The sequence below is a fragment of the Pinus tabuliformis genome, chromosome J (assembly GCF_031772625.1).
Source record: "Pinus tabuliformis cultivar Carrire ecotype Pingquan chromosome J, CPIR1, whole genome shotgun sequence".
Lineage (NCBI taxonomy): Eukaryota > Viridiplantae > Streptophyta > Pinopsida > Pinales > Pinaceae > Pinus > Pinus tabuliformis.
In genome coordinates, this window is record NC_142295.1 from 820,221,348 (window position 1) to 820,293,436 (window position 72,089).

Below are 72,089 nucleotides of genomic sequence, written 5' to 3' on the forward strand. Positions count from 1 at the left end.
GGTTAACTGTAGGAAATGATAAAAACCTTGTTTGCAAACTCAAGAAGGCACTATATGAAATAAAACAAGATCCTCATGCATGGTATTATCGCCTTGACAAAGATCTTCAACAACACTAAGGGATCTACAGATAGAAATCTATATATAAAGATGGATGATGGTAAATTGTTAATAGTTGTTTTTTATGTAGATGACATTATATTTGGAAGAAATGAAGATTCTATGAGTCAAAGTTTTTCCTCAGTCATGCAGCAAGAATTTGAAATGTCATTACTTGGTGAACTAACATACTTTCTTGGTCTTCAAGTTCAACAAGCAAAGAATGGAATCTTTCTCTCGCAGACTAAGTACCTCAAGCATATTTTAAAGAAGTATGGAATGGAAGACTGTAAACATGTATGCACACCAATGGTAACAGGTTGTAACCTCAGTTCACATGATGATTCTCCCTCAGTAAATCAACTATAATATAGATCTATGATCGAGATCTTGCTCTACCTTACAGGCACAAGACCATACATCATGCATGCAGTTGGGATTGTTGGACGGTTTCAAACAAATCCTAAAGAAACTCATCTCCATGCAGTCAAGAGAATATTTAAGTACCTACAAGGAACTCAAGATTAGGGTCTACGGTATCCAAAAATGCATATTTTCCTCTTCATGCATACAGAAATGCAGATTGGGCAGGTAATGTTGACGATCGGAAAAGAACTAATGGAGGAGCATTCTATTTGGGACCCCACTTGGTATCATGGTTTAGCAAAAAACAAAGCTCCATTGCTTTATCTACTGCTGAGAAATAATATGTTGTTGTTGCATCTTGTTGTACTCAACTTCTATGGATGATGCAAACATTACAAGATATTCAAATCACTTGTCATCAACCTATACCTATTTTTTGTGATAATACTAGTGCCATAATTATTTCTAAAAATCTTGTCATGCACTCAAAAACCAAGCATATTCCAATCAAATATCACTTTCTGAGAGAACATGTACATGAAAAAAAGGTAAAACTAGAGTATGTTCCCTCAAAGGAACAAGTTGTAGATATATTTACAAAGCCTCTTCCACGTGATTCCTTTGAATATCTCAAACATAAACTAGGAGTGGTCTTTGCTTCATCACTTCATTAATTATTCTGACAGATCTTTCATATTCAGAGGGAGCAATACATATGTTGTTTTGATTATATCTTCCATGGTTGTTTTGATATATTATTGACATTACATCTGATGTAGCAACAATGAATAGGTACAGATAGTATAGGCTCAAGGGGAGTTGTGGTTATGAAAAAATTCAACATTTTCCTTTCTGTGCACAAATATTATGAAGAATAGTCGCATATATACGTGAGTTTTGATCTAGACAGTCGCGTATGTTTCTCTATGATGAAGAAATAGTGGGACAGACTCATGGAAAGGCTCCAGTATGCTTCAAATAGTTATTATTTTCCATTATGTTCCTGATGTTGATTGGTGGTACATTGAAGTGATGTTGGCTTATGATAGTTTATGAGTTTCTGCAATATGAGATTTATGCTTTGATGAACTTTATGATTGATGAAGATACTTTGATGGCCTAAGTTAATGTGATCAGATCTTATAGTGAATAGTTGGCAAAGGTTTAGGGGAATTTATGCTTCTAACAGTGCATTGTTGGCATTATGATTTCTTTAACATTCTGGGTAGGTATATATCATGCACGATGCTACTAAAGACACATATGTTGTTGAAATGTTTGTTGTCACACTTAATGCATATGGTGTAGATCCTATATGGTGTATAATATTTGTTGATGACAATCATGGTCTTATTGAGGTCCTTTATTTTGGTTATAAATTCCATATATGTCTCTTGATGTAAAGGTCATGTAACAACCTATGTCATAAATCATTGTAAAATTTAGTCATGTATCAGTTATTGTGGTCCAATCATGTAATCCCGTCATTTTGGGTAGGTGATGTCATGTTGAGTCAAATATGTAGCCCCACTCTATTGGGTAATCAATGTAAACATGATTCATTGGTGATAGGAAAGGTCATGTTTAGTTCAGTCATAGAGTCATGTACTTCTTTTTATATCTTCATAAAATTCTGCATGTGCTTAGGGGGAGCATGGTCAGTATTATGTGTTCATACTCAGCAGATTAGATCTATAGAGTTCATGTGAACAAAGGGAGAGAAGCCTTCATTTAGAATGGGCCAACCCTTTTCCCTTGATGTCAAACGGGTAGAGAAGCTTGGGTTTTGGAGAATCCTTGTTGACTCGGGAGAGAAATGTAACAAACCCTCATTAAAATTCCATGTAATAAAAGTTAATAAAGGAAAAATAAGACCACGGTTAAGGGACACTTATTCCAAGCTGAATGTTGGGCAAAGATATCTTAGTGGGCATCATTGGATGTGTTTATGGCTAAGGGAAATTGGAAAAGGCAATGGTTAAGGCATTAAAAAGGCAAAAAGGTATTTTTGGCACATTTATTTATGAAAATAAAGGAAAATAGGAGAAAAGGAAGGTGAAAGGTCACAGGTTGCATGTCAGGAGGAAATTAAAGGAAAATAATGGAAAATGAAGAAAATATAGGCCTCATTGATAAAAAGGCTTTTGAGGATTAGTTTGTAACATTTTGTCAGTTCATTTTTGGAGCTCTCTCATTATTCTCTCTCTCACTCTTGGACACTTAGAGTTTTCTTGGAGCATTCTAGCTTTGGAGAAAGGAAGGGGTAAGCAAGAAAAGGAAGGACAAGGAAAGGAAAGAAAAGCAAAGATCAAGCAAGGAATAGCAAGATTAAGCAACTTCAATAGGAATACTTGCAAGTAACAATTGCATGTGTGATTTCCTATCTACTTTTGACATGCATATCTTTGCATGTTGGTATATTATTATCTTGTTATCGGTTGCATGGTTTTGTCAAGTTATGACAGTGGTTTTCAAGATAGCCTTGCCTTTTTTTGGATAGCCATGGTGTGATGGGATTTTTTTCTTAGTTTTGAGCTTTGGAATTGCTAAATGGTTTCGGAATCTAGGGCAGAGGTGGTCTTAGGAAAATTCTCAAATGCCTAGGAATCCCTTGACTGATTTTGGCGAGATACACAGCAAATCCTGAGAGTGGAGTCTTGGTTTAAGGCCTACTGATCCAATGTTGATTGTGGTAAAGCCTCAGATATTGGTGTCTCGGTTTAGGGCCTAATGATCTGATGTGGATTGAGGTAAAGCCCGAGAGACAAGGAGATGGAAAATTCCTTAAGGATAGTGATGGAGTCCAGAGGAATTCCTAGCTCAATTTGGCTTTTGTCATCTCAGTGCTAGTTTTGGTGAGATCATAGTTTGGTGAGGGTGGAGGCGGTTTAACCTCTCGGTTCCCTTAGTTATTTTTGGACTGGTTTATCCGTGAGATGCTACATTCATGCTTGGAATATGGCATGGGGGTGTCTCGCTGAAAGAAAGATTTTGTTCAGCCATGTCTACGACACCTCTGGATTCCCTTAGTTATTTTTGGACTGGTTTATCCGTGAGATCCTACATTCATGCTTGGAATATGGCATGGGGGTGTCTCGCTGAAAGAAAGATTTTGTTCAGCCATGTCTACGGTAGGCTGGTACATGGAGGTCCCGAACATGGCTGGATTTGCCTATGTTTAATAAAATCTAAGTTCTATTGCTTTTGTAGTTGTTCATACGTGGCTTTAATAGTTGTTATCTCATTGTTGTTTACATGGTTTAATGCAATTTATAAGCATGGTTATATGATTGGTTGTTGTCATGGTTATTTCATCTATTTACTTGTAACTGAAAGGATAATGAATGCAAGACCTAACTGATGTGAAACAGTTAAAGGAAGAGAGTGGTGATCCTTCTTATCAAATCTCATATGCACTATCAGTCATTATATTATGTCTTGTATTCATTTCCTATAGATTGCATTGATGCCAAGTGTTTGACAGAATGTCAGTCTCCATTCGGGATGGTCAAGCCTAGCCCTGGAGTCAGTTTTTTATTTTTAAGTCTTATCATTATGTAGTTTATGGATTCTGAAATCTACAGCGATTTCTGGGTAGTGACTTGGATTCTAGGCTTGAAAAGTGGCACAAATCCTAGAGTCGTAGGCACAAGTATGAGGAGAAAATTCCCAAAACGCATGCATACCCATACTATGTGTGCATCTAGAGGTTTTAAGATGCACCCTTGTCCATATCAAGGTGTTGGTCAAGGGAATGATTAGGATGCATTATGGGAGTCCTGTAGCAGGTGCAGAAGGTATGGTATGGTGTGTTTCTGTCAGTTCCAGTTCCTGAAGGTCACTTAGGAGGTCAATTCATATCATAGTAACTTATCATCACATGTTTACCCTAGTTGGCTGGTTACTTGGGTAGATGTGGGAGGAGGGGCATTACAAAGTGGTAACAAAGCCAAGTTCACTCCTCGAACTATATGGGTTGTGTGTTGGTCATGCACTCATGTTGGTTACATATGTGTTTCTTGTGTTTAAGACCATGTGCTTGTTGCATACGCATGGTGTTGGTCATGGTTGTAGTGATGTCGTCATGTGAAAGAGGATGTTGTTGTTGTGAAGTGTGTCGTCATGAGTGTATGGTTGATTATGCATTGTTAGTATTCACATGTGGTCAAGTGTACAGTGATGTGGTGGTTATTTCAATGTATGAGGTCATGGTATATGTGTAGCTGATATGTCCATGCATTAATGACTGGACTCTAACTAGAATCATGGTTATATGCTTATGTGTTATATTTCTACATGTTGTCATGATTATGTTAGACATGTATTACATTGATTTTTTGATCCTGCAAACGAGGTATCCTCCCTGAGTTACGGTAAGGTACGTTGGTTTATTGTGATTTGGTTTAACTGACATGATACACCTTGCAGTAATAATATCAAATATGACTAGCAATATGGTAGACTACAATTCCAAAGACTCTCCCTATGGATTAGATGAGTAGCGTGGTGTTGGGAAATCTTCTAATTTGGTAGACACATTGAGAAGTTTAAAGGCAAAAATAAGGAGTTGTAAGGTAGACAATGATAGAATCATACAAGTGCAGGAGAAACAAGCAGAGCTGAATGCATTGATACTTCAGAGTTTTTCATAATTGAAGTGACAGTGACCATTTTAGATCAACCATGAGTAGGAGGACATAAAAAATGGGGCATATGGCGGTAGGTATCACGGTGAGTATAGGTTGGATAGAGAGGGAACAATCAAAGATGGAATGTCCTTGGATACTCCAGATAGGAGGGGTGATAGAAACAGGTACTATTATAGTTCTGGTTCAAACAGGCATTATGATTGGCATCATTATCATCCTTACAGGAGGAGTGATAGGGGATATTTTTCAGACGATTTTAAGAAAGAAAATCCACCTACATTTGATGGAGCGATAAAGAAATCACAGGATGTAGTGGCATGGTTTCTTGGTATGAGGAAGTTCTTTATATTGTATGATTATTCAGAGAACATGAAAGAAAATACACCCACTTTTACTCCTAAAGGGAAAGCAGATATCTAGTAGGAGGATTTGAATAATATTAAAGGTATTCGGGAGGATGACTTGACTTGGAATGAGTTTGAGAGGCTCTTCAAGAAGAATTATTTGTCAGAAAGGTACTATGATGATAGAGTTATGGATTTTTATGAGTTGCAAATGGGTTTCTTGGTATGAAGAAATCATAGGATGCAGAGGCATGGTTGCTTATTATGAGGAAGTTATTCAGATTGCATGATTATTTAGAGAACATGAAAGCAAAGATAGCCACTTTTAGTCTTAAAGGGAAAGCAGATATCTAGTGGGAGGATTTGAAGAATGTTAAAGGTATTTGAAAGGATGACTTGACTTAGAATGAGTTTGAGCGGCTCTTCAAGAAGAAGTATTTGTTAGAAAGGTACTATGATGACATAGCTAAGGAGTTTTATGAGTTGCATATGGGTTCCATGACAGATCATGAGTATACTAGAAGGCTCTTGGAGTTATTGAGATATGTACCTTACCTCAAGGAGGAGAAGGCTAAGGTTTAGAGATTCATCAATGGAGTTCTAGTAGCATACAGAGACTGGATTGAGTTTGATGAGCCTAGATTGTTGGAGGAGGCCATCTGAAAGCTAAAACATTGTTATCAGCAGTCGAAGTGCAAGGTTGAGCCTAAGTGTGACTTGAAATAAAATGAAAAAGTTAAAGTAAAATGGCCACCAGAGTGAGGAATACCTCAAGATGCAGGTGAGAAAGAAAATGTAGTCCCTTACAAGAAGTTTAATATATTTGAGAAGGGACATGGAGAGCAGTAGGCTAGAGGCAATTGTAATGCATTTTTGGAGTGTTGGATATGTATCAAGGATCATCGTAAGAGGGATTGTTCACAGTCAAGGTAGTAGACTTAATATCTATAGTGCTTAGGAGGCACATACAGTTGAGGATATTGGTCATAGCATTTTTTGGATTTATGCGGTTGTGGAAAATAGGCAGGTGGATCATCAGGGATCTATCATCGAAATGGACAGTTATTTTTGTGATCAAGTTGTTTCTATTTTAATTGATCCTAGATCTAATTATAGCTATATTAATCCTGACCTGGTGTATAAGTTTGTTTTGAAAATAAGTGCATGTAGAATCTTGGTTGGTACAATTAGCTACAGGTACAAAGAAGAGAGTTCACCATTGGGTGATAACTTGTGCATTTGAGTTAAATGGTATGCCTATAGTGACACATTTAAATATAATGCCATTGGGATCTTATATCTTGATTTTGGGTATGGATTGGATGTACCTTCATAGGACCAAAGTGGATTGTTTAGACAAGGCCATTAAGTCCTTGGATGATAATGGGTAAAAGAGAATTTTGCAGGGAAAGAAAAAGCCTAGATCAGTAAGGATGGTTACCGCTATGCAAGCTAAGTGTAGTTGTATAAAAGTTTGTGTGATGTTTGCAGTGCATATATCTAGTGATAAGGATAAAGATGTTAAGGATGCAGAAATCTTCAAGAGGTACCCTATATTGCAGCAGTATCAGGATGTGTTTCGAGCAGAGATTCTAGAGTTACCTTATCACGGGGAAGTAGATTTCTCTATTGAGTTGGTTCCAATGGCAACACCAGCATCGAAGGCACCTTACAGGATGAGTACCCCAGAGCTAGTAGATTTGAAATTACAGTTAAAGGAGATGCTTGACAAGGGATACATTAGGCCAAGTGTATCACCTTGGGGTGCACCAATGTTGTTTGTAAAGAAGAAATATGGTTCTCTCAGATTGTGCATTGATTACAGACACTTGAACAAGGTAATGATTAAGAACAAGTACCCATTACCGAGGATTGATGATTTGTTTGATCAGTTGGAGGGAGCAGCAGTGTTCTCTAATATCAAATTGAGATCAAGATACCATCAGGTACGCATCAAGGAAGAGGATATCTACAAGACTACCTTCAAGACTAGGTATGGGCATTATGAGTTTGTTGTAGTTCCATTCAGTTTAACTAATGCTCCAGCTACATTTATGTGTTTGATGAATAGTTTGTTTTTTCCTTATCTAGACAAGTTTGTTATTGTATTCATTGATGACATATTGATATACTCTAAGAATGAAGAAGAGCATGTCAAGAATTTGGCAGCAATGTTGATATTTCTAAGAGAGCATCAGTTGTATGCCAAGCTTAACAAATGTAGCTTCTTTTAGACATAGGTGCATTACTTGGGACATGTTGTTTCCAAGGAAGGCATGGTAGTAGATCTAGAAAAGATAAGGTCCATCATGGAGTGGGAAGCTCCTAATAATAAGGATCATGTGAGATCATTCATGGGATTGGCAGGTTACTACAGGAGGTTCATCGGGAACTTCTCATGCATTACATATCCTATAACATCCTTGTAGAGGAAATGTAAGAAGTTTGAATGGACATAAAAATGTTCAGCTAGTTTTGAGCAGCTGAAGCAGTTGTTGACCAATGCTTGAGTCCTTAAGATTGTGGATCTGGATAAAGAGTTTGTAGTGTGTACAGATGCATGTAAAAGAGGATTGGGTGGAGTCCTTACGCAGGAGGGACATGTGGTGTTCTATGAGTCTAGGAAGTTGAATGAGCATGAGCAGAGCTACGTGACTCATGATCTTGAGTTGGAAGCTATTATTTACACCTTGAAGATGTGGAGGAATTATCTTCTTGGAAGGATATTTGTATTGATGAGTGATCACAGTGGGTTGAGATATTTTTTTGACTAGTTGAATATAAATGCCAAGCAAGCTAGATGGTTGGCTACCCTTAGTGAGTTTCACTTTGAGATAAAATACATTAATGGGAAGGAGAATTGAGTTGTAGATGCTCTTAGCAGGAAGGAACAGGTGAATCATATAGCAGTTATGAGCTCTTATGGGACAGAGTTATAGGATAGGATCTTGCAGGCAGGACAATGGGATGATAGGTATATGGATATTATTCACAGGTTAGAGTAGAGTACAAGTACATGTATAGGTAAAGGTACAGGTACAGGTATAGGTGATAAGGATATAGACTATTGCCTCATAATAGATGGTTTGGTGAGATTTAGGGATAGGATCTATGTGTTGAATTGCAATGAGCTCAAGAATCTTAGCTTGAGGGAGTTTCATGTCAAGCCAGACTCGAGTCACCCAAGATATCAGAAGACATTAACGGTGGTGAAGAATTTCTACTTTTGGCTGAATTTGAAGAAGGAAGTGGCAGAGTTTGTGGCTAGATGTCTAGATTTTCAACAAGTAGGGATAGAATGTAAGCATGTAGGTGGTCTACTATAGCCTATTCCGATTCCAGAATGGAAATGGGAGGTAATTTCCATGGATTTCATTATAGGTCTTTTGAGGACAGTGAGACGACATGATTCTATTATGGTCGTGGTCGACAAGTTGAGTAAGGTAGCTCACTTTATTCCAGAGAGGACTACATATTCAACTAGTGAGGTGGCATAGGTTTTCGTCAGGGATATTATGAGATTACATGGTGTTCCCAAGAAGATTGTTTCGGACAGGGACGCAAAGTTCACTTATATGTTTTGGAAGGCATTGTTTGTAGGTTTGGGTATAGATTTGACCTTGAGTACATCCTATCATCCGCAGACAGATGGATAGACAAAGAGGGACAATGAGATCTTGGAGGATATGTTGAGGATGTACGTGATGCGTCAGCAAAGAATATGGGATCAGTTTCTTCCATTAGTTGATTTTTCATACAAAAATGGTTATCAAGAGTCATAGAGGATGAGTCCTTTCAAGGCACTGTATGGGTGGAGTTGTAATACTCCCATCAGTTGGAGTGATACAGTGAACAAGGTACTTATTGGATAGGATATTTTGGCAAACATGGAATAAGATATGCAACTTATAAAGAAGAATATAAAGGCAGCACAGGATAGACAAAAGAGTTATATGGACTAGCATAGGGAATTCAAGGAGTTTCAAGTTGGGGAGCATGTGTATTTGTGTATCATGCCCAAGAAGAGTTCTTTGAGGATTGGATCATGTGCCAAGTTGGAACCACGATATTACGAGCCGTTTGAGGTCCTTGAGAGGATTGGACCCATGGCCTATTGACTTGCACTGCCTCCAATAGTGAAATTCCATGATGTTTTCCATGTTTCATTGCTTAAAATGTATATAAAGGATGTTGATCATGTTATTGATTGGTCTATATTACACGTGGAGAAAGAAGGAGAATTCTAGGCGGAGACTAACTGCATATTACAGCCAAAGCATCTCATGCTTGGGAAAAGAGCCATAGAGCAAGTTAAAGTCTAGTGGAAGCACTTTGGTCCCAAAGACGGTACATGGGAGATGGTGGATAAGATGTGGGTCATGTATCCTTCTTTGTTTGCCAGTGGAGGAAGATCAGTTTTGGTATGATGTTTGGTATATGTTTGGTATATGTTTTGTTGATGTTTTTGTATATGTACATATGTATATGGATGTAAATAACACCATGATTTATCTTATAAATCTCTAATAAGCGGTATGGTTGTTATCTTTTCATGTTGTCATGATGTTTTTCTTTTGAGTAGGTCTTTCATTGTAAATACTGCAACGAGCTAAGTTATAAAGCTCCATGGATAGTATGTTTGCTTTTCAGCAATTTTGTTGAGGTGTTTGTGTAGTATAACACCGAGGATGGTGTTCCCATAGGGTGAGGGGTCTGTAACAACCCTTGGTTAAAAGTTCAGGTAATAAAATTTAATAAAGGAAAAATAAGACCACAGTTAAGGGACACTTATTCCAAGTTGAATGTTGGGAAAAGATATCTTAGTGGGCATCACTGGATGTGTTTATGGCAAAGGCAATGGCTAAGGCATTAAAAAGGAAAAAGGTATTTTGGCACATTTATTTATGAAAATAAAGGAAAATAGGAGAAAAAGAAGGTGAAAGGTCACAGGTTGCTTGTGAGGAGGAAATTGAAGGAAAATAATGGAAAATGAATAAAATAGAGGCCTCATTGATAAAAAGACTTTTGAGGATCGTTTGTAACCTTTTGTCAGTTCAGTTTTGGAGCTCTCTTATTAGATCTTTCTCTCTCTCTCTCTTAGATACTTAGAGTTTTCTTGAAGGAAGCTTTGGAAAAGCAAAGCAGGAGAAGGAGGAGGAAGGACAAGGAAAGAAAAGCAAAGCAAATATCAAGAAAGGAATATCAGGATTAAGAAGCTTTAGTAGGAATACTTGTAGGTAACATATTGCGTGTGTGATTTCCTAGCTAGTTTTGACATGCATAGCTTTGCATGTTGGTATATGGTTCTCTTGTTGTCAATAGAATGGTTTTGTCGATTATGATAGTGGTTTTCAGCTAAGACTTTCCTTTTTCTAGATAGCCATGGTGTGATGCATTGTTTTCTCAGTTTTGAGCTTTGGAATTGCCAAATGGTTTTGGAATCTAGGGTGGACGTGGTCTTAGGAAAATTCCCAAAGGCCTAGCAATCCCTTGACCGATTTTGGTAGGATAAATGGTAAAGCCTAAGGATGGAGTCTCAGTTTAGGGCCTAGTGATCCTGTGTGGATTTTGGTAAAGCTTGACAGACTGGTGTATCAGTTTAGGGCCTAGTGATCTAGTGTGGATTGCAGTAAAGCCTAAGAGACAAGGAGACAGAAAATTCCTCAAGGATAGTGATGGCGTCTGAAGGCATTCCTAGCTCGGATTGGTTTTTGTGATCTCAGTGCCAGTTTTGGTGAGATTACGGTTTGGTGAGGGTGGAGGTGGTCTAACCTTTGGATTCCTTTAGTTTTTTTGGATTGGTTTATCCATGAGACCCCACATTCATGCTTGGAATATGGCATGGGGGTGACTGGCTAAAAGAAATATTTGGTTCAACGATAACTACAGTTGGGTGGTACATGGAAGTCCCGAACCTGGTCAGATTTTCCTATGTTTAATAAAAGCTAAGTTCTTTTGCTTTTGTACTTGTTAATATGGGCTTTAATAGTTGTTATCTCATTATTATTTAAATGGTTTAATGTTGGTTACAAGCATGGTTATATGACTGGTTACTATCATGGTTATTTCATGTTTTTACTTGTAACTGAAAGGATAATGGATGCAGGACCTAATTGATGTCAAAATAGTTAAAGGAAAAGGGTGATGATCCTTCTTGTCAAGTCTCATATGAGTTATCATTGAACATTTATGTTGTGTCTTGTATTCATTTCCTATAGATTTCATTGATTCCAAGTGTTTGACAGAATGTTAGTCCTGGTTCGGGATGGTCAGGCCTAGTCCGGGAGTCAGTTTTTGATTTGTAAGTCTTGTCATTATGTAATTTATATATTTTGAAAGCTACAACGGTTTTTAGGCAGTGACTTGGATTATGGGCTTGAAAATTGGCACAAATCCCACATTCGTAAGCACAGGTCTGAGGAGAAAAGTCCCCAAACACATGCATACCCATACTGTGTGTGTGTCCAGAGGTTTCTAAATGCATCCTTGTCCATTTCAAGGGAGCGTCTATAGGTTTACTAATATAAAAGCTTAGTGGGATCTAGGGGTTGGTCAGGGGAATGGCTGGGATGCATTATGAGAGTCCTGTAGTAGGTGTGGAAGGTATGGTATGGTTTTTTTCCATCGGTTCCACTTCCTTAAGGTCACTTAGGAGGTCGAATCATATCATAGTAACTTCTCATCGCATGTTTACCCTGATTAGCTAGTTACTTGGGTAGATGTTGGGAACGGGTCCCCTGGGGTCAATTTTGGGGTTAAAAGCCCATGTTATGGGTAGAAAGCCCAGATTTTGTATAAAGGAATGTAAATTCTCCACATTTTTTGCTTGCGGAGCATGAAGATATCAAGAGTCAAAAAGGGTTTCCACCCTTAGTTTAGATAGGTTGTGTCAGCTTGATGAGATCCACCCTTGGTCTACGGACCATGGGATTGTATAAAAAGAAGTGTTAGAAGAATTTTTAGTAATCAGTCATAGCGGATAGCGGGAGTGATTGATGAGTCTGTGAGAGTCTGAGCATAGGAAAGAGGCTCTGCAGCTAAGTGTGCAGAGGCCTGGGGTAGAAGTCTGCAGTTGAGTGTACGGACCCCTGCAGCTATGTGCACAGGGCAGTTAAAGTCTATACTGGAAATCTGATTCATCAATAAAGAGAAGTATTCTGAAATCACTGTGTATTTTACGTATGTCAATTGCATAAGATTATGTTATGTTAAGCACTGGGTTTATGTTTTATTGCTAATTTAATGCGTGAATCTATATGTTTTCCTCTATTATATGAATGCAAGTAGAGATATATGTTTACGCAAAGATAATCCTAATTGCATGGTACAGCTGGCGAACACTTAAGATAATTCGGGAAACTATACAACAAAGTAGTTACAGAGGCACATAATTGCCTGAATCACTTGTTATGGTTATGCGAAGGATGATCACAGACCTTCACGAAGGTTATGAAAGACTAATAAAGAAGTACTTCGATAAGCCCTAAAGGCTTATTGATCTGCGCAAAGGTAGAGTTAAAGTGTAGAACTGACATCACAACCATCTCAAGGTGTGGAAACGTGGTTCCTGCATCCCTCCATACTGCCTCGGGTGATACTTCAATCCGCACTCCGCGGGCTGATGCTGAAAGGGCCAGTAGTGTAGGGATTTTCTTGGCTGACTAACGTTAAATTTGGGTTAGGGCCCATCAAGCCAAAAAATGGTTCTGTTGTCGAGACCTGAATATGCATAATGAGATGTGTGATGTCACATCATTGGAATCCAACTAAGAAGGAGATTAAAGACTAGTTGTATAGAAAGATCCACAAATTTGTGGCGCAAGAAAATAGGAATCTGTGATTGATGAAAGAATAGTGGTTGGACAAATATCTGTACACAAAGATACACAAAATATTCTTATGTTCCTTCGCGGTTGAATTATACGAGTGGATCACGAAGTTGGAAGACGGCCAAGAGAGGTGGAGGCTTGACGGTTCGATTTTCTGGACCCCGGAGTTAGTGCAGAAACTAGAAGCCTCGGAAGATAATATCATGCACGTTGTCTATCGTTGGCTCGACCGTATCGTAGGAGGGTTTGTGACAGAGTTCGCGGTTGATACTTCAGTCAGTTACAGCGAATCAGAGCATTGCTTCTTCAAGGGTCCGTGGGGTAAGTATTTGAAATCATTAAATACTTGGATAAGATGCTCTTATGTGAAAAGTGAGTGATGCAGTTACCTTGATGTTTGGCGCTACACGAAGTGGAAGGAATTTCAGGGACAGAGGAAGAAAAGGTCCTAAATAGAGCCCGTTGATTGAGCCTCCTCTAAGTGATGACGAAGGAGCAACACAAGCTTCTCCACTGAGCACTATTCAGTTGATAAGACAAGGGATACCACGAATACCTACATTGCCTCCATCCTCATCTCATCCATCCACACTGCCTCCATCCTCACCTCCACCGCTTACCCCCTCACCCACACTGCCACCACCTCCAACACCATTCAACATGGCAAACCCTATAAAGCTACCTATGTTCAAGGGCATCAAAAATGAAGATCCAGACTAGTTTTGGTTCGTCGTGAAAGCTGTCTGGGAAGCTCAGGGTATCATGGATGTTCAAATGAAGAAAGCAACATTGGTTAGTGCTTTGTAGGACTGCGCACTAACGTGGTACATTAAGTACAGTATTGATAACCTAACATCTGCGTTGGTAGATATCCAGATTGTGCTAAATAAGGAATTCAGTAGACCTAAGTCTCAAGTGCAATCCATTGTGGGATTCAAGGAGATCATGATGAAGCCTGGAGAGACGCCCTGGGATATGGATCAAATATTGAAGTGTATGATCTGTGAAACCAACATGAATCTGATTGATGGGCAGCACCATGAATGGTTTGTGGCCTCGGTCCTTCCTCACCTAAGGGTTGCACTATCACAACAAAAGATCAGGACCCGGGCGAAAGATATAGAAATCACGATGAGATTGCACGAGACACCAATGTAGGATGTTAATCTAGGGGTTCAGCAGATTCACCCGCAGTTGCAGAACCTTTTCCTAGAAATGCAAAGTGTGAAGAAAGACAGAACAGCTTGGCCAAAGGTGCGCGAAGAAGTCTGGTGCCTGAAATATAAAGGTCAGGGGCATGACAAGGATCACTGTCTAGTATTTGTGAATTATGTTGTAGCAGGGGTTCCAATGCCTCTGAGGCTGGAGGCTGCAGCAGGGCCAAGTATAGGGCCTGTGCTATGGTGTGCTATCTACTAGGTAGTTGGGAAACATGGGACTGATAATTTCTATTTGCTGCAGAAATTTGTATAGACACCACAACAGCTTTTGCAATTTATGTCAATTAGTAGGTCATGACAAGAACAATTACCGTAGTTACGAATTAATGATGGACATGAAACCTACATACGAGGTGCAGGAAGAAACGCAGCCTCTAGATTAAGGCGCTGGAGGAGTGCGAGGTGAGTATTAGGGGCGTGGATGAGGCTAAGGTGGAGGAGGACCTGGTAGAGGTTGAGGGAAGCATATTTTTTACAATTGTTGAGGACCACGACACTACGCAAGAGACTGCCCAAATCCGACATGTTTTTCATGCCGCTATTGTACTTAGTTTGACCATGCGACAGAGGGCTGCCCTATATTGTTGGCTAAGATTCGCGAAAGGGGGTCATAGCCTCAAAAACCGACTTAGAACCTACAAATGATGAGGGCTGAGCCTCACGAGGAAGACCCTAAGGTAAAAATTATGTTGCTAAGTGGAACGACGACTGGTGAGGATAAGGGGAAGCAGCCTGCAAAATGTGAGTGGATCCGCAAAGCACCAGAAAAGGAGACTTGGTTTGATCTAGAATGCATAAAAGAAACATTTATGGAAGCAAAGAAGAGCTTTGCTGAGGCCTCTACCTTAGGATGTCAAGAGAAATTGGTTGAAGAAATGGACACATCCATGATTACCACGTTCTTGGAGACCTGCACGAAACTGCTTCGTGATAGTAAGGCTATGAAGGGACTGCAGGAACTGATCAATTAGGTTGCTGGCAAAGAAAACACTACTGATGAACCAAGCATAGTCAAAAAGATTGGTAAGCATAAGGAAAGGACTGGACGTGAGATGAGACTTACTACGCAGATAGGAGAATACGAAATGGACCAAGTTATCTTGGACCTAGGGTCTGACGCGAATGTTTTTCCAAAACAAACATGGGAAAGAATGGGGAGACCTGCACTACAGTGGTCTCCGATTCAATTAAGGATGGAAAATCAACAAAAATCATCCCAATGGGGAGGTTGTAGGGGGTAACAGTTGACATCGAAGGTGTGAGCGCACTAGTGTATTTTGAAGTAATAGAGATTGTGGATGATAGCAATCCCTACCCCACGCTCCTTGGGATCGATTGGGCCACTGACATGAATGGGGTAATCAACCTGAAGAAGTGAAAGATGATATTTGAGAAGAAATCACTCCGCGTAGTGGTGCCACTGGATCCTGCAGAAGGACCGCGCTATATAGAACCAGTCCGCGATTATGAAAGTGATGACAATTTGGACCAGATTTACAAGATAACGGTGCGAGATCAGGATTGGGTGAATCTGACAACAGACAGATGTATTTCATGGGACCACGAGAGCTCCTGCACATCATATTCAGACAAAGAACTGGAGCACTAGCAGAATTGACTGCATGAAGTATATACGTTGCACTGTAATATGATGACCAAGTCGTTACGCTTCGTATCATCATAGGTAAGAAATCTGCCTCACTATGATGGGTTAACTGACGTTGATCACTTTTTGGATGCATTCAAAAGGGAAGTGACCGAGAAGCATCACTTCCAGGCATTGGATTAGGCGTTGCACCCTACAACCGCAAGATGGTGGGGTACGCACAAGGACATTTTTTATGAATGGCATGAATATAGAATGATGATGAGGATATTCTTTTGCCACCCGAAGGGATAACTAACAGAAATGGTATCACCTGCCATACCTGGCCACAGATGACATGATAACAACGGTCCTCAACCGCTGGCCGGAAGATTGGCACATTGCCTCGGACTTGATAATTAGGTCTAGCAAGTCTACAGCGCAGTGGAAAAAGGAAGAGGCCAAGTTGAAGATGGAACAATTGGCCATGAAGAGAAAAAAGGAGGCTAAGGACAAGGGCAAGGAAGAGCATGCCACCATGAAGCAGACAGGAGGATAGGCGGAAGAAGAGGAGCGCGGCTCTGATAAGAGTCAAAATTTTCCTTCCCCAGAGACAGAGGAGGAGGACCAACAGTTGGAACAAGGAGGCACGGATTGAGAGACTACTCCATTCTGCATTAAGCACAATAGAGATCCAGAGAAGGTAGGGCTATGAAAGAATTCTAAGGCTAGCAATACTTCTCTTGATCCAATCACCTTAACAAAAGGTGATTTGAATGATATCAGTGATATGGTAAGGGATGCCACCGGGAAACTACAGCAGCAGCAGCAGGCCTTGGGTTCCATTCAGACGAATCTATGTGAGCTACAGATCCAAGCATCGCAGGTACAGACCATCGTGGGACGAAGGAGCGCAGTGCCAACTAGTTTGGCACCTGGCACATCAGAAGTAGCAGGGATGGTGCACACATTGGATCCCTGGGCAATAGTGATTTCGGCGGAAGTGCTAACCACAAAGACCGAATCTGACAGGCCCACTGTTAGCACTCTCAAAGGAGTCGGGCTCAATTTGTCTGTGCTTCCTAGTGAGGGACTTCACATTTTGCAGGATGGTGTGATTGTGGAACTTCAGGCTCGTGAACAACTTATATTACATGTAATCAATAAGAAAAAAGTCAGAAATGCTCAGATGGTTGTACAAAGAGATTCTTCTATTGACCTCGTCAAAGCCATCACAGACAAAAATGAGCGCACGGCCAAGGTAGTGGCTGAGGCATGCAGGTCTGTCCTAGAGCTGGACATTCCCGATGATGAGCCAGTAGATGTGAAAATTCGAAAGCTCGCTACTGGAGTGTGCGACGCAAGAACAGAGTTGGCAAAGGTTCAGTTTTACCTAAACCTCAATATTTCAGAACTACAGTTGAAGGCCCAGCCTTCAACTCCACCAGAAGTGAGAGAGCAACACGAGACAGCTATGAAAGACGCCATGGCAGTAGTGGAGAGCGCAGTAAAGGATTGCATTTCACTCTTCAAGCAATTAACACATATTTCATTAAATTTGGAATTAAATAGTGGATTTAGAATTTCAAAAGAACCAAAAAGCACAATTCTAGTGATGTCCTTGTAATAAAATATTTCAAAGTTTAATGAAATATGTGTTAGTTGCTCGAAGTAGTCACTAGCCTGCAAGAGGACCCCAATATACAAAGGCTGGAAACGGAGGAACGGGAGTTGTGGCATCGATATGACAAAGTTAAAGCAATGACACCTAATATCACCATCACACAAAGATTATCAAAGCTGCAAGAGGCAAAGGCGCTAAAAGAGCAGGTGGACGTAGCTCAGCACAAGGAATCAATGCTGAAGGCTCGCTTGAAGCCTTGGCTGGACAAGGCATATTTGATCACGGCCCCTATTGAAGGAAAGTTGGCTAGTCTGCAGGAAACTCAACAGAAGATACAATGGGATAGTGTACGGCCAGCGACGGAGCAGTTCGTCGAGGAGATGAAGCAGGCGGCAACACAGTGCACTGCCGAAGTTGCAGTAGTTCAAGTGGAGCTAGAAGGTCCTTGCAAAAAGACCTTTGTATAAAGGAAGACCAAATTTTGGGGTTAAAAGCCCAAGTTTTGGGGCAGAAAGACCGACTTTTGTATAAAGGAATGTAAAGTCTCCGCATTTTGTGGTCGCGGAGTGCGAATATATCAAGAGTCAAAACGAGTTTCCACCCTTAGTTTAGATAAGTTGTGTTGGCTTGATGAGATCCACCCTTGGTCCGCAAACCATGGGATTGTATAAAAAGAAGTGTTAGAAGAGTTTTTAGTAGTCATTCATAGCGGATAGCGGGAGTGATTAATGAGTCTGTGAGAGTCTTAGCGTAGGAAAGAGGCTCTGCAGCTGAGTGCGCAGAAGCCTAGGGTAGAAGTCTACAGCTGAGTGCGTGAACCCCTACAGCTGTGTGCATAGGGCAATTAGAGTCTATATTGGAAATATGAGTCATCAATAAAGAGAAGTATTCTAAAATAATTGTGTATTTTACTTTTGTCAATTCCATGCGATTATGTTATGTTAAGCACTGGGTTTATGTTTTATTGCTAATTTAATGCGCGAATATATATGTTTTCCTCCATTATATGAATGCAAGTAGAGATATATGTTTACGCAAAGATGATCTTAATTGCATGGCAGATTGGTGAACACTTAAGATAATTCTGGAAACTATACAATAAAGTAGTTACAAAAGTGCATAAGTTCCTGAATCGCTTGTTAGGGTTACACGAAGGATGATTGCAGACCTTTGCGGAGGTTCTGAAAGACTAATAAAGAAGTACTTCGATAAGCCCTAGAGGCTTATTGATCTGTGTGAATGCAGATTTAAAGTGTAAAACCAACATCACAACCATCTCAGGGTGTGGAAACTTGGTTCCTACATCCCCCCATACTGCTTCGGGTGAGACTTCAATCTGCACTCCACGGGCTGATGCCGAAAGGGCCAGTAGGGATTTTCTAGGCTGACTAACATTGAACCTGGGTCAGGGCCCATCAAGCCAATAGTATATGTGGGAGGAGGGATGTTACAAGAAAATTGGTATATTTACATATGTGTTTACAAGTATCTACAGGGGGTGGTGACCAAACACCAAAGTGGTTTCCATCAAGTCCAAAGGGGGGGATTGTTGGCATTATGAAAAATGTGTTTTCCTTGATTGAAACCTACTTAATAAAGATGTCAACATGATAATAGCATGATAAGTATTCAGGCCAGTATAGATGTGACAAAAAGCTTGGACAAAGTAATATCAGTTCAGAGACAGAGGAATGATAAAGATGATTTTTTAAGAAGTATATGTGGGTCCTGTGAACAAAGGCCACATACATATGCAGATATATTGAAGAAAGATCACGTACAGTTTTCGCACCATGGTAGTCTAAAAACCAGGGGTCTTTACCATGGTGTTCGACCATAGTAATGAGTACGACAATGGATATTTGATTCTGTCAAAGAATACCACCGACATAACTACGAAATTGCCTATGGTATTGGCTACGGTCTTAGCTATATAACGGGGTGGAGATCAAATTGCTAAGTGTGCATGTATTGGGTTTTTTATCATTGGTTTAATCTAAAACAAGTATTCACCAAGGAGTATGATTGTGGATCAGATCTATTAGATCTGAAATTACTATATATTGAATAATCTACTTATGGTTTGATAGATCTATGATGATTATTTTATGATGTGTATTTGTTATGGTGTGTGCCGAGATTTGGGTTTGAAAGGTGTTCTGATGTGTAGTGAAGGTTTGACTTATGAATTACATATCAATACACAGGTTTGCTTTAGAAAAATCACGTACATACACGGATCTGATTCTGGATAGTCTTGTATACATTCTGCAGAATAGATAGATCTGTATGCGGTTGTCAAGTATAAAATGCACGTACATACGCGAAAGTGATTTATAAGAGTCACGTATACTTGTTAAGGTTTTACAGTATGATCTGATGATAATGGTTGATCTATTATGTTATGTTTGTTATTGTCTGTCAATGAAGTCTCTTATAATTATCTCTGTTTGACAGTATTGTTTTGCCTGAATTGATTACGAGGTAAAGTATTGACTTGCGATGATGCTACTAGGGGATAATCTATATTTGGTTCAATGATTTATGTTGGCTTCATTATCTATTTGGGTGATTGATTCAGTCGTACAGTGATGTAGATTCAACCATCAAAATTTTGATATTTGTACACGAGTATGCTTCAGGGGAAATCTGTACATACGCAAGTATGAGTAAGAACAATAGTGTATATATTCTAACATGTGTTTAGACATGGTTTGCAGTGACAAAATCTGGTTTCAATGATGAATAGTATGTGGTCTAGTATTTTGATGAATAGGTATACAATGATATAAGTTGGTTTAGTTGTTTGAACAAGTTATTTCTATGTTTGACTTGATGATATAGTTGGTTCAATGATTAAGTGACTTGGTACAGTGTTGGTTTCAATATTGTTGTCTGATATTTGGAATGGATCTAGTTTGAAACATTCTGAAAAGTGATCCACAAAGAACAAAGGATAAGGGGGTTGTATCTCCCTTCCAGTAGAAGTTGGAAAATGAGAGAAGGTTGTAGCCTTCTGCAGGTGGGTTCCTGTGTATTGGTATTAGTGTATATCAGTACAAGTCTATAAGAAATTTATCCTTGTAATAAAAGAAGAAGACAGAGACGAAAGAAACTGTGGTTTTTTCCCACATTGGGTTTCCACCTAAAAATCTTGTTGTTCATGTGTTGCTTGTGTGTGATGGCTTATTATGTTCTTACTGCACATGGTTACTGTTTAATTAATTTTAATGAAGTACTGATATACTAGTTCAAGTTAGACATATGATGAATTAACTAAAAAATTTATTGAACTTGAAATACGCTACCTGTCTTCACCACAGTCACGTACATATGTAGGTTTACCTCATAACAGTCGCATACAAAAATCTGAATAAGAAAAGAAAATTTTAAGTAGTTTAAAATATTGATTCACCCACCCCCCCACCACCTCTCATTATTTCTCCTAACATTCAATTTCTATTTATTAAGAATATAGCATGTCGTATTTTCCACACAAAGAATAGAAACAGTTTGTAATTGGGATTGGAGTGGCAAATTGCAAATTTACATGACATTGGAAGAAAATATAGGTACCAAATAAACAAAACAAGTTATTTTCACTTATACATTCAACCAAGAGGCATTTGAATCTACCAATGAAAGAGAAGAGAGATAGATACATTTGCAGTAGCGAATACTTTACTGGGTTGATTCAGTATTATTCAACAACTCATTTTTTCAATTGCTAAGGTTCTTTTGCAATTTTGTCTACAACATGTTTCTTTTTTCTGCACAATTGTTTAGGGATTTTTATTTTCTCTTTTTGCACTTTATGAACATAGGAACTCTAGCAAATGTTTCAACACATGCAATATTCATTACATCTTATCAAATCTATCACATGCAATACACATTCCATTTTATCAATTTATTATTTTTGTCTCTTTTCCGTTTGGTGTAGTATGATCCGGATTATCCACAGTATTATATTCATCATGTCGATGTTTCGAACCCAAAAGGGGGTCCATCATCAGGACCAAAAAATGGTAGATTATGAATGATCGTTTTTTGAGAGAAGAATCCTCCGACCAGCATATATATAAACCTCATTAATCTTAAATAGTGATAAATTTTCATAGAAGCCGACTTAAACTACATATATGAATTTTTAATTCAATTTTTATTATTATTTTATTTATTTCAGTTTTAATTATTTTTGTTTTAATTATTTTATTTTAATTTTAATTTTGTTAAATAAATTAATTCTTAATTCTTAATAGTTTCCTTTTTTTCCTCTTTTATGTTAATTTTATTTTTATTTAATTAAACCCTAATTATCTAATTGATAAATAAGTAACTAATTTAATTTAATTAATTAATTAATTAATTAATTAATTAATTTAATTGATTTATAATTTTTATAATTTTCCAAATGTTAATTTATAAAACTAATGTTACTATAATCCATAGTCATTAGAATAAATTTTATTTTGTTATATTGGTTATTATTAATTAATTAATTAATTTTATTTTGGGGAGAAACGAGTGATACTAAGCTACAAAAGATTTGGAGGGATTTATTTGTCTAATGAGGGGAAGCCAATTTCCACTAATCTCACTCCCATTGTCCCTGTTGAGGTTCTGAGGAAATTTCATAATTTTGATGGCCTCTCTAATTTTCCTCTTTTGATAATGATCCTCTCTTGCAATGATTTTGGTGTCTTCTAAACACACATGATGTTTGGTTTTGGATGAGTGTTCCACAAGGGTTGATGTATTTTATTTTATTTCAGTGGATTGGACTTTTCCTATATTAATAAAATATTAATCATCTTAATTAAAACAAATAATAATTAAGAATGAGAGGCAAAACGGGTAGCAGTTAATAACGAATGAGTTACAAAACGACAAGTTGCACAAAGGAAGTTGTGTGGAGGTAGAGGAAGATGTGTGGAAGTGGCTTTCGTTGTGTGTGTACGGAGACGAGAATAACTGTAGAATATGTGATGTAGGTTAACTCCATAATGCAATATAAGTCAAAGTAGAATAATATAACCTACTTCTACTATCAATTTGCAGAAGCTTAATGATCGAGTTGAACAATATAACCAAAAGAAGAAGAATCAATGGCACAATACACATGAAAATACTTTTGGGAAAGCCTCAGCTAAAAACCCCACTATCTGTATTATCATACAAGGTGGAAATACATAGGAATTATACAAAGCCTTAGCTCTCACAGGTAACTAGCTCTCAGTACAATCCTCACAGATGCTCATAGGCAATCTTGGCTGCTCTCCAGCCCTCCTCTCTACCCTCCAAGCTCTTATTTCCTTGTGTTGTTCCTCTAGGATGATTCACTTTCAACCAAGTGGAACACTCTGATCTCACACACTGTCAAAACTGCGCAATCCTCAAGGAATGATTGCCTTGACTCCATGCATGAGTTTTCTTATAAATAAAACACATGCAACTGACAGTACATTGTCCTTGACTTTAATCTCAGCTAGGTCTTTCTCAGAATAGACATGCATGATAATATGATGAGGGAATCTTCAGTTAACTGGAGTACACTAGTTGAGTGCATGCATGCATCAACTAACTGTTAACTCTCTATTAGTTCCTCAAACAGTTTGGAACTAATTTAGCTGGACTTAACTCAGTAAACTAATTTAACTAATTACAGCTCAAATATAACTCGATCTTATCTCCTTAATTTAAGGGATAACTCTTGCAAGACTTCAGAAAGACTTCTAACTTGAATTCCTCTGACTAATTAATTCAAAATGAATTAATCAATTCTTTCCAGGTAGTTGTTAAGACTAAATTCAATTTTAATTCACAATTTAATGCAAGGAAAAATTAAATTGGAATATTCTTGTTGCCACATTTCAACAATAACGACATAGAGCAAGTGTAGAAAGAATAATAAGCCTATGAAATTTGGATCCCACGCTAACATTAAAATGTTGACCCCATGCTACCTTAATCAATTAATTAGCGATAAAGGAAGGGATTATGTTGCATCATAGCTACTACTACTACTGCTATTATTATTATTATTATTATTATTATTATTATTATTATTATTATTAAATATCACATATCACTTCTATACTAACCAGTGACCAAATTTGAAGGGTTGGTCTTAATTTCATTTGAAAGGGCATGTATTCATCTAACTCTTCAAATAGAAAAAGTTATAAAAAAAATTACTTCTATTGAAAAGTGTATATTAAATAAACCCTTCATAAAAAAATAATGCCAAAATGAAATAGTGCCCTTCTAAATCTTACAAATCTTAAAAAATTAAAGAGTGGCTACATTAAAACACCATAAGTTCTCAATAGAACTTGGTAAATAAACAAATATATTTCTCAAATTCCATTAAAAAAAGGTAAACATATGTTTCTTCTATTCATTCAATTATCTTCAAAAGTATTTGGACTTACATCATTGAAAATATAGATCTATTTGCCCGATGAAAAAGACATTCTAGTTTTCATTTATTTCCATGCCTCATAAATAACATTATAATCTACCTCATTTAGGGTGTGAGGTGCACTAAGAGACATAAACATTAACATATCTATTGTCTCTAATGAAATTCTTGAGCTATCATCATTTTTTATCCTATTTAATTTTGAGAAGCCTCTTTCACACATTGTTGTGCTTGCTGGGATAACAAGAATAACTTTCCATAATTGCATCAAATATGGAAATCCTTCAAACCATTTAGTTTCACCTCCACATAGATCCCATGCTCCATACATATTCTTTTTTGGGTATGATTTAGAAATAGTACAAATAAATTCATCCATTTCACCTAAACATCTAGTAGTATCCACAATAGGTGATTCCCCAACACTAAATTTTTCACATAAACATTTCGACCATATTTGTATTTGAAAATATTTGGCATTCACTTCTTCATAATAATGTTGAGGACTGAAAAATTAGGATCATCATTAAATACATGTAAATTTGTGAATCTCATATCTAAAGATTCAATCACCTTTATAATAAAACATTTTCCCAAAACAATACAATCATCTAGTGTCCCCAATCTTTGCATATTTGGAAAACTTTCAAACATAGAAAATTCTAGGGGGAATCTTAGCCCAAAGGCAAAATTTAAGGGGTTTTATATTTTGGAGGGGAAATTTTTTTATATTACACCCAATTTATATAGTTAGCCCAAAATTTATTTAAAAAATAAATATTTATTACATTTTAGCCCAAAAAACTAAAAGGCAATAAACCATGCAAAGGCCGATTCGCCTCATTTGGCAGATTGGATTTGCTTGTAATCGCCCGATTTTGTGGGTTGAAGGTTAGATTTGGTTGTAATTTCCCCTGATTTCCTAGTTTGCAAATCGAAAATTGAGGGCAGAGTTGAATTTGGGGGACTCTCCTGTATAAGTTATACAATTTCCATTCGTGCAGGTCGAAAAATGGCATACAATCTCAACAATTCCTTCGGACTTACGATGGATGATGTTTTCACTATGGGCTTGCTTACATAGTGGTATTAATAATCCTTCTGATATTATCATGGAATGACTAGGCATAAATGGCAACAACGTTGTAGGTGGGGCAGGCTTCCTTACGTTCCCATTCACTGATTCATGCAGAATCCAAACCTTAAAGAGTATCCTAAGAGTTTTGACCAGCTAAAGCCCTAAGTTTTTTCTATTCAAGAGCAATTTCTATGAGCCTCCTCTAATAGAGATTCTTTTTGTCGGGTAGCATTGCACAAGTACCATGAGGGGCTAGAATTAGAAACTACAAACTTAGATCAAAACAATCAGGGGTTCTCCTCAAACTGGTGGAGAAAGGCACTCGGACCGGATCCACCACTCTATGTTTATTCCCAGGAACATATTTCTGATCAACAGTGCCCGGGAACAGGTGCTTCTAGTTTTCAGAGTGGAGAGCCTGATCATGACTAGGTAGTTGTTGACTCTCTTTCTATAAGAACTTTCTCAGCTATTGTTAATGACTCGTTTTTCGACCTATAGACTCATTCTCCATTCGTGAAGGTCGTGACTCGTTTTTTAGCAAGAAACTTTGGTTTATATACAATATATCAGACCAAAGAAGCGAATTCGTGAGTTTTACATAGGTCATGACTCATTTTCAAGCAAGAGAATTTGTTTTATAGACAATATATTAGAGCAGAGCAGTGCCGAGGAGACGAAGACCATACAAGAAATCCATATAAACCTCACCCCTATATTCAATCAAATTCATATGCATTGTTGTGTTATGCTCTACAGGTCCTCTTAGTGATAAAATTCCTTCAGTAGGAAGGGGTTTTATTTTCTCTGCAATTCGCACCTAATACTTCATTGAAGGGGTGTTTGTAATTGCATGATAATTTCATTGTTATATCTCACATAAACATATAAATTTACACACACAGAGAACACTGAGAACTGTGAAAATGACTGACTCCTGGTATTTCTATCGTGGATGGAAATTGATGGTGTTGGGGAAATGTGTTTTGTCCAATGTTCATGGGAATATCACCTTGACCCCTCCATCAGGGGTGGGAATGGTTAACGACGCATTTTTGGGAGTCCAGCGGATTAGAGAATTAGTCATCATATTTTTCCTATTGGGAAGCTCTAGTGAGCTCTGTAAATCTTACCTTTGTGATTTGGCATTTTTTATTTTAATATGCATGTGTATCTATTTTTTGGGTTTGATATACATTTCTTTGCAATGGTATGAAATTTTTATTTTATTTTGGGTTGTGATTCCCTCTATTTTTTTGAATTTGATATTGTATGTTTTGTTTGTGTTTCTGATCAACTTGTGGGTTGGTCAACCTTTTGCTGTTGGTTTTGTTTTCAATGCCAATGAGCATAATGATTTCTTTCTTTGCCTTTTGTGATTTGGGAGGTAATATTGAGGGAGGGGTTGTGGACTAGTTTTTTATTTTGAGTAGGCAGATAGATCATGGTTCAAATCCTATCCAATGTTTATTAAGATCCACATTATCACCTTGGAAAATGGCTCATATTGATCACTTATGGATTTTCAATGATTATAGCATGAATGTTATATACCTAGGGGGGATAATATGGGGTACCAAGGGAGGTACCCAAGGTAATAATGTAATAATGGGATGGGCCATAGTAATAAATAAGGTGGTTAACCCATGTCATGTAAGGGACCACAAGTAGTTAATAATAATGTAATGGGCCCATGGTATTAGTTGATGGTATGAGGGAACCATGGTAATGATACATGGTATTGTATGTATGAGGCCTATATAAAGGCTAGAGACTCCACATGGAGGATATGAAGAGAAGTATTATTGTATGAACAAGCATATGGCTTGTGGAGTGTTCTCCTTCCTTAAGGAGTGAATGTATGGTGTTGCCCTACCATAAGGGTTTTGATAATAAAGAAGCATTTTCTATCTATTTCTATCTTATCGTTTCTGGGTTTATTTCCATTATCATATATTTCTGGGTTAGATCTACAACAATTGGTATCAGAGCTACAACAATGAATGATGGAGGTGAGGCATTCTTTGAATCTTCTTGATGAAAAGGATTTTGGAAGTTGTTCAGGCAGGTCTGGTGATGTCTTTTCCTATCATGAAGAGAGTGTAGATTAGCTTTTGTGTCTTTTATCTGATTCATTTTAGTTTTTGAGTTTTCATTTTGATACAACCTTATTCATAAGGGTTTCAATATAATTTGGGCCGATTTTTATTGTCATTCTTGTGGTTTATTATTCTTTAGAACTTTCATAAAGTTGAGTATTGGTAATTCCTAATAGTTGTGAGAAATGGGTAAGTGAAAAATGAAATTCTAAGAGGTATATGTGAATTAAGCACTCATATTTTCACTATGTGTCTGTTGGTTTGCTCTCACCTCCTAATAAGGAATCTACAATGATCCAACATCGTTGGTAATGTTTTCCTCTGCATGCAACAATTTTTTGTTGTGACTAATGAGAATGGGAAATCCCCAACAATAAAAGAGATATTGTCTATCTGATGTCCATTCTAAATTCTAATGATTTTCTTGGTTCTATTTTCTTGTTCCATTTTCCTTTTTGCTTTGTTTTTCTTGTGCGAGGTGGGTGAAGGTTTGATTATCTGTTGATTGTGATAGTCATCAAGTTGTTTTACTTTTTAGTTTTAGGTTTTATGTTTATTGATTTTATGAGGGTTATTGATGTTTATGGATATTCTCCTTGCAATCCTTTATAATTTTTATTAAAAATTTTTGATTGGTTGTTTGTGTGCATAAATGTTGAAGGCTTGATTATCTGTTGAGTGAGATAGTCATCAAGTTGTTTTACTTTTTGGTTTGAGGTTTATTGATTTTATCAAGGGTACTGGTTTTGATTGAGTTTCTCCTTACAATTTTTTTATAATTGTTATTACAAGTTTTTGATTGGTTGTTTATGCCCATAAATGTCTTAGTGATGTAGGCCACTTTTCATTTGGTTTTCAAGGAAGCTTGATCTTCTTTTGAGTAGCCTATTTTCCAGGATGTTTTTGATGCCTTTTTCCCGTTGAGGCTACTGAAATATATTGTTTTGCAGTTTTTATGGTTTTTTGTGGGGGTGGGAGTTTTATCTTCTTTTCAGTAGTGTAATTTACAGTTTTGTAGGCTATATTTGGTGTTTTATTGGGACTAGAAAATTCAAGATTCTCCAATTCGTAGAATGATTATTCCTTGCAATGAAATGTTCATGGAAAATTATTGTTTCTGAATATTAGGGGTTCGAAATCAAGCTTAATTTGAAGGTTGTTTGTGTTGTTAACTTTTTTGATGTGGCTTTCTCTAGGGTAATCATCTGATACATTTTACTAGTTTTTTCTATTACAACAAAATGTATTTGGGTTCTATACAATCTTAAGCAACAAAATGCTACATTCTCTTTTGTGTTTTACACCTTGTGGGGGGAACATGATCTTGTATTCAGAAACATAACTACATTTCATTTTTTGTTTTACAACTTTTTTGGGGAACATGATCTTATATTCAGAAACACAGTTGCATTTTATTTTGTGTTTTACACCTTTCTTTTCGGACAAATTTGATCTTGTATTCAAAAGCCTAACTCCATTTGCTTTTTCATTTTACACTTTTTTTGGGGGAAATTGATCTTGTATTCAGAAGCCTAATTTGAAGGTCATTTTGACTGTTATTTTTTTCAGTAGTCTGATATTTCACGTGATCTACTTATGTAAAACCCAAAGTAGTAGAATGCTAGGAATCTATCATTTTATGTTTTTTTAGTTGAAATATGATTTGGTCAAGAATGAGTTTCATTAATATCTAAAGAAACTACATGTTCATATATGATAATAAACACCAGACTGATATTTGGATCTCTTTCTTTTTGGTTTTGAACTTTTGATATATATTTTTTTGAAGGACATACTAAAGATTACATGCTTAATAATGCAATAAAATATCATGTAGAAGACTATTGTATTAGGATATATTTTGTCTTCAATTTGGATGTTTTCTTTATTGTCAAGACTGGGTTTCATTAATTTATTGAAATTTCATGCTTAAGTGTATGAAATCCTTATTATCAGCATCTTGTATTTAGAAAATGTCAACTTCAATGTGCAGGACTTTTACAATGCATTTTGATAATGCAAGAAGTGCACTATTTGGAGACTTTTTTGGTTATCCTAATCATAATTCTTTTCTATGGGTTATGATGGATGATTTTATATGTATTTTTGTAGAGGCCTTCATTTTATGTCTTTGTTCCACTTCAAGCTCTGGTGTATGACACAGAGGATGGGATCCTATGGGAGAGATGTCCGATTTGAGACTCAATTTTTTCTAGTTGAGGGTAGTGAAGGTTCACCTTTGAGCACTGATGTGGGCGATGGCATTAGAGAGCCAAAAATATATATTGTTTTCTTGCCACTGTTGGAAGGATCTTTCATAGGAGTTTTGCAAGTAAATGAAAACAATGAGCTTGAAATATGTCTGGAAAGTGGTAAGAATTGTAGGTATTATGAATGGTATAAAATAAAATTCTTAATATGACTCAATTTTCAATTCCCTAGAGTAAAATAGGCATTCTGATTTTCTCTTGAATTTACTTCATATTTGGCATTCCAGGAGATCCTATTGTTGAGACAACTCAAGGAGTTTATTCAATTTTTGTTGATGCTGGAACAGATCCAGATGAAGTGATTACCAGTGCAGTAAAGTGAGAACCTTTCTATGTTTCAACTTTCTTATTTAATTTCATCTCTTTTGGAACTTTTCATATTTCAGTATCAATGTTATATGATTAACATCAATTATTGATAGCGCAGGGTTGTTGAGAGGAATTTTAAAACTTTCTTATTTAATTTCATCTCTTTTGGAACTTAACATATTTCAGAATCAATGTTATATTATTAACATCAATTATTGATAGCGCAGGGTTGTTGAGAGGCACTCTTAAACCTTTTCCCATATTGAGAGAAGATGGTAATTTCTCATGAAATTGAGGCTTGGTTCCTTCCAATGGTGTTTGAATTTGTTCCATGTGCTAAAACGTTTAGCTCACCTTCAATTTTAATTGAGAGTGACACATATCCATGTATTGTTTTTACTAAGTCATTATAAGTGTAGAATTCCTGCAGAAACTCCAATAGATATAGAATTCTAGTTAAATTAAACACAAGTAATTTGTTGATATTCAAGAGAGGAGAGAAAGAATTTGCTCCATAAAATCAATGTATTAAATTAATGAATAATTGTAATACATGAGCAACGAAACCTCTAATCCCAAAGGGAGGTGGTTATATAGAAATTGTCGAATCTAGAAAACTAGGAAAAACTAGAAAATGCTAAGAAAAGCTAAAGGGAGGCCAAAAATAGCAACAATGACTCAAGGCAACCTATGCCAACTATCAGCCATGAGGAAATCATGAGGAGGGGTGCATTTCCCAATGAACGCAATTTTAAAACATGGTAAAATGGTCCGGGGGACCAAATCCCTTGATTTAAGGGGGAATCTTCATGTGGGGCATCAATCCTCAAATAACTCAAGTGGATGAGGTGTGGTTAGGTGTGAACATGCACTTAGATATATAAATGGTTTAGGAAAGTGTTTGTACCAATATTTCCATAATATTAAGCCTTTAAAGGCAAAAAACAAGGGAAAGTTGGTCCACCAAGCTAGTTTACCAAAAACCAAGTGTGAACATGATTTTTAGTGCATGTGGCTAAGTCAAGGATACTTAGGCTAAAAAATAAATGTAGATGTTAGGATTATATTCCAACACCCCCCCCCCCCCCCCCCCCCCCCTTCATCCTAACTCACTTATCTAAACTGAGTCTCGGCCAAGATGCCATGTTAGGTACTCAGGTACAATAAATAAAATATCCTCATAAAATGAAGAAAGAGGGAAAACCTCATGGGAACGCTGACCCCCCCCCCCCCCCCCCCCCCAAAAAAAAAAAAAAAAGAGTGGAAAAAAGGGCTAAGTGGCTAGAAAGGCCTACTCAGCTATCTCCACCACTCCAAACATAGCTCTTAGTTCTGAAAATTTATTTTTAGTGAAAGACTTGGTGAAGATGTCTGCAACCTGCTGCTTAGTGGGGCAGTACTGCAGTGATATGACTCGGTCATGGATCAGCTCGCAGATGTAATGCATGTGAATCTCGATGTGCTTGGTCCTCTACCTCTAAACTAGATCAATCAATATCTAAATGGACCCCTGATTGTCACAAAATATGACATTCGGAAGTGGATACTGAATACCAAACTTAGAGAGAAGCCCCTACAACCAAACAGCCTGTGTAGCTGCATTCACTGCACCTCTATACTCTGCCTCGGTTGTAGATAAAGAAATCATGGATTGCTTCTTGCTAGACCAGAAAAAAGGCCCTAAACCAAAGCTGAAAACATAACCATATGTGGACTTGCGATCTGTACCATCTCCAGCACACTCAGAATATGTGTACCCAATCAGTGAAAGTGGGAAATCTGCAGCATAAAAGATACCAAAACTAGAAGTACCTTTCACATATCTAACGATTCTCTTTGCAGCTTTCCAGTGAAGCTCATGGGGCTCCTGCATATATCTAGAACAAAATCCTACTACAAAAGATATATCAGGTCGGATGTGAGTAAGATACAACAAACTCCCAACCAATTGTCAATATAGTGTACTATCCACCAAAGGTGTAGTACCCGCATCCTCAAATCTGATCCTCGAAAGAAAGGGAGATGTTGTTGGCTTGCATTCTGTCATCCGAAAGTGGACAAGTAGATCTGATGCATACTTAGACTGTGCCATCTTGATCACTAAAGTAAACTGAGAAACTTCAAGACCAAGAAAGTAGTGCAACAATCCCAAATCTGTCATGGAAAATCGATCACGCAATGTTGATTTTGCCGAATCAATAGCTGAAGTAAGGTTCCCTGTCATCAGTAAATCATCTACATAAAGTACTATCAGAAAAATGGAATCATCATGTTTCAGCAAATAAACATTCAGATCAGATTTGCATCGAATGAATCCAATGGAAAGTAGGAAAGAATCCATCTTTGCATACCAGGCTCTGGAAGCGTGTTTTAGGCCATACAAATATTTCTTTAATCTGCAAATGAGGGAAGAGTTCTAAATGTATCCTTGTGGATGCTCCATATATATCTCCTCCTTGAGATCTCCATGAAGAAATGCACTCTTCACATCCATGTGATGAACTTCCCATATGCGAGAAGCAGTAATGGCTAAAACTAGTCGAGTGGAGTCCATTTTTGCAACAGGTGAAAATGTCTCTGTGTAGTCTATGCTATGTACCTATGAGTGTCCTTTTGCAACAAGTTGAGTTGTGTACTTGCTAATCTCACCATCTGCAACAATCTTTGTTCGATAGATCCATCGACAACGAACAAGCTTTCCTCCTTTCGGAAGTGGAACCAAGTCCCATGTGTTGTTTTCCATGAGAGCAGAGTACTCTTTATCCATGGCAGCCTCCCAAAGCGGGTTTCTACCAGCCTCAAAGTGTGACTATAGATATGAACAAATTGTCATATAGCAATGTATGGGGAGCAATGGTTTGGTGGCAACCAGGGCTTGAGCAGCCCCAAAAAACTGTGATCTAGTCCTTCTCGCATCCGCAGGATCACCGACTAGTTCACTCGCATCTTGCAGGGTTTTCTCTGCCCAAGTTGGCAGCTGAGTTGGAGAAGCCATGAACTAATCCTCATCCTCTAAATCAGACCCAAGAGGGTTCTTTGATGGTTGATCTGAAGTTCTTGAAGAATTTTCGGACTCCTCCTCATCAGTGGCAACAAGCGGTTCCTCGGCAAGGTCTGCTGAAAAATCATGTAGTGATTCTTCTTCAAACTTCACAATTCGAGCTACAAGGAACTTTTAAATGTGAGAGTCCAACAATCTATATCTTTTGACACTATCAGGATATCCAACAAAGATACATTCAACACTTTGAGGCTCCAAAGCCTTCCTCTTATCTGTCGGAATGTGAGCCCATGCTCGTGAACCAAAAATGTGAAAGTGCGACACTTTCGGTTTCTTACCGGTCCAAGATTCAAATGGAGTGGTGCCTTTGAGTGCTTTGTGAGGAATGTGATTCTGAATGTATGTTGCACAATTAATAGCTTCAGCCCATAGCTTAGGAGCTAATGATTTGGACTGTAGCGTACAATTGGCCATCTCTTTTAATGACCATTTTTCCTCTCCGTGACACCATTCTGCTGTGGTGTATATGGCACTGTGTGTTGTAGCTACACATCTTTCTTGACATACTCCCCCCCATTATCAGTACAGAGTATCTTATTCTTACACCCAGATTCATTCTCAGCAAGTGCTTTAAATTCTATAAGGCATTCAAATACTTCCGATTTTAATTTCAAAAAAAATACCCAAGTAAAGCGATAGAAATCATCTGTGAAGGTGAGTACATATCGAGCCTTACTGATTGAAGATTGCGGGAATGGACCTGTGATGTCACTATGAATCAGCCTAAGAGGTGAAGAATCTCTCTGTTCCTTCCCTTTGTCAAAATTTTGCTCTGGATGCTTGCCAAGAATGCATCCTTGACATACACCACTTGTGAATTTAATAGCGGGCAATCCTTCTACCATGTTTTCCTCGCTGAGTTGATGCAAGTACTTATAGTTTAGATGGCCAAATATTTCATGCCATAACCTGCTGACATCATTATATTGTGATAGAAATATAGTGCTAATAGATTTAGGAACAAAGTGGGAAAATAAATACAAACAAGAACCGTGATCTGCAATTCCATGCGCAAGTTGTGAGCCCGTGGAAATGTTGGTAATCACTGCGGAGTCCGGAGTGAACTCCACCTTCCTTCCAGAGCTGAAGTAAGTGATCTGATATATCAAGAGAATATTTGTGAACAGTGAGGGAACATGAAGCACATTTTTGAATCAGCCCCCTTGAAGGTCTACAATTCCTTCTCCGCACATCTTTGTGGGTGTGGCATCTCCCAAGTAAATTGGGGATCTAGTGCTTTCTTTGATGGAGTAAAATTCATCTTTTGATGTAGCCATATGGTTCGATGCACCTGAATAAAGGGTCCAAGCTGATGGAGTGGATGTGACAGCCATTAAAGCATGACCATCTCGTGCTCTCCCTCTCCCATCTCCCGTTCTGTTATTATCCTTCTTCTTTGCAATCTCAGGCACGGTCGGATATTGTGCTGCTGCAATTGCTTAGCCATCCCATCGATCATTTTCCTCATGCATCTTCTGGGAAAACAAAAAGGATTATTTCTCGTGAGTTTATTTAGGCAAAGAAATCCTCTTTAAGCATTAATTTCTCTCCTTCTTCGATATCTCTTACTCTTCTTCGTCATTGTTTCCCTTCATCTTTGGTTAGATAGCCCAATGCTGGTTTTAGCTTGCAGTCATTTGGTAAAAGCTTGGCTAAATTCTATAACTTTGTTTCATTTAATAATCTTATTTGATGGATTTTTTGAATTTATCATTTTCTTGAGTCAAAAAGTTTATCACAATAGACAAAAGGAATGGGGGAATTCAATTTTAAATGAGAATTAATGTAGAAGAGTTGACATTTTCTTTCTTGACTCCAGAATAAATGAATGAGGAGGGATTAAAATGGTTGAAGTAGATTCCTTTTGTATTTAATGGTTGTACTGAGGGATATGTTTCATTCTCCAGTTGATGCATTCTCATTTCATCCTTGAATGATTGTTGTCCTTCCAATGTGGTCCAGACTGCATTGATAGTAGTGGCTCTGCTTGACTGCTGATGAGTGAAAGATTTTTATATCTGAAAGAGATAGGCATATATCTTCACTCATTATCATCTTATTATGAAATCTTGAATCTTCTCCACTGCAGAACTCGGTTCAGTCTCCATTTAATTGTTACCCTGTAAAGCCTTTTGCTTCGGAGGAGCATAGTGATCTTGTCTCTTTTCGAATTAATTGAAAGGATTTAAATGAAGTTTTGGAGAGTTGAGAGAGAATGGATTGCTTTTTTAAGTATGATTATCCATGATATATACCTGCATCTATAACCAAATAAAACTATGTACAATCCACTAGATTCGAACTAGCTCTGATACCATGTAGAATTCCTGCAGAAACTCTGATAGATCTAGAATTCTAGTTAAATTAAACACAAGTAATTTGTTGATATTCAAGAGAGGAGAGAAAGAATTTGCTCCATAAAATCAATGTATTAATTTAATTAACAATAGTAATACATGAGAAACCAAACCTCTAATCCCAAAGGGAGGTGGTTATATAGAAATTGTCGAATCTAGAAAACTAGTAGAAAACTATAAAAGGCTAAGAAAAGCTAAAGGGAGGCCAAAAATAACAACAATGACTCAAGACAACCTATGCCAACTATCATCCACGAGGAAAGCATGAGGAGGGGCACATTTCCCAAGGAAGGCAATTTTAAAACATGCTAAAATGGTCCGGGGACCAAATCCCTTGATTTAAGGGGGAATCTTCATGTGGGGTGCCAATCCTCAAATAACTCAAGTGGATGAGGTGTGGTTAGGTGTGAACATGCACTTAGATGTATAAATGGTTTAGGAAAGTGGTTGGACCAATATTTCCATAATATTAAGCCTTTAAAGGCAAAAAACAAAGGAAAGTTGGTCCACTAAGCTAGTTTACCAAAAACCACTTGTGAACATGATTTTTAGTGCATGTGGCTAAGTCAAGGATACTTAGGCTAAAAAATAAATGTAGATGTTAGGATTATATTCCAACAATAAGTTCTAGTTGGTTCTCTATAGTCTTATGATTTGAATATTTCTCTTGCAGTTACCTAATATACTCAATTGGTTTGGGTGGTGTACATGGGACAAATTTTACACAGCTATCATAGCTAAGGGTGTAAAACAAGGTTTAGAAAGTTATATTATTTTTTCCACCCCCCTTTCATGTTCTCTAATCATATATCAACTCTTGTCAAGATTTAGTTACACTGTGACCTTATCCTAAGTGTCCAGCTCCAAATGTTTGTGACTTCTTTGTATTTCTTTAACAGTATAGAGAAAGGCGGCACCCCCCAAAGTTTCTACTTCTTGATGATGGCTGGAAATCTATTGAAATGAACTCTAATGCAAAGGCTCCTCCAATTGGAAATACAACAAAGTAAGTTTGGCTTTATATTTTCTTCAAATATGACATTTGAAGACAATAATTCATCTCTCTTTGAAATCTGAAGATAATTTCATTTTGATTCTGAATCTTCTTGCAATATGAAGATAATTTCCATTTTATTCTCAAAGTCCTTATAATCTAAAGATAATTTCATTTTGATGATCAATTTTCTAGTGGAACTTAAACTTTCTATGGGCTCATAATTCAATTTTGCAAATCATCTGACCAATATACAAGAGAATTATATGTTTCTAAAAGATGGAAAGACTAGTCAAAGACAAGAGGATCCTGCTTTGGGCCTCAGACACATTGTTACAAAAGCAAAGAAGACCCACAATTTAAAGTAAGCTAACTTAGTTTTCCATTAGGAATTACTCAATTGTACTCCTTATTTATCTATACGCTCCAAACCCTTCATTTTAGCACTTGCCTCATGAATTCATAGGCTACATTCTTTTTTTAGTGACTAGTCGATATATTTAAACTATCATTTGTATATGCAGACTAATTTCCTCCATAATTTATTTGGCATGCTACTTTGTTCTTAATTTATATTAAATTTATATTATTCCAGGTACATTTATTTTTGGCATGCTATCACTGGTTACTGGGGAGGAGTGAAGCCTGATGTTTCTGGAATGGAGCATTATAATTCAAATTTTCCATTCCCTATTTATCCTCATGAGATTCTTCTTCACCAACCAGATGAGGTATTAGAATGCATAAAATTAAATGGATTGGGTTTAGTCCATCCCAAAATTGTGTTTCAATTTTATGACAATGTCCACTCGTATCTAGCAAGTGCTAGAATTAATGGTGTCAAAGTGGACGTCCAGAATATTATCGAGACATTAGGTGCAGGCCATGGTGGTCGTATTAAATTGGACAGGCAGTATCATCAAGCAATGGAGGCTTCTATTGCTCGAAATTTCCTCGATAAAGGGATAATTGCTTGTATGAGTCATAATATTGATGGTCTTTACAGTCCAGTGCCATAGAATTGTGTATGCTTGCTTGCAGTAAACAAACAATCTGACCAATCTTTTCTCTCCCTTTACCATAACAGTAACAAATTTGTATTGAATTGTTTATACAGTTCCAAAAAGTCTGTTGTTATAAGAGCCTCTGATGATTTCTAGCCAAGGGATCCTGTAACACCCTCCGGGGTAAATGTACATATAAACAACATAATAGGAACAAAAATACAATGGACATATCAGCCGTCAAAATACATATACATACATATACATACATACATACATATATATATATATAATATATATATAATATATATATATATATATATATATATATAATATATATACATATATATATACATACATATCTATATATATAGATATATAGATATATATATATATATATATATATATATATATATATCAGTACATTTTCACATGAAAATCAAGGGAATGAATTTCTCATTAATAATGCAATGAACCAACTGGTGATGGGACTACCATGTTCCACCAGAGCATAGATTGGTTGAGCCAAGTTTCTCTTCATCCAATCACCCCCGTTCCATATTCCAAGCATGAATGTGGGACTCATAGAACACATCAAAAACACCCATCAATGTGGATGCCACCGGAGTTCTCCTCCTACACCATGAGGAATTTGAGTGCCTCCTAGTCTTTTAGGCTTTACCGTGCATCCACAGTCTGATCCAGGGATCACGAGGCACTACACCAAGACATACTCTCCAAGATTTACCGTGCATTCCATCCTGGAATCACTATGCCCAACAGAGAGAAAATCCACCTCTTGGCTTTACCGTATATCCTGCCATTCACTAGCAAGGATTCCTAGGTCCACCCTTTAGCGCAACCCATAGTCTGTTCAGGGGTTACTATGCCAATGGCTTCATGCATCCTTAGTCTAGTTCAGGGACCACTACCACCATGTATTTGTCAATTCGGAGATCCACCCCACTCAGCTTCGAATCCAATCCGTCCATCCCCCACAAAACACATGAGAGAACCCATCTCATCAAAGCTATCAGGAAATGGCAAGGCTAGGCTGAAAATACTGTCACACCTGGAAAAACCCATGCCATGGTAGAAAAGAAACACATGCAATCCCATGCATGCCAAATTTGGCAAGGAAAATACACATGCAATCCCATGCATGCCAAATCTAGCAAGGAAAATGCACATGTAAGTTGATATCTGCAATGAAGCCAGTTGTAGCTGCTTGATCTTGCATTTCCCTGCTTAATCCATGCTTCCTCTTGCCTTATTTTCTTTTCTTTCTCCAATTCGAAAGTGCTCCAAGAAATCTCTAAGTGTCCAAGAGTATGAGAGAGAGAGAGAATAATGAGAGAGCTCAAAAACTGAACCGACCAAGTCTTCCCTCTAAAAGGAAGAATCTTTCCCACTGATTCTCAGAAGCCTTTTTATGAATGAGGCCTCTCTTTTCTTCATTTTCCCTTATTTTCCTTCAATTTCCTACTCACATGCAACTTGTGACCTTTCACCTTCCTTTTCTCCTAATTTCCATTGTTTTCATAAATATTTGTGCCAAAATACCTTTTTTCCTATTTAATGCCTTAGTCATTGCCTTTGCTAATTTCCTTAGCCATAGACAACCAAATGAACACCCCCCTAGGATTTCTTACCCACCATCCAGCTTAGAATGCGTATCCCATCATCTGTGGTATTTATATATTTTTACATGGAATTTTTACCAGGGTTGTTACAGAACCCTCCCCCTTGTGGGAACACCTTCCTCGATGTTCAACGACACCTATAACCACATGACTGCTGAAAACACAACATACTACCCATGTATCTTTATAACACAACTCGTTGCAGTATTTACAATGAAAGATCTGCTCAAAATCAAAACATCATGACAACATGAAAACATACCACATAATGGATCTTTATAACACAACTCATTACGGTATTTACAATAACCACATATACACATATTCACATATGCACATTTTCTCAACCAGCAAATAAAATAATACGATGCCTGCATCCACAACAAGGGAATCCAGAGGCTCACACCTCCACCCTCAAAGTAATACTAGGATCCACCTCCTTCCCAGGAAGTCCATAATCCACTACAAAGTCAAATCTGCATCCAATGTCCAACACTATAATCCTGTTCCACTTGTCCTCTCAGCGAACAGTTACCAGCTCATTGTCCCAGGGCACACTCCCAATGTGCATTTGATTCCATCTGGAAATGCTAATGACCAAACCAAATCCATCCACGAACTTCCCTTCTCTATTACACAATCCCTCGGGAATCTAGTCACTTCTCCCATGTAGTCACTCAGCTTCCAAGTTCCACTGGAACCCCCATCCTGGGCAGTCCATCCCTTGGCAAGGCTTCCTCGCATCAGAAGATACAAAAACCAAGGAATATACCTGCCTCAACACATCATATCAGTCATAGCATGCTCATGGAAATCAATGGACACTATTGGGTACCACTGTCCAATAATGGCCCTGCTCCTGAAGTGTTTTACAATCATACTGCTAAAAGTTTCAATTCCTTTGTTATTGCTGCTAATTCTTGCAGTCGATTTCAACCACCAAACTGGGCATGTTCATGCTTCATGTACGAAGTACATAACTTCCATTAGATTCAAAATAAATTGAAATAAATTCACATCATACCTCATTGGTAGCTCGTCAATAAGGTACATTTGTAATCCTATTCGCTTCCTGTCGCAACAAGTCAAACTAGCATATTTGACCAAATCAACATATATAAACATATCACATCAGGTTATCTCAAATCACAACAATCATAGATCAAAATCATAAATCACATGTAACCATCATAAACTAGAATCATAGATCATAAACCAAAATCATAATTCACATATAATCATCATATACCAAAATCATAAGTCACATGCATAATAAAACTGAAATACAATACTGATACCTATCCTTCATCAATCCTTACTTCTGCCTTTTTTCTTTTGTATAGACACCGGATCGGTTGCCACACCCAGCAAACACCCAATGCCTTCTCCTCTACTAGGTGCACATATGCATAATGTGCATCACACACATACAACCACACCTGACACAAAACACCATGCAATACATGCACCTACAGCTGACGTACAACACATACACCTACAGCCAGTGTATAACACAATGCATCCATCTATACTCGATGTACAATGCCACCCAATAGATGTACCTATAGAGTACAACACAACGAATACACACGCCGCAATACCATGAATAATTTCAAATGATGCACATACATAATACCACATGCCCTTAACACAACATGTATGACATGCACACAATACCACATGTGCACTAGTACCATATGTACAACATGTACACAACACCATCGATACACCGCACCACCTGCACAACATCACATGTACATGGCATCATCTACACAACGTGTACACAATGCCACATGTACACAACGCCACATGTACACTACACCACTTGTATAATGTGTACACAATACCACATGTACATAGTACCACATGCACAACATGTACGCGACACCACATGTACATAGTGCCACATGCATGACATGACATAGTACCACATGCACGTAGTGCCACTTGTACAATATGTGCACAACACCACATGCACATGGCACCACTTGTACAATCGTGCACACCACACCATATGTACATAGTACCAATGTACCACATGCACGCAACACCACTTGTACATAGCACTGCATATCCAACACGTACATAGCATCATCTGTACACAGCACTACATATCCAACATGCGCATAGCACCATATGCACACAACACCGCATATCCATCATGCACACAGTACAATATGTACACAATACCGCATATCCAACATGTACATAGCACCATCTATACCCAGTATTGAATATGTAACATTCATACAACACTATTTGTACCACCCTGTACATAACATTGCATAAATAACATGTACACATGCTATGTATACACAACATCACAAGTGCACACATCATGATGCAACATATACAACATATTCATAACAGTAGTACCACACATCCAAAACCACATTGTCCTTACCAAGAAACCTTGCTTTGGGTATCTCATCCATGCTTATCCTAACATGTCGCAGACAACACTTCTTTCACTTTGCTAATGTATCCCTCAGTATAACCTATCCATAACATAAGCATAGACATAATACAAGAATACAATATAAATTTGTATTCACATGATACTGACCTCATATATTTGTTGTGAATACTCTTCCTAATTGATTCCTCTTAAGACCAAGAACCTCTTCATGTCATTCTCCTGCATAAGCAACCATTCCTCCACAAGAATGATCGCTAACAATCCTCTCAGATTGTAACATAGATACATGGATACATACATACATATATAAACGTTAGCATAAAACAATCATGATCCTGTCAGACAACTACATACATACATACATGTATACATATATAAACTTCAACATAATCATGATCATAAAATAATTACCAGATAACATAAGGTCTACGTTAAGAGAACTTCCTTATTTATGCACAGGCATTGAGAGCAACATTTCCCAACATAGCCAAAGCATATGACACCTCAAATTCATTTACTTTACCTTTTCATGATACCTTTCTCATTACTATACTGCTACCATCCATTTACCACAATGGACCCAGCCAGTCCAACTGACCGTCATAGCCTTACCTTCCACTATGCTTACTCATGCACAAAGCTTCATCTGAGTCTTACATCACTTGATAGGTACCACATAGCTCTCCTCGAGCTACATTAACTTTCCTCTTTCTCAACCAATTCCCAAGACTCAAAACATAAAAGGCAAGACAAGAAACAAACAAGAAGAAGACCATAAAAACCAATAACAACATGACTCTGCAAACAAAATGGTATGGCCATACACTAGACATAAACAAATATGGAAATCAAGCTCAACAATTCATAAAATACCAAGACCACAAAACTAACAACAAACACCATGATTCAATCCCCATGGTTCCCAGGGAAAGCTCAACCCAAGCCTTCTTCAAGATTTCATGGAAACCTCTCATGCAATGTAACTCCTTGCATCATGCTTTCATTAACACATCATTTTTAGTGCATAAATAAACATAACAATACTCCAGTTACCTCATCTTGTTGTGCCAAGCATGTTTCCTTCAACTGAACACATCCACGCCATCTCTTAAGGGACTCTAATCCTTTAATGGATCCACCTGTAGCTAAAGACTAGCTAATATACCTGTCAAGTACATGTTCATGAATATAGCACATATCCACATAATGTCAGACAAAATCAAGGTTAAGAAGACTTCTTGTGTGAAAATCACTCATTTGTTTGAAATTAGGGTTTCCAAACATAACCAAAATAATTCTTGCCCAATTCCTTTCTTTTACCTTTTTACCTTGTTGGAATCAAGGCTTACTATATGCTATCACACCACCCCAGCTGTTAGTTATATAGACACATCAACTATTACGTTGTCATGCTAATACCAAGCATGTTACCCTGCAACTTCTCACACATGTCAACCACATGTTCCAAATATAAATACAATCATATCTGTTAATTTGAAATCAACCATTACCAAGACCAACAATCATGTCATAATCCATAGTCAAATCATAGTCATCAGTCATAATACTACAACTATCACCTACTATACTCAAGTACATATCAACTGTCTCACAACATATATTTTAGTACAATCATCTTAAAACAAGATCATTTGAACACATACTCATATTATGCAATTCATCAAACATTCATACCATGTTAAATAAATTAATTAGACGACATAATAAGCACCAAACACTCAAATACAAAATAGACATCATAATCAAACAACCAAGCACCAAATATATGGCATAAGAAAACTCATACCTTAATGTATGTCAAGGGAGGTGATCTTGTCTGCACAATCAATCTAGTTAGTAGGATATAACTTTACAACACATCATCTCAACCACTCATAATATCATGATATCCATAACAATATCTAACTACCATGTTCACATCGTGAACTCATACACATATGCAAAGTCAACATAAATTAGTATGACACCATCTCACAAATATGTCGGTTCATACCTGAATATCGCAGCCATAACCATCTGCATAGGTCAAACCAGGTTAACACAATACATATAATGTCAAGATCGTAAAGGAAATGAACATAACCATCACACATATGCCCAATCCAAATTATAACATCAATATCTCAATGAAATGACCCTAATCATCGAGTTAATAACATATAACAACAATAAGCTATATATCATACTCATCAACAACATACAACATAATCATCAGGATATATAATTTAAAACAATAATAGAAATGCATACAACTACAGGTTACTATCATCTTTTACTATCTGACACATGTGCATATAACTACACTAATCAACCAACATCTATCATGAATGTAACCATAACATCAAAAGACATGTACACAAGCCTAATGTATATAAACACAATGCATATATAAAAATCCTTTACTTACATAGCTGCATGCCAAACATACAATACATGTATGATGATCTGCTCTTACCCCAAAGTCCAATGTTGAAACCTCATTATGATGATCTGCATCTCCTGCTCTATCTCAGCCAACACATTAGCATCATAACAACCAATAGCATCATGATGACCTAAATTTCATACAATGACTTCACAAGGCATGTTTGACCTACTATACATGCATAATCATAGCCACGACCATACATGCATAACAACAACCATTACTCCATTGTACACATTTCCACATGCAACCAACAGTATGCATAAGCAATGCCAAATCAACTACACCAACGCATAAACACATGTAATCGAACATAAGCGATCAAACCTTGTAATCAAGCTACAAGACTGATACATGTAATCAAAATATTCAAAAATGTAACCTAACATACAAGGATGTAAGTAGGTATCATGAAATCAACATGTAAGCGACATATAATTCATACATAGTCAGTCACATGTTCCAAAAATCAAGACATCGTGTCTATTAATTTGAAATCAGCATTCACCAATACTAACAACCTATAAGCATACCCCCTTACTATCCATGGTCCACACTAAGGTAGAAGGAGGAAGCTACTATAATGGCCCGATCTCCAATGTCCAATTATGGAAATGGGATCTCCAAAGCTCTACTAAATTTAACCACACTTGAAAAGAAATTGATTTTTATTTCTCATAAATTTGTATGAGACTAAGTCAAAAACATTGCACTTATTCCACTTGTAACATAATAACTAAAAACATGCCACTTTTCCATTTCCTTACATGCAACTTTTCAAATTCCTTGCATGCAACCTTTCAAATTCCCTACATGCAACTCTTCAAATTCTTTGCATGAAAATAGGCATATATCAGCTACATCCATATTATCATACTACAATACTATGCCATCCAAAAAATTACCATAGTTTTACATTTTCTTCAAACAACTACTACTATTACATTTGCATGTAAGCATTTCTTCAAACACTTTACATGCAAACTAATATAGAAAACCTTTTGCATACAAGTAAGCACATATCAACTACAGAAATACTATTACACATCAATATTATCCCCAACCACAAACAATATACTCATTGGGGCATTTTATCAAACAATTTGTATGCAATTAATCATTGAACCATTTAAGTATTTGATCAAACACTTTGCATGAAAAATAATATAGTGAATGATTCAATGCATATATCCTAAACTGTAGTAGTAAAAGTTATGGAAACTAAACCATATGATCAGTGGTATTTTCCCTCACTATGGTTCAAGTTTCAACTTCTAAGATTTCATAGATGAAAAGTTATAACAAAAATACCAACACAATCATATTTGGTGCACAATTCTAGGAGTATCCAAAAAACTAGACTTCCATTGGTCATATCTCCTAAAATATAGCGAATAAATGTCTAAAATTTTTATCACAATATCAGTGGAATTTCCCCTCATTGTGGAAAACAATTCAGCTCCTGAGAGTGCCCAAAATAAAAGTTATAACAAAGATGTCAATGTAACCTATTTTAGGCCTAATTTTAGGAGCATTCAGAAGGCTTGACTCCCTCTACTCATATATCCTAAAATATTGTGACCCAATATTTGAAATTTCTACCACATAATCAATTATATGTCCCCTTAATGTGGAAAATTTTTCAACTTCTAAATGCCTATAGAAGATGAGTTATTTCAGAAATTCCAACATGACCTATGCAAAGGTGTATGCAGGAAGGTCATCTTCCTTAGATCATAATTCCTAAAGTATTGTGAAACAATATTTGAAATTTTGACCACATTATCAGTGGGATTTACCTTCAATATGGAAAAATTTCAACTTCTAATATGCCATAGAGAAAAAGTTATAACAGATATGACAAAAAGGTCTAAAATTTAACCTTTGTTCATCATTTCACCTATGATAGAGCCCATCCAGTCCAAGTGCTTGAACCATGCTCCGATACCACTCTATAACACCCTCCAGGGTAAATGTACATATAAACAACATAATAGGAATAGAAATACAATGGACATATCAGCCATCAAAATCCATATATATATATATATATATATATCAGTACATTTGCACATGAAAATCAAGGGAATGAATTTCTCATTAATAATGCAATGAACCAACTGGTGATGGGACTACCATGTTCCACCTGACCATAGATTGGCTGAGCCAAGTCTCTCTTCAGCCAATCACCCCGGTGCCATATTCCAAGCATGAATGTGTGACTCATATAACACATCAAAAAAACCCATCAATGTGGATGCCACCGGAGTTCTCCGCCTATATCGCGAGGAATTTTGAGTGCCTCCTAGTCTCTCAAGCTTTACCATGCATCTGTAGTCAGATCTAGGGATCACTAGGTCCTACATCGAGACATACTCTCTAGGATTTACCATGCATTCCATCCTGGAATCACTAGGCCCAACGGAGAGAAAATCCACCACTTGGCTTTACAGTATATCCCCTCATTCACCGGCAAGGATTCCTAGGCCTACCGAGGCACACAATCTTGCTTTACTGCAACCCACAGTCTGGTTCAAGGGTTACTAGGCCAGTGGCTTCGTGCATCCTCAATCTAGCTCAGTTACCACTACCACCATGTGTTTGTTAATTCTGAGATCCACGCCACTCAACTTCGAATCCAATCCACCCATCCCCCACAAAATGCATGAGAGAACCCATCTCATAAAATCTATCAGGAAATGGCAAGGCTAGGCTAAAAATACTGTCACACCTGGAAAAACCCATGCCATGGTAGAAAAGAAACACATGCAATCCCATGCATGCCAAATCCAGCAAGGAAAATACACATGCAATCCCATGCATGCCAAATCTAGCAAGGAAAATGCACATGCAAGTTGATACATGCAATGAAGCCTGTTGTAGTTGCTCGATCCTACCTTTCCCTGCTTGATCCTTGCTTCCTCTTGCCTTCTTTGCTTTTCTTGCTCCAATGCCAAAGTGCTCCAAGAAATATCTAAGTGTCCAAGAGTATGAGAGAGAGAAGGACTAATGAGAGAGCTCCAAAACTGAACTGACCAAGTCTTCCCTCTAAAAGGAAGAAGCTTTCCAACTGATTCTCAGAAGCCTTTTTATGAATGAGGCCTCTATTTTCTTCATTTTCCATTATTTTCCTTCAATTTCCTCCTCTCATGCAACCTGTGACCTTTCACCTACCTTTTCTCCTAATTTCCATTATTTTCATAAATATTTGTGCCAAAATACCTTTTTGCCTCTTTAATGCCTTAGTCATTGCCTTTGCCAATTTCCTTAGCCATAAACAACCAAATGAACACCCCCTAGGATGTCTTTCCCACCATCCAGTTTGGAATACGTGTCCCATCATCAATGGTATTTATATATTTTTACATTGAATTTTCACCAGGGTTGTTACAGATCCTACATCACATACCATTCATATTTCTTATGTAGCCTACAACAACATTTTCTTGGGAGAGTTTATGCAGCCTGATTGGGATATGTTCCATGTAATGGACCTTATAATATATCTACTGTCTGTACTTCTAAGTTTATTTTCTGAGCTTCAAGTCTACAAGCAGTAGCTGATTATTATATGTTTAGGCTGATAGGCCTTTCTTTTAAATCAGTTAACCTCACAATTTTGTCTACCATTTTTACTAACTTGTGACACCTGTCTAATAACTCTATCTTTATTCTCATGATATATGTCGTTACACCTATGATTTCCACCAACTCCACTTTCAAAACTTCACACTCTACGAGCGAGTTCCATGGCCGCAAGTTGACTAGGTATAGCCACAAAGAATTTATTATTTGCTACACTTGTTGTCTTCGATGGACTCTACAATCAAACCTTTGTACATAATGCAAACCAGGGAATTCTTGGGAAAGAGAATGTTGAGATTATTGGCGATTGTGATAATGATAGGTGGAATGGGGTATCCATCCATGGACAAAATTATACAAATGAGGACCCTATGAACCCCTCCATTGACAAAAATCAACTCACACAATCTACAGGTAAAAAAAGATGAGAAATGAAGGGTTTTAGGAATAGGAATATGGTGAAAAATAGACAGGATTGGAGGCAGAATCTTCTTCATCCTCCTTTGAGCTACGAGTCTATATCGACAAAGCAGGATAGTAGGGAGAAGACAAATTTGGATAGATCCAGTGTACCAAAGCTGGTGCAGAAAATTGAAGAGAAGCTTAATAATGGATTTATTAAAGGTTGACTACATGATATGTTATGAAATAGTTGGACGATCAGTGGCAATTTGGTCTTGTGGTAGTTGTTATGTCATTTTTCACCTGCATTGTGTAAGGAAATGGGCAAGAGCTCCATCCTCTGTAGATTTGTCTGCTAGATAGAGTCAGGGTTCCAACTGGAGATGCCTTGGTTGTCAGTCTGTGCAGCTTTCACTCCCAGATCATCTTCGTTACTATTGTTTTTGTGGGAAGGTGCAAGAGCCAGAAGTAGAATATTATCTCACTCCACATTCATGTGGAGGACCATGTGGGAAGCCACTTGAAAAGGAAAAGAAAACTCCCAGTTGCTCACATAAATGTACTCTGCAATGTCATCCAGGGACTTTCCCACCTTGCTCAGTAATGGCTCCCCCCAACATTGCCCGTGTGGTAAAACAACAATTACAAGGAGATGTTCTAATCATAAATCAATTGAATCATGTGGACAGTGTTGTGAAAAGCCTCTCAAATGTGGACACCATTATTGTGACAATGTCTGCCATGAAGGCCCATGTGATCCTTGCAAGGTTCTAATAAAAGCTTCATGCTTTTGTGGGGAAAAGGAGGAGATGATACTTTGTGGTGATATGGATATCCAAGGGGAAATAGACTAGAAAATTGGTGTATTTGCATGTAAGAACTCGTGCCTAAAAATGCTTTCCTTTTATAATCATAAGTGCAACAAGATATGTCATCCTAGAGAATGTGGAGAGTGTGAACTATCACCTAAGAAGGTCAAATCTTGCCCCTATGGTAAAACTCAGCTGCAAAATCAGAGGAAGAGTTCTATGGATAGCATACCAACCTTCTCAGAGGTGTGTGAGAAGCATATTCCATGTGGAAAACATTTTTGTATAAATGTCCTCCTTGTTTGGTTTCTGTTAATAAAAAATGTCGACGTGGATCATCATCTAAGACGGTCCCTTGTTGGAAGACCATGGTATCCATGGAGGAGAATGTTGAATTCACATGTGAAAAGCATTGTGGACAAAAGAAAAATTTTGGTACACATAGATGGAATGAATGATGTCACCCTCTTGCAAATAGAGGGGTTTCAATTACTCATTTAGGTGATTGGGATCCACATTTATGTCAAATTACCTATGGGAAAAAGTTGCAATGTGGGTAGCATTTTTGCCAAGAACTTTGCCATAGTGGCCATTATCCACCCTACCATGAAACTATTTTCACTAATATTTCTTGTGCATGTGGGAAGACGTTAATTTCTCCTCCAGTCCCTTGTGGAACACCCATTCCTTCATGCTCATATCCCTACTCCATTCCTTAGACATGTGGTCATCCTGCGACTCATGATTTCCATATCAAGGATTGCCCTCCTTGTACTGTTCCTATTGCAAAAGAATGTGTAGGGGGTCATGTAGCTCTGAAAAATGTTCCATGTGGTTCTCAAGACATTAGATGCAACAAGATCCATGGGAAACCATGACAATGTGGAATGCACATGTGTACTAGGACATGCCATCTACCTCCATGCGACTCAATTTCCAAGGAAAATTCATCATTAGTAGGTATAATCTCATGTGGGAAACCTTTTGGAGCTCCCCAGAGAGATTGCAGGCATACATGTACTACTTCATGTCACCCACCTCTTCCATGCCCTAATACTAGATGTGAATTTCTAGTGACTATTACTTGTTCATGTGGTCGATTGACTGCAAAGGTTCCATGTGATGCTGGAGGCAAAAATACCAGAGTTGATCCTGTCTTTAAAGCCTCTGTTCTTCAAAAATTGCCTTCTCATCTTTAACTTGTGTAGTCAAATTCAAATAGAGTGCCTCTGGGCCAGAGAAAGCTTGCATGTGATGAAGAATGTCTAAAGTTGGAGAAGAAGAATATTTTGGCAGATGCTTTTGGCATTTTCACAACAGTTGATCTACCAGGGGTGAATGAACAAATTTCAAAACTTTTGGCTAGGTTGAGCATGAGAGAACCATAATGGGTTTCAACTATTGAGGAAAGGTTTAGATATTTGGTTTTGGGGAAAACAAAAGCCCACTCAAATAGCATTCGTGTGCATGTTTTTGGTCCTATGCCAAAGGAAAAAAGGGATATGTTGAGACATCTTGCAGAAAGATGGAACCTCTCCATATATTCAACTGGATGGGAACCAAAACGTTTTCTGGTCATATAGGCTACACATAAGTCAAGATCCCCATACGTAGCATAATGCCCAAAGGGTCACTTCCTACCATAGGGCCAGTGCAAGCTCCACCTTTCAATTCAATTGTAGATATGGATCCCAGACTTGTCCTTGCGTTGTTTGATTTACCAAGAGAACAGAAGTGAGTTCCCTAATTTTGATATTTGGAGGTGAGTGTGAAATTGTATGGCTGAATGAAAAGAATGCATTAGCCATACTTACAGATCATGTGAGGGCTGCAACTACTCTTAGACGTGTGGATCATGCTTCTGTATATCGAGGTGCTATTGTAGTCCCTCATGGTAGTGGATTAACCAACCGCAATGCCTAGGACACAAAAGATGGGACATCACAAAAGGCTAATGCATGGAAAAAAATTAAAAATGAGCAATAAAGTGTGTGGATGGATGATTCATGGAGGAGGATTGTTCAAGTGTTGAAGTGTCGAGGCCAGTTTGGCAATTCTAGGTAAATCGTATTTTAATGAGAAGAAATCCATATGGAGCTCTTGAGAAATATAATGCAGGAGAGACTTCGTCAACTAAAGTAGCCCAACCATCTTCCAAGCCTCTAACATCTATGGGTTCCACTGAAGTTTCATCCTCTCAAAAGAATCAAAATAAGTACTCTTCCAATGAAGTGGATGATTGGGAGAAGGCTTTTCAAACAAAAGAATGAGGAATGGAGAAATTGGATGAAATCTAATAACCAGTGGATTTCTTTTTATGAATGGTATTACCCTTCCTCGAATCAGATAGAAGAATCCTTAAGAAAACAGTTCAAAAATCAGGCAAAACAAAAAAGGATTCTTGATGTTGATAATTTCATTAAAGGAAAGATGGAATCTAATGCTGTCATAATTCCATCTCCTTTAGTAAGTCCTGACTTTTCTCCAAAAATACAGAAAATGCTGTCTAAACCAAACCTGCCCAAAAATCTGCAGGTCATAAGGATAAAAGGAGAAAAATTGGTGAAAGAAATTTGCAGCAGTCTGCAAATAAACATGATTAGATCTGGTTCCCCTCCAAAACACAAATGGGAACTTTTTGATGGACAGATCTATCAAACAAAAAATGATTTTCCACCATGGAAAAACTTTGTTATCAGACAACAGGATGGAAAAATTTATAAATTGTCTCCAGTTCAAACAGAAGATTCAACCAAAGAATCTATCTTAGCTACAAACTGGACGAACCTTGCTCTTTCCAGTTTGGAAAAATTTCTAAGAACACAGCATAAGTCTATTGAGGACATGAATAATATTCTAAAAGAAATGATGATTAGAATGCTTCAGAAACAGGACTATGCTACTGTATGTTTAAATGAGAATGTCAAGACTCTTGCAGAAAATGATAAACATATAGCTGAAAGCCTGGATAACCTCAAGTTATCCACAGAAAAGAAAATTCAAGATGTAACAATTATCCAAGGAAGAGAAATTGTTAAGGTTAATTCTAGCCTTGACATACTCAAGAGGCAAGTCTCGAATGTCTCTAATTCTGTTGATTCACTCAAAAAGAGACATCCTACAGATTCATACAAATCTACCACTATTTTTAGTGAACCTCACTCTCAGATGCCTTATACTATTTCATCCTTTGTCTCTAGTCTCATAAGATAGCCAACAGAGATTGAGTTTCCAAAACCAGGGATTTCATATTCTGCTGCACCTAGTTTCTTTGGCCATATAAATCCAAATCCTTGTGTTTCTTCAAAAACAAATCCATCAACTATCTCTTCTTTCACAGAATGGATAAAGAAAAATGCTTCACAAGATGAAGAATACGAAGAAGAAAAGAAATGGTATGAAAACTTAGAAGAAGACGAAGAGACAGGATTGAACAAACTTGAAATAAATAATGATGAGCTTCACTAGAAAGTCTTGAGGAATTTGTACAGAATTTTTCTCCTTAAGAAAAATTTCATTTTAATATTCCAAATGAAGAAGTAGTTCATGCAACTACTTCTAGGTCCACATGGAATTCCACTTGGTCCCCTGCTCCAGACAGAAGGGATATGATGAAACCTGAGTATCACAAAGATTGGTCAGCCTCCTCGACATATTCTTGGAATATTGACAACTGCACAGAAGCAGAAGTATTATTAGTCATGCACTCCACGTTAGTATGCTACAGGACCTATCTGGCTAATGATATTGGACCCATAAATTCTACAAGAAGAATCATTGGCGGGTTTGAAGGATCTTTAGATTCTTGGCTAAAAGAAGAAACGATCAAAGATCCTCTATTGCTGACTAATTGGGAAAATTCACATGTAAAGAATGCCGATGGAAGTACTTACATGGATCTGTTTACCTCACTTCCAGTAAACAATATGATTGGTTGTTTACTTTATGGCATTACTGTTAACTTTATTGGCTTCCCATAGATAAATAATGATCTGACTGCTATTACTCTTGTTGCTATGAAACTTCATAATATGAAGAATTTTGATGAATAATTTAATGAGTTCTTGCATAGATTGCATACTTTGTCACTAGAACTCATTATTGAATCCAAATGGAAGGATATATTTGTTTCATCATTACCATTATGGGTGTCAATAGCAATAGTTAGCAAATTGCCAGGAAGCATTGGTGACTACAAATTTGGAGTAATTAGGCAGGAAGTCAAAGCCATAATTGTTGAACTTTTCTCCCAAATGAAGATAGCCAGAGCAACCACGAATCCAAAGAAGCTGCATGGTTACTAGAAACTGTGCAAGCAATGGCACCTTTCTGCTCCAAAAAATTCAGAGGGGAGAGATGTGCGTGCTTACAGGAAAAAGAAGCACGCAACAAAGAATTTTTCAGGCAAAAGGATCATCCACCAAAAGAAGCCGAAAGATTACAAATAGACACAACTATTTACAAGAAAAAAGGAAGTTCAATGTTACCACTGCAACAAAAAATGACACATTTCTCCAAACTGTCCAGAGTTGGGGAAAGAAAAAAAGAAACTAGAGAAAGGTAAGAAGAAAGTATTTTACAGAAATAAATCTGGTAAAGTAAATTGTTTAAATCTTCCTGATAGTTGTGAGGAAATAACAAGTGAAGAAGAATCAGATTACATCAATAAATTTAATTCTGATTCTAATACTTCTGACTCGGAAGAAGAATATTGCAATGATCCACATTGTGCAGAATGTTTCAAAGATAATTGTGAATGCAGTGACCCAGATGTCTGCTAGTGTCATTCCTTGAATATGATGAAGAATGGTGAATCTAATGAACAGGCTAGAAATATTTTCACGCAAATGACGGCAGCAACAGACCCACAATTAAAAGATATGTATAAAGAGCTATTAATCAATCACTTAAATTCTAAGACAACCAAGCAAAGCAATCCTAAAAGAGGATATGTTCCTCCAGCTTCTCTTTTCTCAGTAGAAGCCTTGACCAGGCAATTCAGGCAGGAAGATTTTGTAGAATATCTTCCCCAGACTTTGGCCAGTATCCACCAGGCAATAAAAGATATAAGGAAGACAATAAAAGAAAATAGAAGGCTTTGTATTGAAAGTCACCAAGATTGCCAACTCAAGAAAATGAAAGCAGGACAGCCTTCAACTTTTGCACAGACACAGAATTGGACATTCCATTAGAAACCCTTTCCAGGTATACAAATTCAAGAACCCAACATTGATGATGAAAGGGTAGGATTAGGTTGCAATAAGATTAATGGAGATGTAATGTATTACATCAAATTAAAAGTTAGAATTGGTTCCAAAGTGGAATACTAGAAGGTCCTTATGGATACTGGTTCAAGATTAAATATTGTAAATAATATAGTAGTTGATACTCATCTCAGAAGGCCAACTACTTGTCCAAAGGTTACAACAGCCAGTGGAGATATCATCACTACTTCAAAGGTTCCAGTTGATATTTTCCTAACTGATTCTATTGGAATAAATGTGGTTTTCCCAATTGTTACAGGGATGGATTGTGCAATGTACTTAGGAACACCTTTCTTCCAGAATTTCCAAAAGCATGGAGCGAAATTTGATCAACAAACAAGGAGATATGGTTATTTTCTTGAACTGGAAGGTAAAGAGCTGTTTTTTCCTTTTATAAATTCCAGCTCACCCAATAGAATCAGAAGGATTGAACGGCTAGAAACCTTACTGTCAAAAATGGAAAAGAAGAAGGAGATTTTAAAAATTGATGAAAACATTGAACAAGGAAAGTTTGACAGGGAGATAGCCAATCTGAAAAATAAATTTCTGGAATGCTGCTCTGAAGACCCAAATGCCTTTTGGCATGTGCATAAGCATGAAGTTGAGTTACCATTGAAAAATGACTTCAGTGGTAAATTAAGAAGATCAAAATTTGTTTCGATGAACCAAGAACAGATGGTTCACTGTAAAGAAGAGATCAAGAGTCTTTTACAGAAACGCCTGATCTGAAAAAGAAAAAGTCCAATAGCCTGCTTTGCTTTTTATGTAAAAAAACATGCAGAGATTGCCAAAGGAAAACCAAGGTTGGTGGTAAACTACAAACCACTGAATAATATATTGGATTATGATGCTTATCCCCTTCCAAATCCCTCCACAATCCTAACACAAATCTCAAAATCAAAGATTTTCTGAAAATTTGATTTGAAATAAGGATTTTAGCAGGTAGGCATCAAGGAATTTGATAAATGGAAAACAACTTTTTATGTTCCTGAAGGTCATTTTGAGTGGAACATAATGCCATTTGGACTCATTAATGCTCCATCAGCCTTCCAGTGCATAATGGATGAGACATTTGAAGGTATGGAGGAATTTATAAAAAAATACATTGATGATATTCTTATACATTCTGATGATATACCGTCTCATATTAAGCATCTGAAACTATTTATCGAGAGGATAAAAGAAAAAGGGATAGTCCTCTCTGAAACTAAGATGAAATTGTTCAAAACTATGATAGATTTTCTTGGATATAATATCCAGTATGGTTCATATCAAGTAATCCAAATAAGTCTAGATTTCATAGATAATTTTCTTGATGAAATTTTGGACAAAACTATGTCTCCAGATTTCTTCATCATTGTGCACAAGAAAGGAAATTACTGAATAAGAGATTACAGAAAGATCCCATTCCCTGGAATGAAGATTGCACAAATGCAGTCAAGAAAATCAAGGATAGGATTCACAGAATTCAGCCTCTGTGTCCGATCCAAGAACAATGGAAGAAAGTAATTATGACAAATGCCAGTAATATTGGATGGGGAGCTGTTCTTTGTCAAGAAGATCCAGAGAAGAAAAACTCACTGGAAATTTGTCAATATGCTTCTGGACTATGGTCGACATCTCAAGCAAATTGGGCCAGCCTCAAGAAAGAACTCAGAGCAGTTTGTTTGGGAATAGAAAAGTTTAAAGACTTTGTTATTTACACTAAGTTCCTGGTTAAGACAGATTGCCAAGCTTTAAAGTTTGCTATTCACAAGTGTGAATTTGAAGATGCTGCTATGGTAAGATGGGTAATGACTCTCAGTCAGTATGATTTTGAAATTGAATTCATTCCTGGACATAAAAATTCTTTTGCTGACATGTTGTCAAGGGAATTTTTAGAGAAAAATTCTATTCACTCTTTATCATGCAATTTTATCAGAAGATATGAAGAACATGTTGAAATAGAAGGCAGACAGGGATGGGTAAGATATGATATGAGAGAAAGCATTTTAGACCATGATGAAACATGGTATCCAGTATCTGAAATTCGCTGGAGAGAAGGAGTTCCCAATCTTTGGACCTGGCATGACCAAGAAATTGAAAATGATCTGGCAATCAGTGAGCTAGATTATCTGGTCCATATAGGCAACATTTCCTATGAACTCTTTTATGAAGAAGATGACAGAATTGGAAATTGCAGGATTACTATTAGGCAGTTCAATAATCCTCTACAGAGGACTGATTTTGATCTAGAAAGGCAGGAGACTGCTTTTTTCCAATGCATGAATTTAGAAAATATTTCCTCTAACTTCTTTTATCATCTACAGTTTGATTTCAGGTATGAAGATTGGCCAACTTCCCGAATGAATCATGAAGATCCTTTTCCGGCCTAGTTTATCAGGTGGTGGAAAATCTATGGACTCAGTGCTCTCTTGATAAAGCCATATACCTTATGTCGACTAAATATTGATGGGTTCTCAAAACCACATGCACACCTGATAGGAATCTTGTACAAGCATGTCGAAGACATTGTCAGAATTGAAGATGCTGATTTTATCAATGCACTAAGAAGGTGTGGACATACTCATTGGTTCATCACTCATGAATTCACTGCACGAATGCTGACACCCAATAGAGATGGGACTCAAATGGAATACAATGAATTCCACCTACAATCAGATCCAAAACAAAATCCTTTCATATCTATTAACTTTTTACAACCACCCGGAAATCACGAAAATGAGATTTGGGAATCCGAAAAAGAAGTGCATGTGCAGTACTTCACAAATTATCTTCTGGAAAGATTCTGACATCAGCACTATACTCATCCTCAGATTACTCATTTTGTACTCTAAATGTATCATGTCTTTTCTTACCGACAATGGTGTAAGGACATTTGTTTGTATATTTCTTCGTAAAATGAAATATGCGTCTGTATATTTCTCTTTTCTCGTAGGCTTTTGAGTAAAAGTATCTACTTTGTAAGATCGAGTCGTCCTTGATTCAATCCCAATATCTACTTTGTAAGATTGAGTCATCCTTGATTCAATCCCAATATCTACTTTGTAAGATCGATAAGATTGAGTCGTCCTGGATTCGGTCCCCATATGCCAGATGGCTTTCCAAAAGGAAAAGGGACGAGATAATGTGAATTTGTCCATTCACATCCGAATCTGGACAATCTTTTTAGGACAATTATTTTACTTTTGAGTCATCAAGCCCTCTGGTCTATAAAATAAAGAGGAGCTCATTTTGGAGGGGGGGCTGGTATTGGCGAGGAGTAATGTATTGAGAGTAAAGAAGTTTGTAACCAATTGTATGTTTGGTAATAAAGAATGGTATCAGAGCCAAGTTGCATTTTGTTTGAGCATATCTCTTTGAGTTCGTTGATATCCTGAATAGGTCTGTAGTCTGTTATGCCACATGGATGGCGCTTGAAGACGTTGAAAGACTTGGATGTAGAACTTGAACTTTTGTTCTAAGAGGAAGCCGCAAAACCAGCTCTGTTTGCGATCATATTTCCAGCGATAATCGGTATTTACTTTCGAGATTCACAGTACTCTGTTTCATGCAAGTTATTTTTAATCCGCTGCATATATCTATCACTCTGTATAAGTTTCATATTATGGATTCTCGTCCTTCTACTAGTTCTCGTCATGAATTTGGTGATAAATCATTTGAAGAAATTTTAAAGGAACACGAAGATGCAGATATTGAAAGACAAAATTCTGTTACACATGCATCTGTTATACAAGAAAAGTCTGTTAATTTATTTTCTGAACCTGTTCCTTCTGGATCTTGGTCTCTTCCAAAGATAGATCCGAAAAATGTTTATAAGAATTTAGGATTACTGGACACTATCCAGTTTTGGAGATATAAGGTGAAAGAGGAAGTCCTGCAAACTACCTCTAACAATAATATCCTTCATTCTTTAAACATTATCAACCAAGCTGAATTTGACGTTGCCCGGAAAGCAGGTTATAATTTCACCCACTTTGGACATGTCCAAGTGGGAATTCAACCTCTACACAGGAAAGGACAAGATGTGGCCTTCTTTTCCTGTATATTTGATCGACGATGGAGAGCTTTTCCAAAAGCTCTCATCGGTGGTTGCCAAGGTACTCTTGCCTATGGCCCTGCATCATGGTCATGTGTCCCTGACTTTTCCATATCCCTGTCAGATCCCAATGCAATCAATTCTCTTATGCTCGGATTGCAGACACATGGATATGATGACTTTGATGATGATAGCAAAAATATTTCCATCTGGTGGTCCTCTGTGGTAAAATTTTACAAAAAAACTACTCCTTCAGTAGTTAAATCTGTTTCCTCACAGTCAGAATTCACGACATTAATCACTCATGATTATGGAATGAATCTCATAGCACCACAGATGATTCCCAGAGCCACCTTAAAACCCCCTGCAGAATGGGTTACAAAATGGGAATCTATTAGAAAACCTACCAGACCATCACCTGTAAATTCCTCCACAATTTTTACTTCTAAAGATGGAAATGTTCATACCATCTTCCCAGAGTCACGAGCTGAGCGTGGTGGACCATCTATATCCATTTCCAACTCTGTACATACTCCGCCTCCCATTTACTCAGTAGACCCTGCATTTTTAGAATCAATCAAAAATCTGGTTATGAATCATGTTGCCTCATCTAGCAACCCTTTAGCTGTTGTTTGTGACCATCCTCACTGTTCCAAAAAATACTGTCAGTTTTCTTCATAGCCACCTATTTGGTTTATTGGTTTTCTTTGGTTATGTAGCTTGTGAGGAGATGCAAAACATTTTGTCTCCCTTTGGTTCTGGTACAGGATCTATAGTTCAAATGTTTCAAGCCTAGCTAGCGAGTTTTAGAATTTTAAATTAATATGTAGCAATGGGATACATTCTTACTCACCATTATTTTGAGATGGGTCGACAATTTTCTGAAGCAAAACACAGTTTGGTCCATTGAGTCTCCTTTTCTTGGTTTACATCGATTTCACAACAATTGTGGAAAGTACACTTGTACACATGGATTCCTATTATGATAAACGTATTGGTTTTTCAGAGTCGATTCCCTTGATTTAAATTATGGATACAAATATTTTTTCATGCTTAACTGTAATGTATCATGCCTTCTCAAGTAAAATAAACCTTTATTTTGTGATAAAATTTACTGTCAATAAGATACACTAATAGTTTTACCATTTTAGTTTTGAATTTATTAAAATTCAAGTTAAGAGGGTAACCATTTCGAGTATTAGTCCTGAAGTTTAACATTACAATTATGTTTTTGGTTATATACTAGGAACTTTCAAAAAATCTTCAAAGCCATGGATGTGCTTGAAATTTGACATGATTTTTCATCTAGCCTTGGGAAGGAACTCTAATCTCCAACTGTTTCCTACTATAATTTGCGATATTGTTGATTTCCTTGTATTAATGGTAAAGATTCTAGGAAAATAATGTTGTCACAAGACTACACAAGGAACATTGGGAAACTAAGACTAATATTAAGTTGCCTCCAGAAGCTCTTGAACCTTGAGAAGTGATGAGCCTTGGTGTTGGCTTATTAGGGCCTGACCCAGGTTCAGAAGTGTTTTAGACAAACAAATCCCGAAACTATCGGCCCTTTCGGCAACAGTCCGCAAAGCGCAAACTAAAGTCTCACCCAAGGTAGTATGGGAGGGTGTTGGAACCAGGTTTCTGCACCCTAGCGATGTCTTGATGAGAGCTGGAATGGTCACGAACCGATCCTGTGCACTAGTGCAGCTCTGCGTAGCCATCCGACCTTCACGTAGCTCGGTATAGAGCACGGCGGGGCACTATCTAGATCCTATAACCTTACAGTGTTCTTATTATAGATCTGACTTAATTTTGTGGTCCTAGTAATCTTTATCAATTATTCAACATTTATAACCAGTGTATGCAACCATAAACCGTAAAAAGATGCATAAACATATAATATAAGGATAAACATACAAATCTATGAATAGATGCACAATATTTTAGAATCAACTTAGCTTTTAACTTCTCTCCCATTACAATCCCAACTCCACCCTGTGCCCTCAGCTGCAGGGGTCCACGCACACAGTCGTGGACTCTACCAGGCCTCTGCGCACACAGCTACAGAGCCTCTTCTACTACTACAACCCATGACTTGGAATTACAAACTCAAAGCAAATATCGCATTCAACAACCCATAACACTTAAGATCAAGAATAACCAAGAACTAACTTCTACACCTAGAGCCTCGCTCTATTTATACTAATTAAAATATTTTAGGGCAGACAACCCTTTGACTTGACTTATTACAATTCGCGCTCCGTGCACTTTGCAGAGCCTTTACAATACCATTACCCAAAATTATGGGCTTTAAGCCCCAAAACCGTTGTGCGGGGGGTCCGCTACCCAACAAGCCCCAAACACAAATATTGTGACTTGTCCCGAGTCACCCAGCTGGTGCGTTGATCTTCACGCGAAGTTCATCCAACAACCTCTGTGCTTCTTTTACATCCGCAGCACATTCTTCCATTGTCTGTTGTACCCGTTGTGCGCGTATCTCCAATAATTCATCGTTAGATGCAATTCTTTGCCTAAGTGCGTATACGTCATGCATCTATGCCAACTTTCCCTCGATCTTAGCTGGATCGTGAATGCTTCCTCGAGCCAAGATTGGATGCGTTCTTCAGCACTGCTTCTTTTTGGCACGTGGCATCCATCTACGCTTTGAGATCTTGGGCCTCCCTCATCTTGGCCAGTTGTTGAGTAAGTGTGACCATCTACATGGTCCCCCAAACATTGTCATAGGCCTACTGCATCTCCCGCGCTTCTGTCTCCAACCGCTGTAGTGTTGGGTCTTCCTGTAGTGAAGTGAGGGTGACGAGTGACTGATCTAACAAGCCTGCGCAATCCTGTATGGCACGCTCTATTACTTCCAACCCTGATTGAATGGCACGGTGCTACTTCTCTCTCACCTCTGGCAGTGTCGATGGCTATGCTTTCAGCCCTCAGCTCCACAATCTGCAATTTTAGGTCCATCTGGATCTTTGTTGCTTCCTCCTGTTCCTGGTAGAATCCACTGGCCAGTTTTTGGATCCGGATACCCACTGGTAAGTCTACTGCAATCTCTAGCTCAAGGACACGATGGCATGCTTCCTCGACGATTTGCTCCAACTGTTGATCTTGTGCTATAGCTTCATCGCGTTGGAGGCTCAACTGCTCGATGTTGATTTGTTGTTCACTGAGCACCTGGACTGCGTGTCCTTCCCTAGTGCGGAGCTCTTTCGTTGCTCCATCCTACAACTAGTATAATAATTCTCGTGGCAGGGTAGCCAAGTTTAAACCAAGTCTCTTGAGTTGGCTTACCATAGTTCTGTCCTCCGTATTAGCCATCGTCAGTGCTCCTTCTGTCAACGTAATGGCATTTTCCATTTTGGCTTGCAGCAATTGCTCGGTTGCTGATGTACTCATATCCCCGGCTACTGTTACTTGTTGTGGGGCCCGTACCTGAAGTTCTTGGAGTTGCGCCCTAAGCTCCCCCAACACATTCTGCTGCTCCGTCATTGCTTCCTAGAGCACCTCCCTGGTGACTTCGCGAACTGTGTCGCCAATGTCGTATAGGTCACCCTCGGTTAGTGTAATAGGCTCCCTATCCAAATTGGAAGCCTTGGCCTTCTTCCGTGGCCCTGTTCGTTCTGTGTCATGCGGTCATTTGAATTGTATCGAGGTGGTGCTTGGGTCCACGACTTCTGTTGTCGCATATGTCCCCTATTCTGTGGTTATGTTCGGGCGTCTTTCTTCCTACATCATAGTGGCCCCTACTACTGCTGCCTTTCCCCAACGGCCTTCGCTGCCTCCCGAGACGCCCGTATTTCCGCAGCTAGTTGTTCATTCCGTTTCTATTGTGCTAGCCACTTGGGGGCAGCCTTTTGTTTTTGAATCTCCATTTCATCGCGCACTACCACATCTGTTGCACGCCATTCTGGTGGCCATGTGTCGAGCACTATGAAAACAATGTCATCTATTGCGATGAAGGGGAGTATGGTCCACTTCTGCTCTGGATCCTATCATGCCCTGATATACACATTGTGCATATCTGCTTTAAACTCTGCAAAAATCTTCAGACTGTCGTATACCAAGGGGTATAGGCACAACCGTGTGTTGATCCATAGTCTTACACTCACTTCCATCAGTACCCAGAAGATCTTGGTTTCTCATATGCGCATGGCATGCTTTGTTACCCACAGCGACACGTATTTTGTTGCCTCTGGCTAGTCCTGATCAATGGGAGGAAACTGAATATCCTCAAGAAATTCTCCTGTAACCAACAAGATATATAGGAGCAACCATGCGTAGTGGAAGGTCTTACCCTGCTCCTAGGCCTCCCTGTAGTTCATCAGGAATTCCTCGCCAAGGAACTGCGACCAGTTGAATCGTACACCTTCTACGCATTTCTCGGCTAGTGTGATGACCGTTGCTGGTACCTCATTACCACAAAATTTTCTCATCACCTTCCTTGCCAGCAACTCGGTAGCGATGCAAACCCCTTTTTCCTGAATTCTAGTAATAATGTAACCCCTCTGCTTTTTCTCCAACTTATATTTCTTTTTCATGGCCTCTGCAATTGTCAAGTCTCCACTTGCACCAGCTATTTCCACGAGGTCCCTTCCTACACAGGGAAGCCGAGAAATCCTATGAATGAGCTCTGCCATGATGGGAATGGGCTCTTCCAACAAGTACCCATCGTGCACTAGGCAAAGCAATTTCCGATGACAAATATCGTGATTGGGGCCTGATGAAAGTGTGGAATTGATAGGAGGTGGAGTAGCCTGGCCTCCTCCACCCCGCACAGCCATGTCCATGGTTGCAGTGTTGTAACAGCCCCCTCCATGCTTTGTTCCATCAGCTGGTTAGTTTCCAAATGAGGAAACTTCTTACTATCCACCAGGTCCCAGTCTTCAAACTTCATAGTGGGGACACGACCCACAGCCAAACCTTCGAACAGAACTCCCGCGGGGAGGAATGGGGTGTTGAGTGTGCTCTTAACAACATCCAAATATTTAGGTACCTTTACCCTCCCTTTCCACGGAAGGACATACTTGGGTAGCTTTGCTGTGGCACGTACTGGCAGGGTGTCTTCTTCCATTCCTTCCTCAGGTTCCAGCTCTTCAACAAAGGTTAGAGGATCCTCTTCCTCATCATCGCTCCCAATATTGACTATTTTTCCCTTCTCTTCCATCGACAGTTTGCCGAACCATGGATTTTGTGGAGACATACAGACTGGTCCAGCTACCTATGGATCCTTTTTGGCCCTCGGCATCCGGGGCGATGTTGGAATTTCCAGCGCATCCCCGACTAGTGACATAGGGCTTGGTTTGGCATCCTTGGCAGTCAACATTGCTCTTCTGAGAAGGTCCTGCATCTCTTTCGGTAATGATTCAAATACTGAACTTGCTATCAAAGCCTCTAAAGTTGTAAAGTCCATGCGTAATAACTAAATTCTCAAGTTACCAAGGGTTGTTTGGCAAATGACCATCTGGGATTTATAGGCCTGTCGGAATTCAAATTCAACCCTTCCCCCCTATCTTGGCTCATTAATGTGATATTGGCAACAGAACTTTTCAAATCTAGTTCTGACCCCGTGTCTTAATTATCTGTCGTCCACTCCTCATTTCCTTAAATTAGACATCTTTTCATGAACAGTGTCACCAACGGTCACTTTCCACCCCATCTGTGCGGCAGTGTAGTCCCTTGTGCGCGAACATGATCCGTGTGTCGTACTGATCTTACGCGCACCGTCCGGGTCACGCGGCTCCGATACAAACTTTTTTATAGTCCCGCGCTCTCTTTCAACTGCTTGGAGTGCTGAGACTATGCTTCCTATGGATAGTCAGGTGGTCTCACTACTGGTGCGAAGCTTCAAGTCACTACCCGACCAGGTCCGCGGGGCTTCCTTAGTTACCCTTGAGCCAATCAGTGCCTCACGTTCTCCCCTATGCGGAGCACTTCCTTGGTTGCTTCACCTGATAAGGTGCGGTCGTAGCCATGGTAGTATAGTCACTAGCTCCTGGCGACAATCTGCTAGCACAGTGGTGGGGTTGCCCATACGTGGCCCCGTCCTACTGTCGGCGTGTAATGCTTGCGAGATTTTGGTTTCCAGTTCTTTGATATCCTCGTCCATTAATGTGTTTTTCTGCTTCAATCTTACCCGATCTTCTTCGATTTCACACAGCTCAATGTTCCCTCGCTGAATGGCTTCTTGAATTTGCATATGTTCATCCTCGAGCAACTGCATAATTTCTTCTCTCTGGTCCTCTCGATTTTTCACAATTATGGGAATGATTGTGTGAGGATTCTTTCCCAAAACTACGGCCTTGACTCCGCTTGTCATCTTCAAAACCATTTCCACGCGTCGGTTCCTACACATGGCCCTATATGCCCATCGGACCGCTAGCACACACAAGTCCCAATCAGTTCGTCCTATCTAGTAAATTCTGTTCATGATTCCACATAGCTTTGTGAAGGCATCGATGTGAAATTTTTGTGGCATGCGTCGCATTCCCTGATTTTCAATCCGTAGTCTAGGAGGTGCTTGCACAACACACGTATGCACATACCGACACACGTGGGCACACAAACTACCGCATCCTAGCTGCCCAACTCACATTCGTTGCTGGGGACTTCTAGGTTGTAAGTGCATCCGTATTCTACCTTCGCGCCAGTTCCCCATAGTCTTCTGATGTATATTCCCCCATCGTGCAGGTGTCGCGTGCAATGCTTGTTCTAGCGCACCTTATTGCTGCTGTTCCGGTACCACTCTCTCACCTTGGTCTAAGGATTCCTCCACATTTGTTACCCCATCATCGGTTGGCAGTTCCCTTGCTTCGGTCATCATGCGCCGCGGTGATATAATCATCATATTGTAATTTAGCATTGTTACTTCGTGCAACCGGTTCTGCCAGCATTCTATTTCTTCATCTGAATCCGAAGTATAGGAACTGTCGCGCTCCCATGAGATTATCCCATCTTCAGTCGGGTTCACCCGATCCTGGTCTTGCACCGTTATCTAATAAATGCAATCCAGCTCATCATCACTATCATCCTTGCACACAGGTTCAGTGTAGCGCACTCCTTCGGCTGGATCCAGTGGAACTACTACATGTAGAGACTTTTTCTCAAATATCATCTTCCACTTCTTCAGGTTGATGACTCCATTCATATCCATGGCCTAGTCTATTCCTAGCAACACGGGGTAAGGGTTACTGTCATCCACAATCTCTATTACTTCAAAGTCCATTTGTGTGCTCGCGCCTTCGATATCCACTGTTACCCCTTGCAATCTCCCCATGGGCAAGATCTTTTGTTGGTTTGCCCTCCATAATTGAATAGGAGACCACTATAACGTGGGCCCGCCCATGCGTTCCCATGTCTTCTTTGGTAACAAATTCATGTCCGAACCCAAGTCTATGATTACCTGATCCATTTCATACTCGCCAATCTGCGTCGTCAATCTCATTTCCCTCCTAGTGCGCAATGCATGCTTTCCTAGTTTTCAGACTACACACGGTTCACCCGACCCGGTGCACCTAGTTATCAACTCCTATAGTCCTTTAACCGCCTTATTATCGCACAGCAATTTCATGCATGTCTCTAAAAGGGTAGTTAGCATAGAAAGATCCATTCCTGTCTCTGGTTGATCCTTACTACCTGAAGTAGAGGCCTCCGCGAAGCTCTTCTTAGCTTCCATAAATGTCTCCTTGGTGCCTTCCAAATCAAACTTAGGTTCCTTTGTAGGAGCCTTGTGAACCCATGTATCTTCCTCAGTCTACTTCCCCTTATCCTCCCCTGTGGTCACGCCACTTCTTAGCACCATGTTTATGTTGGGGTCTTCTTCGCGTAGTTCAAACCTCATCATTTGGATATTCTGGGTTGGAGTACGCTGTAGCACCCCTTTCTCGCACATCTATGCAATCAGCATAGGACAATCTACCATTTCATGATCAAACTGCTCATAGTAAAAATAAGATATTCTTGTTGGGTTGGTACAATCGCGAGCGTAGTGCCGTGGTCCTCTGCAATTGTAACAGATTAACTATCTGCAAACCCTTCCTGCCCCCATTCCTCCTTTCCCTCGCCCTCGCCCTTGAAATCCCCCATGTGCCATCCCCGTGGCTGGGTCAAGGCCTCGCGTTTCTGTTTGCATTCTATATGCTGGGGTCCGCTCCATCATTAACTCATAGCTACAACAAGTATGCTCATCGTGGCCCACCGATCTACAAAAATTGCAAAGCAGCTGCTAAGGAGTCTGTGTATACTTCTGCAACAAATGACAGTTGTCCGTCGTGTGCTTTCCTCCCACCGGATAGATCGCGGACCAGAGTGCAAGTGCTACACTTGGCCCTACCTGTGCCTCTTATCTCAATGGCATTGGTCCCCCTCCTGCCAAATAGTTCGCGAATACTGGACAGTGATCCTTATCGTGGCCCTGGCCTTTACATTTTATGCATCATACTTCTTCATGCGCTTCTGGCTGGGGTGCCCTATCTTGCTTCAAACTCTGCATCTCCAAGCATAAGTTTTGTAGTTGCATGTGGATCTGTTGGACTCCCAACCCAAGATCCTGTATTGAGGTTTCATGCAACCTCATCGCCATTCCCAACGCGTCTGCCTAGGTTGAAAGCTTCTATTGTGACAGTGCCATCCTCAAGTGTGGTGTCAAAGATGCCACAAACCACGCGCGGTGCTGCGCATCCGTCAACGTCATATTAGCTTCACGGATTGTACTTTTTAGCCTCTAATCCAAATCCCAGGGGGTTTCACCTGGAAGCATCACGATCTTCTTAAATCCAATGATTGACTATGTCTCTGATTTCGGCTAGCTAAATTATCTATTTAGTGCATTTTGGATCTCTGCTATTCTTGCATTTGGGTGATCATTCGAGTGCTTGATATACCATGTCAATGCACGATCCTACAATGCACTTACCAATGTGGCATTCTTAATTTTATCATCCGTGACTCCTTGGGCTTCCCACACTGCTCTTACCAAGAACCAGAACTGGTCTGGATCCTCATTCCCTACTCCTTTGAATACGGGTAGCTTGATCGCGCTCACCATGCTGAACTGCGGGTTCGATGGAGGTGGGGTAGTTGTAGATGGAGGTGAAGTAAGTGAAGTGGGTGATGGCATAAGTGGAGGTGATAACTGTGGAATGTGCTGCCTTATCAAACTGACCACACTCCTCGAAGAAGCCCGAGCGTGTTCTTCCTCGCTCTCTCACGAAGGTGAAATTAAAGGACTGTTCCCTAACCCTTTGATCCCTTTGTAGATCTTTCCACTTCGCATTTCTCCACTCATTAATGTATTCGCATAACCCGCTTTTCACATAACAACATCTTAATCCAGGTATTCAGGGATTTGATGTACCTACCTCACGGTCCCTTGAGAAAACTTTGTTCTGCTTCGCTATAGCTCACGGTTGTGTCTATCACAAACTCAGTGATAAACCCTCCTATTATCTAGTCGAGCCAATGGTCCATAACCCACGTGATCTTATCTTCTGATGCCTCTAGTCTGCACACTAACTCCGGAGTCCACACTATCGATTGATCAAGCTTGTACCTTCCCTGGCTGTCGGCTAACCTCGCGATCCAATCATACAGCTCTGAAGAGAAGGTCGCAAAGAATATCTCGTGGATTTCCGTATATACGTAGCGATCTAGCCACCTCTTCTCGGATATCTGTGGAGTCCTATTTTCCTGTGTTACGAACTCGTGAAGCTTCTAATCCAACCAATCTTCAATTTCCTTCTTCGTAGGGTCCCAATGTTACATCAAACATTTCTTAGGCAGATCCCGGTCCCAGCAACGGAACCATTTGTTGGCTTATTGGGGCCTGACCCAGGTTCAGAAGTGTTTTAGCAAAACAAATCCCAAAACTACCGGCCCTTTCGGCAACAGTCCGCGGAGCGCGGACTAAAGTCTCACCCGAGGTAGTATGGAAAGGTGCCAGAACCAAATTTTCGCACCCTAGTGATGTCTTGATGAGAGCTGGAATGGTCGCGAACCGATCCTGCGCACTAGTGCAGCTCCGTGCAGCCGTCCGACCTTCGCGTAGCTCAGTACAGAGCATGACAAGGCGCTATCTAGATCCTCTAACCTTACCATGTTCTTATTATATATTTGACTTAATTTTGTGGGCCTAGTAATCTTTATCAATCATTCAACATTTATAACTAGTGCGCGCAACCATAAACCGTAAAAAGATGCATAAACATATAACAGAAGGATAAACATACAGATCTACGAATAGATGCACAATATTTCAAAATCAACTTAGCTTTTATTAACTTCTGTCCCATTATAATCCAAACTCTGCCCTGCGCACTCAGCTGCAGGGGTCTGTGCACACAGTTGTGGACTCTACGAGGCCTTTATTCACACAGCTGCAGAGCCTCTTCTACTACTACGACCCACGACTCAAACTTACAGACTTAGAGTGGATATCGCATTCAACAACCCATAACACTTAAGATCAAGACTGACCAAGAACTGACTTCTACACCTAGAGCCTCTCTCTCTTTATACATCCCCATGGTCCAGTAGGCCGACACATTTTATATTAAATTACAATATTTTAGGGCGGACAACCCTTTGACTTGACTTATTACAATTCGTGCTCCATGCACTTCGCGGAGCCTTTATAATACCATTACCCAAAATTGTGGGTTTTAAGCCCCAAAACCATTATGTGGGGGATCCGCTGCCCAACACTTGGTATTGCAACAAGAATGCTGCAACTCCCAAGGCTATCGACTTTAATTATCAACCCGGGGTTCGTACAAACTTAAGAGGTGTTGGAACTATATGTGCGGCATACAATGTGTCTTTCCTTTGCTATCATAATGTTATCGAGTGCATGTACTAAAGTCAAATCCTAAACTAATTGCAGAAAATGAAATGTTCGAAATGGAACCTTAACCTATTGCAAGAAAGAAAGTACAAAGAAAGAGACATAAATTCAATGCTAAATCACACCATTTCCTAATTAACTGCCAAGAAACTTCTCTTTGAAATAATGCTAAATTATCATGAACCAAATTCTACTATCTAAGCATGAAAGTAAGAAGCATCAAACATCACTAATGTGTAAGTAAAGGGACTAAAATAAATCTATTTTTGTCTTTTTGTCTTTTCATGCAAAATCAAGTATGCAAACTAATTTACTTTGGTGATGTGGCAGGTGAATTAAGGATGTTGGAGGTTGGATGGAAGGGTTAGGAGATGGTTGGATGGCGTGGGAGACCCTTGGGAGGCTTTCGGTGACTTCCTAGAGGTTTTCCATCAATTCGGCCTCAAAACAAGCCATTTCAAGAAAACCTACAGGATGTACAAGAAACCTACAAGATGATCCTGTACGAATTACAGTGAACCTAAAGGATACAGCTAAGAGAAAAATGTGAGGTGTTGGAGGTTATGGGAGGCCTAGGAAAGGTGTGTGATGTGTGTAATGGAGTGGGAAAATTCCTAGGATCACTCATAACTCAAAACCAAAGTCGGGAGATGGGTGCATTCGCTCAAAAATCTTGGAGAAGTTTCCTTGTGAAATGATGAAATTGATGAGGGTTTAATGACCAAGAAAATCAAATCCAAATTGGATGGGACAAATTTTTTATTAACTAAGATGTATTAGGTTCCTATTCCAAGTGGAATCACTCAAAAAGACCTATGTTAACCCATGCAAAAAAATAAAAAACATTACTAGTCGAAAATCTAGAAATTTGAGAACTAAGGAGCTAGTAAATCTAAGAAATGCCTAACCAAATCAAGTGAAAATGCAATGGGGTGATTTTTGTTATGAACTAGAATGTTTTTTTTTATCTAATGAAAGTGGAATCAAGTCGATTGAAGCTCGTTAGAATGCTCTAAAAAATAGCTAAAATTTATTGTTCTTTACTAAAAAGGGGGTCCAGCAATCTAGATTTGGAAATAAGAAGACTAATCCAAGCAGCTCAATGATTACTATTAACTTCCAATGCTTTTCCAAGGATGAAATAATGCTTGTGATCCTGCACAAGAACTTACATCAACCATTTAACTCAATCCTACAACAAGAAATCATTAATTCTAAATGCAGAAATAGGATGCATGTGAATAAGCAATGAAAGGGGGAAAGAAAATGATACAAAAGGGCTCTGAGATTCTTGGGATGTCCAAGCCCAAGGAAACTTAGAGACCTATGGAGGAGAACAAGATTTAGAAGCTGAACATGACACCAATCTTCATTATTTTCATCAATAGAATTGCATCCCTGCATGAAAATACAATAGAGCTGCAAGAATACAAGCTCTCTCCACAATAACACTAATTAAAAATCTCCCCTAGAGGAAAATTCGAATTGGTACTTATAAAAAATGATTAGGAATCATTCCCCATGAATGGAAGAAGCTTTCCCCACCAAAATACCTTGATTAGTGGATCTAGTCCCCAATACCAGGAATTTGCATTAAATGGTAGGGAACACATTCCTAGATTTTCTCAATCATTCCCTAGAGGAAAAATCGACTTGGTACTTATACAAAATGATTACGAATTATTCCCCATGGATGGAGGAAGATTTCTCCACCGAGATTGATTAGTGGATTTTCTCCCTTGATTGGTGGATCTGCACCCTTGATTAGTGGAACACATTCTTAGATTTTCTGAATCATCAGAGTTCCACAATTTGTGCCATAATTCCATAATATCTTGTTGACTTATTATCTATTATTGATCCTCCAGTAGTAGGGAAAAAGTCCCTAAATTATCTCCTCCTCCAACTCTTCATAATCTGCCCAATATTCTCATAATATTCCACAAAAAGTAAATAATATTAGGCACAAATATTCAATTATTCATAAACCTTCCTAATGAATATATTAAAGTTAAAATAAATTATCTAATGCAAAAAGAGAGGTTTAATGTGTTGAAGGATGGTCATAGGCCTTAATTTATGTTTTAAATTAGAGGCATGGGCCTGAATTTATGTTTTAAAGTAGAGGCATGGGCCTTAATTTATGTCTAATTTAGAGGATTATCATACCCCCCTGCTGAAAGTGTTGCTCATCCTCTGAGAAACTTAGTGACCTCATTGTGCCTCATCCATGGCCCTGGTGGCCTCTCTCTTGTGCATTAAGAATCTTGGTTGTAAGCTCTGCAAGGACAAGCCCAAAAACATATTTGTTCAAAGAAAAATCATTGTTTCTTGAGACCATTTGCTTTCCTTCTTTCCCTTTATTCAAGATGGGTTCTTGAATATTTTTCAGTTTGGAAAGGTCTTCCACACCCTTATCAACCTTCTGCTACCTTGTTCTACCATTTGGACACCTCCTGTAGGATTTCTGGGTCACTGTAATTCCTACAGGATCATCCTATAGAAAACACAGTCCCTTTGTAAACTGAAGTAAAGGAGTGGAAAAAATGACAGAAATGGTGGAGGAATGAATGGTATCAGGGGTAAAATAAAATGTGAGTGACTGGTCTCTTTGATCTCCTCTCCCCATCTCTCTTGCTGACCTGGAAATGGAAATTTACATGAAAATGGAACTGCTTCTTTGTTTTTTTTCAAGAAATGGGATGGATGAATGATGAATAGATATGAAAAATGGATGGAGGGCTTGGAGTGTTGTGGTGACCTTGGCCTTTGCAAAAATTTCTTCTTTTAACTGTTGTCCTCATTCCTTGAAATCATCACCCTTTATAATTTGACTTTTTAACATTGCATGAGTGAAGGAGTGAGTTGCAAGTAACTAGTTGAAGGCAGCTGAGACTACTGGCCAATCCTTAGCTTATAAAACCTCATCTCTCATGCATTGACAACAAATTTCTAACTATAATATGCTCAAGAGAAGAGGTCAAGAATATTTCATACATGTACCTCCCTGATGGTTGTTGGAGAGACATGCATGCTGTTGCTGAGTTGATGTTGATATGCAGGTGTTGGATGGTGATGATGATGATCCTAATGTTGTTGCTAAGCTCTAGAGTAGCTCCTTTGACCTCTGGATCTCCTTTAAAACTGCTCACTACCAATCCTGTAGGTGTTGTTCTGTATTGTGTAGGTTTACAGGAAAGCGACTTGTTTTGTCCATATCTCCCAAATGGTATACTGGATTGAGACGAAACATTTTGAGCATGTTGCCATCATCATTATGCACCTCCCCATAAAAAAAATTTGGTCAATGGATGCATG

The 72,089-nt window shown here is 38.5% G+C and overlaps 2 pseudogenes; both read left to right on the forward strand.

The window, feature by feature from the left end:
- The first annotated feature begins 26,144 nt into the window (after window positions 1-26,144).
- On the forward strand, window positions 26,145-47,380 carry LOC149229218 (putative galactinol--sucrose galactosyltransferase 1; annotated as a pseudogene).
- Window positions 47,381-48,700: 1,320 nt separating this feature from the next.
- LOC149229219 (NF-X1-type zinc finger protein NFXL1 pseudogene) lies at window positions 48,701-50,539 on the forward strand (annotated as a pseudogene).
- The last annotated feature ends 21,550 nt before the right edge of the window (window positions 50,540-72,089 follow it).